Source organism: Gadus macrocephalus, chromosome 10 (assembly GCF_031168955.1).
Source record: "Gadus macrocephalus chromosome 10, ASM3116895v1".
Taxonomy (NCBI): Eukaryota; Metazoa; Chordata; class Actinopteri; order Gadiformes; family Gadidae; genus Gadus; species Gadus macrocephalus.
In genome coordinates this window covers 11,472,498-11,544,586 of record NC_082391.1, presented here as the reverse complement: position 1 = coordinate 11,544,586, position 72,089 = coordinate 11,472,498, and the positions used below count along the sequence as shown (strand labels likewise).

The 72,089-nt window shown below is 45.1% G+C and overlaps 1 protein-coding gene and 1 long non-coding RNA gene across 5 annotated transcripts; one reads left to right on the top strand and one right to left on the bottom strand.

Moving 5' to 3' along the window:
* Positions 1-16,780: 16,780 nt before the first annotated feature.
* Positions 16,781-17,438, bottom strand: LOC132466350 (uncharacterized). Its single transcript, XR_009527840.1, has 2 exons — positions 17,239-17,438; positions 16,781-17,176 (listed from the first exon to the last, which is right to left on the bottom strand). It is a non-coding gene; the product is annotated as an uncharacterized LOC132466350 (long non-coding RNA).
* An 18,248-nt stretch (positions 17,439-35,686) lies between these two features.
* npm1b (nucleophosmin 1b) lies at positions 35,687-69,560 on the top strand. 4 transcript variants are annotated; one of them, XM_060063498.1, is made up of 12 exons: positions 35,687-35,824; positions 36,227-36,309; positions 36,565-36,684; positions 37,306-37,399; positions 38,226-38,323; positions 42,538-42,602; positions 42,686-42,755; positions 61,436-61,531; positions 63,985-64,099; positions 67,855-67,944; positions 68,105-68,179; positions 68,910-69,560. In XM_060063498.1, the coding sequence occupies exons 1-11, from the start codon at positions 35,776-35,778 to the stop codon at positions 68,137-68,139; spliced, it is 915 nt and encodes a 304-aa protein (XP_059919481.1). In that variant the 5' UTR covers positions 35,687-35,775; the 3' UTR covers positions 68,140-68,179; positions 68,910-69,560. The 4 variants fall into 4 exon arrangements, with proteins under 4 accessions (XP_059919481.1, XP_059919482.1, XP_059919484.1 ...); XM_060063499.1 differs by lacking the exon at positions 63,985-64,099; XM_060063501.1 differs by lacking the exons at positions 61,436-61,531; positions 63,985-64,099.
* Positions 69,561-72,089: the final 2,529 nt, after the last annotated feature.

Sequence of the window (72,089 nt, the reverse complement as noted above, 5' to 3'; positions counted from 1 at the left end):
CGCACCTTAAGCGTAGACTACTAGTAATTTTAGCTGTCTTAAAACTTAAAAGTCAGCTAAAATGTAAGTACCCTTAGTTTAATATCTGCTAATATTGTAATGCAGCCCATCAAAATATTCCAAATCTGTTTACATAAATGTTAACCCCAAAGACTTTTGTTCATGGATTGCACATAGGCTCACCTTCTTGCCTTTCAACTGAGCGGGGTAATCCTGGGGCTGCATCTGTGCATGAGGGCAGTTTTCATTAGCTAATGTCGACAGCTATCATGCTGGCAAGCAGTATGGAATGTTAACCATTGCATTATCTCCATTTATACCATGGTCTGGGTGAATACTCGATTCTGATTGGCTAGAGGGTGTAGGTTAAAAAGTGTTACTTTACACCTAGGAAAGACGTTGACCCTATGAAGACGCTATGGCCACGTTGCTTGGCAACACGAGATATTAAATAGTCCGCTCGACTTGTAAAAATAATGTAGGCTTTTTGTAGATAGGTAGGCTATTGGATATCATGTGAATGGTAATGCAAACGATCTTTTCAGTTTTATCATCCAGTGCAGGCTGTAATTATTTTAGCTACAGTAGCGCTAGCTGCTAGGGTAGGCTTGTTATCAGGTTGTTGGGAAAGTGTAGAGGGAAGGAATATACCTTTCTTGGTAAAAAGCTGGGTGACGAACTGTCGACCGCTTTGAGCTCTTTCCTCTCTTTCCTCCCCTGACAACCTGACTTCTTCATTTCACCGACCGGGATACATACAAACTGACTTTAGACTGCTAGTTTAAGACACTAGCAGTAGTGTAAGACACTAGCAGTCTGCACTTGCTTCACCACGATCTGCCTGGCTGCTACTTTGCTCTACAGTAAGACTTGGGCTGTACCAAAATGGAGAAACAAACCACAACGAAAACAACGAAACAAACCACCTTAATTTTCGGATTTAATCCGAAAATTAAACTTTTTTCTTTTTTTTTGCATAGTTTTAACAATACCACCAGTGTCCTCTGGGGCGCCCCCGTCAGTGCTGCACCCATGGAAACATCCTAATTTACCCCCCCATAAGGACGTCCCTGCACACACACACACACACACACACACTAGGGATGGGCAAAATTATTCTTTTCCGGGAACTCGTTCTTTCAGTTCAGTTCACTATAACGATTTGTTCGTTACGTCCAAGGGCCTCAGTTTGTTGTTAGAAGTGGTGGGGACAATAACCATAAGCTTGAGTGTGGTTTGAAAAGTGCAGGGTACCCTTATGTAAGCTATTCATCCATTCAACGCTGCATTACAATATGCTCTACAGTGTATTGTCAGGTGTTGAAAATCCTATCCGAACAATACAAGTTGAAAACCACAGTTTGTGTTTTGGCTTGTTTTGCAAAACGGCGTTGGAAACACCAGGGTATTGGCTCGGGATATGTAATACTAATACACACAGGACAAAGAACAGTGTTGGCAATTTAACACTTATCTTGACGTCAACAAAGTTTACCAGACAAACAATGCGAGACTGTAAAGGGGGTACGAAATGAAACGAGGTACTGAGCATCAGCCTTTTGAAGACGAGCAAGGGCTGCTGGTAGCATATGTTACTTACTTACTTACTTAGGCCTGTTGCTCCAAGTTGGAGCATAGGCCACTGATTATATCTCTCCACCTCGTCCTGATCTGTGCCAGCCTCTCCAGGTCTTGCCATCTATAGCCTGCTCTCTCCATCTCTGCTGTAACACTCCTCCTCCAGGTGTTTCTTGGCCTCCCTCTACCACGTTTACCCTGCGGATTCCACTGCAGGGCTTGGCGTGTGATGGTGTTCCTCGGCTTACGTAATGTGTGCCCAATCCATCCCCATCTTCGTCTCATTATGTCCACTTCTATGGCAGGTTGGTGTGTTCCTTCCCACAGCTCTTTGTTCCTTATTTTGTCAGGCCATCTGATGTTGAGGATGCGTCTTAGGCAGTGATTTGTGAAAACCTGTAGCTTCTTTAGTAGTTTCTTTGTTGTTTTCCACGTTTCCGATCCGTACAGGAGAATGGTTTTAATGCTTGAATTGAATAGCCGTATTTTGGTCCTGAGGGTGATGTTGCGTGCTCTCCAAATGGCCCCCATCATTCCAAATGCCGCTCTTGCCTTGCCTATTCTCCTCTTAACGTCCCCTTCTGATCCACCATCACTCACTACCTCGCTTCCCAGGTAAATGATCAACTTCAGTCAACTTCCTCTAGTGGTTGTTGGTTTACTGTCAAGCTTGCTAGTGTCTTGGTATTGGCCTTGAGAACTTTGGTCTTCTGTGTACTAATGCGGAGGCCTGTTTCAGCTGCTCTCTGTTCTACCACTCTCAGTTTGTCCTTCATTTGTTGGTGGTTATGGGACAGGAGCGCAATATCATCTGCGAAGTCTAGGTCATCCAATTGTGTAAACGGGGTCCATTGGATACCATTTTGTCTATTATAAGTCGCTTGCCTCATGATCCAGTCTACCGCTAAAAGGAATAGTAATGTTGACAGTAAACAGCCTTGTCTTACTCCTGTTGTGATGTTACAACCCAGTCGCCAAGAAAAAACGTTGACGGTGTACGTTTCCATGAACACTGGATACGTAGCATTTCAACGTAAAAAATAGCGTGTTATACCTTCAGTATCCACGCGTGCCGCTGTGGAGGCGGGTTTCGGGGGGTTTGGGTTTCACGGCTTTCGCGGCAAATTGTGGACACGATTGTTTAGGGGGGGGGGGAGGTAGACTGTTGTTGACCGGGGGGGGGGGGGGGGAGACACGTTTGTTGAGGGGGACGACGACGACACGATTGTAGGGGGGGGGGGGAACACGTTAGTTGAAGGGGGGACGGACGGACGGACACGTTTGTTGAGGGGGGGGGGGGGGGGGAGACACGTTTGTAGGGGGGGGGACTTCAACACGGAACAGCTGCACGAAACGATGGTCACGTCACTCTCGGTGACGGTGTCGACAACAATGAACACACGAACAATGTTAATAGAACAACACACAACCACATAACATCCCGAACCCATTAACCCCACTTAATCCTAACAACAAAACAAGTTAACAAAAGCCCCATTTGTCAACTGACAACCCCAATTCCCAGAATCCCCCGCGGCTCCGGAACACGGCGTAGCTTATATTAATCTTTATTATCTGAATGGGAAATGCAATATTTTAGGACAGATACACCATTAAACGCGTTTCTAATGACATTTCTAGCGAGAAATTTACATTTTCCTTACATAATCTTCAGTCAGTGAATGTGTATGATCTTTATTAATCCTTATTATCTGAATGGGAAATGCAATATTTTAGGACCGATTCACCGTTAAACGTGTTTCTAATAACATTTCTAGCGAGAAATGGGCAAATGCTGCTCGAGTTGAAATATTTCAACTTTTGCCGCGCCGCAAAACCTTGCCGCGCCGCAAAACTTGATTTGCGGCGCCGCCAAACTTCGGCAGCAACGCGTTCGGGCAGCAAAAATGCATCTTTTGGTGTGAACGCAGGGTTAGGATTTGATCGGCTCGCTCGCATGTTTCAACGACGTCAGGTTGTTAGGCTGCTTTCGCTAAACTAGCAGCTCACGTGCTTCCTGCGTTTGTGTTATTAAACTGTTACTTTATGTAACTTTTAATGATATCATCTTGTTAGAAACACGTATATCTGAGAGCCAACCCAGTCGCCAAAAGCATACGTTGACAGTGTACGTTTCGTGAACACTGGATTACGTCGCATTTCAACATAAAATAGCGTGTTATACACACACACACACACGCACGCACACACACGCACACACACGCACACGCACGCACAGACACACACAGACACACACACACACACACACACACACACACACACACACACACGCACACGGTGCATTTCGCTGCTAAAACAACAACAAAAAAATATTCCCTCAAATATTATTACTAAAGAACCGTTTTCCAAAGAACGAAATGTAAACCAATGCATTCTGAATGGGAGTGTTTCTCAGATTTTCCATGCTACACAGAACGAAATGTAAACCCATGCAAATAAAGACTTCATGGTCATAATAATTTAAATATCATTAATCTCCTGAGTGTGTTGGGTGGTATTCTATTTTTTTCAACGGGGCTGCATCCAGTCACTTGACTGTCATGGTTGCTATGGTGGTTGCTATCGACCGCCCCCTCTAATCCTTACATGGCTCTAAAAACCACGCGGCAAAGGAGCTGCCGTAAATTGTGTTGTTTTTGTCGTAAACTGGGGTCCGACGGTTAAAAAATAGACAGATATTCCGAGGTATCCTTAAAAGGCAGCTTGGATGTTTTTATTTTCTGCAGTTTAGACTTCTTCTGTAACCTATTTTTTAAAGCAAAACACCAAGTTCATTGGTTTAACGAGGCAGGGTTATTTGAAACAATTTATTCAATAAATATTTGTGAGAGGTCATTCCTTCTCCTGAGTTTGCTTCCTATTTATGTCTAGTAACACCCCTACTGTCCAAAAGCATCCCCCCCCCCCTCCCCATATGGACTTGGAGAGTTGTTGCCACGTCCCAGAGGTGGAAGTATCACATAATATGAAAGAGGGCATTCAATTATACTACAATGATCAATTAGGAGGCCGAAGCCCTAAAGGAAGTGATGCAATAGGTGACTGAGGCGAGAACATTTAAGTAAACTGTACCTTGGGGTCTCTTATATATCAAAGGGGGTTTCAAAGGACGCATACGCTTCAACCTGTGGCTCCAGCCCTACAGGAAATGACTCAGCAAGTGCTCCATCTCGTTGCACCTGCACCCAGCGGCTCGCTTGCAAGATTTTGGCCTGAAGTTCTTCCCAGACCTATACCCTAACAGTCCAACATGCATATCTGAGAATCAGGCCTCTCTTCAATAATGACAAAATGTTATGAGAGAAATACAGATTCACTTTTTGTTATCTCATAAGCGGCGTGGTGCCGGCTCGTTATGACCTTTTGACCCCAGACTTCAAAGACGTGGCCACAGGCCAGCTGTGTCTACACACATTAAGCCACAAATGTACACCTCCATCCCGCAAAAAATGAGATAGCTAGTGATGCTAAAATGTTTACACACATTTCCCGGGGCCCCGAGAACGACATATCCAAGATTTGTAGTTCTAGCCCATAGAGAAAAAAAGTTTTCCCAAATGGACTGTCATTTGGACAAAGCCCCTTCAGAAGTGTTGCCTGCGAGACCTAATGGTTCAGAATGTGGTGGAAAAACAGTTTTTGAGATAGGAAGGTCCTACCGCCCTGAAATTTGAATACCATATTCTAGGGCCTAACTGGGACCCCCGCACCGAAACTTGGCCCGGTCGGACCCCGAGTGCAGGAAGGGGGGGCCTGGACTTTCATAATCTTCGCTCAGTGAATGTAAAGGATGTTTGGTCGGATGTTATGACGAAGAATCATAATGTGAATGGGAATATTCTATTAATGTCTTGATATCATCTTTCGTCTCAACACTTCTGCTGCAGCCGCTTAAAGTCTCACTCCGAGAACCTTAAAATATGAATCAATCCATTAGAAGTATGAAAATATCTTCCCGGTCGTGCAACAGGGCAAACAAGGTGTCCTTTGTCATCTACGTTTCGAGACGATTGCAACAGTGCCACACATCATATTTGAATATGTTTCGGGGTAGTAATTAGCTGTCGATTTTGGAGGCCTTTATCAATAATGACCAGCTATAGATTTGCTTCCCGATGGAGATTTTTGACAAATTACATGTTAATTAGCATCTACACGTTAAGCTGAGTCCAATGAGATCAAGCTCGCCCTCTTGCTACACCGAGATCATGTCCTAGACCTAGGTGTACCATGTAAAATACATGTTACCATTAGCTAGAGTGTCATGCTTGGTGTCATTGGACTCATCTCAACGTGTAGATGCTAAATAACATGTCATTTGTCGCAATTTTTTATCGGGAAGCAAATCAATAGCTGCTCATTATTGATTAAGGCCTCCAATTTCGACAGCTAATTACTACCATTAAACATGTTCGAATATGCTCATGTGTGGCACCGTTGTAATCGCCTGGAAGATAGATATTGAAGTAGATATTGAAGGATACCTTGTTCGACCTCCTACGCCACCGGGAAGATATTTACATGCTTCTGATTGACTAATGAATTGATTCAGCTATTCCCCCAGAAGTCTGGGGTCAAAAGGTCAAAAGGAGACGGCACCAGCCCCGTTGAAAAAAATAGAGTCTTTATTTGCATGGGTTTACATTTCGTTCTGTGTAGCATGGAAAAATCGGAGAAACACTCCCATTCAGAATGCATTGGTTTACATTTCGTTCTTTGGAAAACGGTTCTTTAGTAATAATATTTGAGGGAATATTTTTTTTTTGTTGTTTTAGCAGCGAAATGCACCGTGTGCGCGTGTGTGTGTGTGTGTGTGTGTGTCTGTGCGTGCGTGTGTGTGCTTGTGTGTGTGTGTGTGTGCGTGTGTGTGTGTGTGTATAACACGCTATTTTATGTGTAAATGCGACGTAATCCAGTGTTCACGAAACGTACACTGTCAACGTATGCTTTTGGCGACTGGGTTGGCTCTCAGATATACGTGTTTCTAACAAGATGATATCATTAAAAGTTACATAAAGTAACAGTTTAATAACACAAACGCAGGAAGCACGTGAGCTGCTATAGCGAAAGCAGCCCACAACCTGACGTCGTTGAAACATGCGAGCGAGCCGATCAAATCCTAATAACTATAAAACTAAAGATCAGACACTGACTGAAGATTATGCAAGTAAAGAGTATATTTCTCGCTAGAAATGTTATTAGAAACACGTTTAACGGTGAATCGGTCCTAAAATATTGCATTTCCCATTCAGATAATAAAGATTAATAAAGATCATACACATTCACTGATTGAAGATTATGTAAGGAAAATGTAAATTTCTCGCTAGAAATGTCATTAGAAACGCGTTTAATGGTGTATCTGTCCTAAAATATTGCATTTCCCATTCAGATAATAAAGATTAATATAAGCTACGCCGTGTTCCAGAGCCGCGGGGGATTCTGGGAATTGGGGTTGTCAGTTGACAAATGGGGCTTTTGTTAACTTGTTTTGTTTTTAGGATTAAGTGGGGTTAATGGGTTCGGGATATTATGTGGTTGTGTGTTGTTCTATTAACATTGTTCGTGTGTTCATTGTTGTCGACACCGTCACCGAGAGTGACGTGACCATCGTTTCGTGCAGCTGTTCCGTGTTGAAGTCTCGTTCAATAAAAACCAACTCTCGTTGTCGAGCGTTCAATAAAAAACAACTCTCGTTGTCGAGCGTGCCCCCCCCCCCCCCTACAAACGTGTCCCCCCCCCCCCCCCCTCAACAAACGTGTCTCCCACCCCCCTCCCCGGTCAACAACAGTCTACCTCCCCCCCCCCCTAAACAATCGTGTCCACAATTTGCCGCGAAAGCCGTGAAACCCAAACGCCGAAACCCGCCTCCACAGCGGCACGCGTGGATACTGAAGGTATAACACGCTATTTTTTACGTTGAAATGCTACGTCTCCAGTGTTCATGGAAACGTACACCGTCAACGTTTTTTCTTGGCGACTGGGTTGGATGTTAAATGCCTCCGTCAGCTGGCCTTCATGTATGATCCTACACTGCGTTCCAGAATAGATGTTCTTGATGATGTTGATGAACTTCTCGGGTATGGCGTAGTGTCTCATGAGTTGCCAGAGCACTTCCCTATCCAGACTGTCAAATGCTTTCTCAAAGTCCAGAAATCCTGTGTAAAGCGGGGACCTAAACTCTTGGGATCGTTCAAGGATGATTCGCAGGGTTGCTATTTGGTCGGCACATGATCTATTTGGCCTGAAACCAGCTTGGTTGTCTCGAAGCTCTGCATCCACTGCTACCTTGAGGCGTTGTAAAATTACTCCATTTAACACTTTGCCCGGGACGGATAGAAGCATTATTCCCCTGTAATTGCCACAGAGGCTTAGGTTGCCTTTCTTGGGAATTTTATTTATTGAGCATATGTTATGCTGCATTAAAAAAAAAGAAAGAAAAAAAAAAAGCGCCCAGAGGAGAATTGCATCTGCCAAATCCTGACCACTAGTATACACTTGCGAAGGACCAATGTAGACTTCACTCGTTACAACATCATAAGCAAATTGCCCGCAAATAAAATCCCCTACAGTTTAGGATAATCACACAGGTTTTGCGAGAACATATTTATGTCAGGATAGGCCTACCAGGCTCCAAGTCGTCACATATCTCAATCAGACAAAACAACTATAACCACATTGGCATAGCAATCGCACCGTGTGTAGCTGCTACTAGCTACAATCGATCTATACAATGCATACTAGCTGGAGCACCAACCAGAATCAGATCACAATCGCTGAGGACCGTGGGTAACCTTTGGCCAGGTCATCACGAGCAAACAGAACCAGCAGCAAAGTTTACGTAAACCAATTTCTTACCTTATGTGGCCCTCCACATGCAGGCTAGATGATGTATCCATATCGTTATCCAGTGTCACAAACATGTTTTTACAGGAAGCAAAAGGACCGGCTATTTTCTGAATAAAACTGTCAATTTTGGCTGTCTGTCTTGAAACTTCTCCAGTGCGTTCACTGTGCGTTCACACCAAACGCGATGGGGCGACAGGATCCCATACAAAGTGAACGTATAGACGCGTATCGGTCGAATTTTTCGCGAGAGAAAACCGGCGACAAGTTTTGATTTGTCCCGCCACACTTTAACCGTGCACAGGCGAGCGCGTTCACAAGGATTTGTGGCGTGACAAATTCGCTCGAGTTGAAACATTTCAACTTTGACACGAATTTTGCGTGATGACAGCCAATCAGCGTTCAACAGCGTGGCCACTGAGTGACATGTGTAACGTAACAGCCAATCAGCGTTCAACCGTCAAACTAAGTGCAGTGCAGTGCAGTCCGGGGTGAACTGCAGCATGGAGGAGAAAGTGATTGTTGCCGTTTGCGACTCTCGGAGCTCTATATATGATAGTCTATAACAGGGGTTATCAAAGTGTGAGAGAGTGAGCCCCCCCTCAGAGAAAAAAATTCAGCTGAGCCCCCCCCCCCATTTTTTTTTCTAAATACCTGTGTTTTGAAAGCTATTTTAATTATTTTACACATTTCAAACATCTCCGATCATAATTTTAAAACATTTGGAACATATTTTTGAAACATTTGAAACAAATTTTTTAACATATTTTTTAAACATATTTCTGAAACATTACAACATCTTTTTGCGTTTTTAAACAACACAATTTAACAACTTTATCTAAGCATGTTTTAGCTTAACCTTTTTTAAATACATTTGAACATCTTAATCTGTGTAAACTGCCAGTTTACAGATTCATTCAGGGTCCCCGACTCTGAATTTTCTGAGTCGAATCAGATCTGCCTTTTCAGTCCAGAGATTCGACTATTCGGCGGGGTTTGTTTACCGGCGTTGCTATGGTGACCTAAATTATTATAAGCAACTGAAAACGACGCCGGTTTGAAACTAAAACTGTGATTCTGAAAAAAGTAGAAATGCTATCAAAATTCCGTTTAGATAGTATTGAAGATACAAGTGTGTAGATTTGTTTAATGGTTTGAACGATGGTAAACGGTTGAAAAAGGAATGAGTTACGATGTCTAGAAGTAGGTGTATCAGAATGGGCTGACGTCTTCAATGAAAACAGCTGAAAACGAAGCGGTATGAAACTAAAACTGTGATTCTGAAGACATTTTAAATGATATCGAAATTCTGTTTAGATATTATTGAAGATACAAGTGTGTAGATTTGTTAAATGGTTTGCACGAAGATAAACGGTTGAAAATTGATTTAGTTATTATGTTACTTCTACAGTTGAAGTACGACTGATGATTTGAATCATCGTCTTTCAGGTTTTTTTTCGTTTTTTTTTTTTTTCTCACGTCGCCCCCCCTGAAGAACTCTGGCGCCCCCCAGGGGGGGCGCGCCCCACAGTTTGAAAACCACTGGTCTATAATATAATATAATTGTATAGATAATATCACGGCCAAAAGCTCAGTGCGCCTCCGGATGGCCGTAGCGCGGGGAGCTCTAATAGGGATTGGGCTTCTCAGGGTTTGTTTACCGGCGTTGCTATGGGTTCCGGTCTTGTGTGTTCGAACGGTTTATTAGGTTGGCCTATCTAATGAATGATGTCTTCGTGCGCGCCTATCGCATGATTTTAGACTCGACGATTTCGGTTGAGTATGTGGGGATTTTTCAGTCGCTGTACTGAAGAAAGTACCGGAGCCTATAAAGGACTGTATAATTTCCAAAGGGATGTAATCTGAATAAAGGAATCTATAAACATTTAATATAATAAACCTGTACGTATTTAGTTAAGATTGAGAGGAGACCAAAGCTACGTTTAACAATTTAATACAGACAATAAACTGACCTAGAGATACACATTAAACACATTGCCATCTAAACACTTCAATACACACTCACTATATACCTCCCCAATGCTGTACCCTCCCTTTAACCCAATCACACAGCCCGCACACACGCAGACAATCCGACCTGAGGCCCCTCGGTGGGCCTAACGAATGTCCTCGTGCTCGTAGTGCGGCGCCGCTGGGTCGTTGGTGCACTTGGAGTGGGGAGGGGGAAGGGGGTGAGTCGAAACTGCCGGATACAAAGGGGGGCGTTGGAGAGGGGGGACACCTCCCTTGGTGTTGGGGTGAAGATCGGCGGTGCTGCCTGGTAGGGGGCTTGAACCCGCCTCACGAACCTCGTCCGGAACGAGGGAAACCAGCCTCTTCCTGGTTCCCATCTGGCGACTAGGCCGCGAGCACGTGCTCCTGGATAGCGCTCCTCCACGGGAAACGCTAGCGCGCGAACGGACGGCAAACGCACCTCTGTCTGCCGATACACCGTGCTGCCGACAGCACGAAACTCACGAATATTCTAATTCGTTATATTTCTCGACTTACGTCCGCACCGTGCGGTTTCCAACGGCCGGTTGTAATACGAAACCCTTCGCTAGTGGCCGACTACGCGAGACTGAATTAATTAACTGCGCGAGTGACCGTATCCCCAGTGGACCAAATCACTCCGCGCAGATAGGTCTCATTACAAACTAATAACACCAAACTGACATAATAAAAGGGCAAACAAATGAATGAGTAATAAAATACCCCATTAACATGAACTATAAGTATGAACTATAATTGTCCTTATATGCAATTAAAGGGACAACAATATGATTTTCACCCCCCGTGAAAATCAACAAGATATACTATACAGTGTAACCAAACGTCCCACCAATATTTATACCACTTGCATACTCTCTATATGTCATTCATGGTTTTATAATTATAATTTTATTTTACTTTACATTTAATTCTTCATTATTCAGGCATTGCAGAACTTTCATGGTCATAAATAAAAAATACAAACTGCAGTTTAATTTCTGTAAAGACAGAGATCGCATTTAGATTAAAAGAAATAGCATTGCATCGTTGAGGACGACCTCTAGTGGCGTGGAGGGGAAATGCGCAAATCACACGTGTTCGATTTGTAAACACACACCGGGTGGCACTTGCCTGATTACGGCACGTGAGGTGAGTGAGCACGGGTGAGGCTATAAAGGTCCGCGATTTCCGGCCGGGCTTAGAAGGGTTTGTGCATTGGAGGAGTGTAGTTTGCACAATGCGTATGTTTCTGGCACTTTTTCCCGTTTGTCATGTCTTCCATGTGACAGCGCATGGGACGGCGCAGACGTCGTTAGTGACGTCTTGGGCACGTTTGGTGGATGCGCACATGGTGAAAATGTTTGTGTGGAAGACCATTGTTATTTTACAACACAGTGATATTAGCTATCATAGTGATATTGTAATTAGATAAATTTGTTTATGATATCTAACCGATTTACTTGGATTTGTTTATGATATCTAACAGATATTTGGATTTGATTTAAATGTTTGATTAGGCATTTTGATTTATTTGAGAACTAACTTGATTTAAAGGGACTCTTACCTTTGTTGCATTTTTACACTTTTTTTGGATACGGTTAAATTGGTATTAATAAGGTAATAACACTCTAATATGAAAGACAGACCCACCAGGAGTAAAAACAAACAATTATTTTACTCTCATATTTAATGAAAACTTCAACCAATAAAATTCTTCGGACCGAATGACCTTATTGGCCGACAGACCTGTCTGTTTGCTGCATGGATATATAAGGTTTTCCGTCTGCTTCTTGTGGCGCATTCGGGCCCGCGTCATCAAGGTGCGTCCTCAACTAGAGGGTTTGTTTTGATTCCACGGCAGACAGTAGCGAGTAGCGACCGTAGCGACTGACGATGGCAGACCAAAGTGGTCCACGGCGTACTGAAACTGCACCATTCAGTCCGATTAGGGGACTCATCTCGGACTCAGACTCACAGTTACCCTCCTCTGGAGCCTCAGGAAGACCTCCAGACTGTTGGCCACCAACTGCACCATTCAGTCCGACAAGGGGACCCGATTCGGCCTCAGAAGCCAAGTGGTCCCGCTCCCCTGGATGATTCTCAGGACCTCCAGACCGTTGGCAACCAACCGCACCACTCAGTCCGATTAGGGGACCCGTTTCGGACTCAGACGCGAAGTTGTCCCGCTACTCTGGAGCTCCAGGAAGACCTCCAGACCGCTGGCAACCAACCGCCACACTCAGTCCGATTACGGGACCCATTTCGGACTCAGACGCGACGTTGTCCCGCTACTCTGGAGCTCCAGGAAGACCTCCAGACCGTTGGCAACCAACCGCCACACTCAGTCCGATTACGGGACCCATTTCGGGCTCAGACGCGACGTTGTCCCGCTAATCTGGAGCTCCAGGATGGTAGATATTATGACCCCTGGGAGTCTAAACATAACCCATGGGAGTCTAAACATAACCCATGGGAGTCTAGAACTTTTGTACTGTAGCGACCCTGGGACAGTTAAATACTTTGTGTGTTAGTGAGTGCTAATAGCATTAGGTAAAGCTATTGTTTTTAGCTTTAGCCTTAGCCAGCTCCTGGTAACTTTCCACACCATGCCAATTGAGGATGATCCGCGGCTTACAATAGCAAATAATAAAATTGCTAACCTCAAGAAGGACATCAGACAGCTCTCGGACGAGCTGCGCCACAAAGAGTCCCTGTTGGCCAGCGTTATGGATTTAGCTGCCGACCAGAGCAAGCAGATTGCATCGCTAAGCGCAGCTTTCCAGGACACTGTTGTCTGGGACCCCCTCACCTCCACCTGTCATCGGCCTTCCTCCTGCTCCCCCCCCAACCGTCAGTCCTCCTGGACCGAAGTGGTAATCCGAGGGTGCAAGAGTGGCCCGGACGGGGCCCCAACTCCTCCCCTGGACCTATCCAACCGGTATGCAGCGCTGTCTGGTGACAGTCCTGCTCCATCAGCTGATGCCCCTGCCGTTCCAGCTCGCTCCAAAGCGGACCGTTCCCAAAGTTTAACGCCTGCTGCTCTACAGCCACTGGTGGCTAACAATGCCGCAGGATCCCGCCACAGGATCCTTAGGGAGGCCGTGTTGAGACGCTCCGGAGTTCTTCCTCGCCCTCAGCCGGTGAGTCCCGCTCCCCGTGCGGACATCGCTGCCCCGCGTCCTCTCTCTCCTGTTGGGCCCTGTAGCGTGGACACCGCGATTCCACTCTCTGGCTCCGAGGTTCCACGGCTGTCAGCCCCTCGGCCCCTTTTCCTTCCGACCACATTAATAGTCTGAGACTCCATTATAAGGAACACACGCTTTTTCAACGCTGCAACTCACTCGTTCCCCGGAGCCACGGTCCCTGTCATCATCAGCAAACTTCCGGGGCTTCTGCGCTCGCTTCCGTCCTCAATTAGACGTGTGATTGTCCATGTCGGAACATACGACACTGCTCGTGAGCAGTCTGAGCTCATCAAAAAAGATTTTTACAACCTTTTTCATTTTTTAAGTTCCTGTGACAAGAGTGTCTACTTTTCTGGTCCCATCCCCTCTCTGGGCCGTGGAGTGGGTCGTTTTAGCAGACTTCTCAGCCTCCACACCTGGCTCCAGTCCACCTGCACAGCCCTAAAATTTGGTTTTATTAATAATTTCGATCTGTTTTGGGACCGTTCACATTTATTCAGGCCAGACGGTATTCACCCTAACTGGTGGGGTAACAAAATGCTAACAGCTAACCTACAGCACACTGTTCAATCAACCTCACATGCATGACTGTTTATCCCCTTCTCCCCGAAACATCCGCCCACTCAGATCACTGTTACCCCCGTCTGTTCCCCCTGCCAGTCACATCTGTCGCTGACACTCGCACCGGAAAGCCTCCCTATACAATCCATCATTACACAGACGGATCCGGATCTTTCTCGCACCATTTCCATTAGTAATAGGGTTCCTGTAACGATTAGATGCCTACCGGCCAAACTCAACAGGAATCCTAAACACAGAAATATTAATAACATAACAATGATCCGGACCATAACCCCAGTAAAGATTTTAGCCCAGCATAGACCTTTTAAGATGGCTCTTTTAAATGTAAGATCTCTCTCTAATAAGACTTTTATTTTAAATGATTTTATTTTTTCTGCTGAGTTAGATTTCATGTTTATAACCGAATCCTGGTTACAACCCGGTGATCACTGCAAGCTTGTTGAACTGTGCCCCCCAGACTTTGACTGTATTAGCCAGCCTAGGGTTTGTGGCCGTGGTGGAGGCCTTGTAACAGTCTATAAAAAACAACATAAATGCACTCAAATTCCTTGGAATGATTTTTCCTCTTTTGAAGTGCTGTTGCTTAAACTAGGTGGCCCAAACCCCGTCATTCTTGCAACATTCTACCGACCCCCTAAACCAGCTGGCCCATTTTTATCAGAACTCTCTGAATTTTTATCTAGTCTTGTTTTAAACCATGATAGAATTGTGCTTTGTGGGGATTTTAATATCCATGTTGATGACCTGTCTAATACCCTTGCTACTGATTTTTTAAGCATCACTAAGTCTCTTAATTTCCAACAACATGTTTCTGGTAAGACCCATAAGCATGGCCATACTCTGGACCTCATTTTTAGCCTGGGCCTGAGGATACCATGTGTTAAGGTCATGGACATGTGTGTATCTGATCACCTTTGTATTGTTTTTTCCTGTGAACTTCTGGCTGCTTGCACTGCCTCACCTTGCACAAAGTACACCCGCGTTTTCAATGAGCACAGTGCCAGTAAATTCTGTAGTGTGTTTAATGAGCAGTGTTTTCCGATTCATGATGTCCCTGATACAATTGACTTTTTGAATTCCTTTAACCAGCTTTGCTCCTCAACCCTGGATGTCATTGCCCCTGTTAAGTCAAGATCTAACCTAAAAATAAGAAAACAGCCTTGGTTAAATGAGAGTTGTCGGGCCTGCAAAAGGAATTGCAGAAAAGCTGAACGCCAGTGGAAGAAATCAGGCCTCCAGGTTCACTTCCTGGCTATGAAAGAGCATTTGCTCTCATATAACTGTATGGTTAAGAATGCAAGGACATGCTATTCCTCTAATCTTATATCTGCCAATAAACATAATCCCAGATTTTTATTTAAGACGGTTGATCAACTCATAAATCCAGTCCCTCCTGGTGCCCCTGCTGAATCTGATGCAGATTGTGAGAAGTTCCTCTTGCACTTTGTGGGGAAAGTGGAAAATATTAGAATTAGTATCAAAACAAACCCCAGCTTCACGGACGTCAGCCCACCCTACCGGTACACTCTCAGTATTTTCACTCCTATTTCCCTGCCTGAACTCCTGAAAATAATTTCTAATATGAGAGTTTCTTCCAGCCCATTAGATATTATTCCCACCAAGTTTTTAATTGAAATCAAGGAGTGTATTGGGCCCCACTTATTGACCATCTTAAATAGTTCACTATCTGCTGGCTGTGTCCCCGACTATTTTAAAACTGCCTGTATTCAACCAGTCCTCAAGAAACCTGGACTTGATTGCTCTATCCTCGATAGCTTCCGCCCGATCTCAAAGTTACCTTTCATCTCTAAAATCCTGGAAAAAATTGTCTCTGAGCAGCTGCTGGCAGTTATGGTAAACAATAGTGTCTTTGAAAAATTCCAATCAGGCTTTCGTAAGTACCATAGCACGGAGACCGCCTTGTTGAGAGTCACAAATGACCTTTTAATAAATTCGGACGCAGGCATGGGGTCTGTTCTTGTTCTGCTGGACTTAGCCGCAGCTTTTGACACCGTAGACCATGAAACACTTTTAAACAGACTAAGGGACTGGGTCGGCTTATCCGGCACTGCCTTAGGTTGGTTTTTGTCTTATTTATTTAATCGGTTGTGCTGTGTCTCCATTAAGAACTACTCCTCATCTATTTCTAATATTAGGTATGGAGTACCGCAAGGGTCAATACTTGGACCTATTCTGTTCTCTATATATATGCTTCCACTAGGTGAGGTAATCAGGAGGCATGGCATTTCCTTTCATTTTTATGCTGATGATTCTCAATTGTACCTACCCATCAAGCCCAACGACCCACGTATGCTAAGTGCACTTCATGATTGCCTAAACGACATTAAAAGCTGGATGGCACTAAATTTTCTGCAGCTTAACTACAGAAAAACTGAAATCCTGGTCATTGGCCCCCGGCAACTATCCGAACAAATAATGCCTTCTATTGGAGACCTGTCAAATCTCATTAAACCTGTTGCAAGAAGCCTTGGAGTCCTCTTTGACAGTAATTTATGTTTTGAGCAACACATCACCAAGATTGTACAATCTTGTTTTTACCAACTCCGCAATATTTCTAAAATTCGATCAATTTTAAATCTCAGTGACGCTGAAACTTTGATACATTCTTTCATCTCCTCACGACTTGATTATTGTAACAGCCTTTTTACCTGCTTGAGCCAGAAAACACTCAAACGGCTACAGACTGTCCAAAACTCAGCTGCCAGGCTTTTAACAAGATCAACAAAATATGACCATATCACACCTGTTCTAGCGTCTCTACACTGGCTTCCCGTTTGTTTTAGGATTGATTTTAAGATTTTATTGATTACTTTTAAGGCTCTACATGACTTGGCCCCAGCATATATCTCAGAGCTTTTAGTCCCCTATGTGCCGTCTCGTAGTCTGAGGTCCTCAGGCAGTAGGCTGCTGTTGCTCCCAGTGTCCAGGCTCATAACTAAAGGGGACAGAGCTTTCTCCATACGGGCACCGAAGCTCTGGAATGACTTGCCTGAGGAAATTAGGTTGACTGAGTCACTAACCATTTTTAAATCTCTCCTCAAAACCCACTTTTACCGGAGAGCCTTTCCAGATTTCATTTGAGCCTGCTTTTGTTTTTATCCTGTCTTCTTTCTGTACATCACATGTTTTTTATGCTCTTTGTTTTAATTTGTGTTTCTATTGTTCAGCACTTTGTAACTGTGTTTTGAAAAGTGCTATATAAATAAAGTTTATTATTATTATATTATTATTATGTGTTACATTATATTTCGTTGTCCGTTATGCCAGTTCTATGTGCATGTATTGTAATGTTCTTCTTGTCAATCAGCGTGGGGGCGAATCATTAGGTCAGCTGGGGGAGGGCCTTGGAAGAACAGGAGGGTGGGGGCCTGCACGCGAGTGAGACCGTGTTGGGGGTTGCCGGGGTAACCGGGGTTTGTTTTATGTCGGTTTTCTGCCGTTGGTTACAATGTTACGGGTTTCAGTGACCTGGTTTTGGTTCATTAAAACTACCTTCAACTACTAATGACTCGACATCATTATGTCACCGGCGAGGTCGTTACAGTACTCGCTTAGTAACGCTTAGTTTTGTACTCTTAGTTTTAAAATAACGCTTAGGGGGTGGGGCATTGGAGGAAGGCGGGATGATTTGAATGTGCTGTAATTCTCAAATGCAACAAAGGTGAGAGTCCCTTTAATTTGTCTTTATCAATAGGTTTTCAACCTAATCCTAATCCGAATCCGAATCACACTACGGAATGTTTGTTGCTCATGTTCTAAACGATTCATGTTCAATAAAATCAAGGAGAAGGATTTGAGCTGTCCTGCGTCCTCTGTCTAACAGTGCCATTTCAAGTTGGGCAAGCACAAATGAAAACATCACCCAGATAACTTGACAATTTCTTTGTTTGTTCTTGAATTGACATAGAATGGAGCAAAATTGGGAAATGCGTTTATCCAATGAACAGATGGAGGTCAAGTCTATTTTCAGAAATGTAGGGGGATATATGAGTGGCCCCATGTCGAATGGTATGACCCAATCAGACAGAGAAAGCGCGCAAATTCGACGGTACCACCTTGTCATTTGTTTACCCAGGTGCCATGGCAACACCATTGCTACCTCTCATTGGCTGAATCTTTGAGAACGTTGTAGACTCAATCGATATAAGGTCACGGGGAGACGAAGCTCTGTTCGTTTGTATATTTTATTTACGTGACCATATTTTTGTTTTATGTTAAAAAAAAAAGAATCAAAGAACCAGTTCTTCTTGTTTTGGGGAACCAGTTCTTGTCGTTCACGTTCGGGATTCGCTGTGAACGAATCGGTCGCGACCGACTCATCCCTAACACACACACACACACATTAACACACTCATACACACCTGCCTACCCATCCACACACACGCATACACACCGGGCCCACAAACCAAAACACGCACACACACACACACACACCTACACACACCTACACACAAACACACACCCACACATACACATAAACGCACAAATAAATATTCATACACACACATACACACTAGCCGGTGTGTTCCGCGTTCAGGGTTAATTCTAGGGTTAGGTGTTAGGGTTAGGGTTAAGGGGTAGGGTTAGGGATTAGGGTAAGGGTTAGGGGTTAGGGTTAGGAGTTAGGGGTTAGGGGATAGGGTTAGGGTTCCGTGTTCAATTCCATCAGCCGGCTAACATTTGACACTAAGATGGCCGCCAGGTGAACAAGCTAGCTGGACCAGTGCCGTGTTCCAATACCCGTACTATCCGTACTTACTAGCCAAATTTTCAGTACGTAGTACGTTCCAATTCAGATCCGGCGAAAATAAGTATATTTCAAGGACCCGGATGTCGTACTCAAAACGGGCTAATCTTGAAGTGTGGATCGAAGGACACTTTCCGTACTCAACGGCAGCCATCTTAGCTACGTAGCGGAGGAGGCGGAGCCAGGCTGAGCGCTCAACTCGAAAAAAAAATGGATACCGAAGGGACAGCGCCTGCAGCTCCTACACCATACAAATGTAAGTTTTGTCGTGTTACATATTCATATTTATTACATTTTACAATCGCCTCTGAATAGTTTTTTTAGGCGGTGTCACGCCAAATTTGTACCGGGTGCCAAATTTGTACCGGGCACGTCATCAGTTGTCCGTTGCCAGGCAACGGACAATTGATTACGTAAGGGTTGTCCGTTGCCGGGCAGCTTTCAAAAAACATTCGCACTCATGGTGCCAAAGACGAAATAACATAATACAGATAACGGATCGCTAGATAACACTTGTTTTTACTTTATATTTGTATTGTATTTAATTGTTTAATCAAATTTAGCTAGTAAACTCAGTGTTTAAAGCGGGTTTCAAAAAACATTCGCACTCATGTTGCCAAAGACGAAATAACATAATACAGAAAACGGATCGCTAGATAACACTTGTTTTTACTTTATATTTGTATTGTACCCAATTTGTGCTTCATGAGGGTGCAGAATCAAAGCACTGTAAATTGCGCTTTGGCGTACCACAAGGGTCGGTTCTTAGTCCATTACTTTTTGCAATTTATATGCTTCCCCTGGGCGACGTTATCCGCAGCTTCGGAATTAGTTTCCATTGCTATGCGGATGACACCCAGCTCTACATTCCTGTAGATTCCGGGGACTCGGCCCAGATTCAAAGGGTTGAGTCCTGTCTGACTGCTGTGAAGGGCTGGATGTCACAAAACTTCCTACAGCTTAATACTGGGAAGACAGAGCTGATGATTATCGGCTCGAAGCGGGACCGGGAAGAGTTTGAGGATGTCTCTCTGTGGTTGGATGGCTTCGCCATCCCACAGAGTGCATCCGTCAGAAATCTTGGTGTCCTGTTTGACCCTCAATTATGCTTTGACCAACATATAAGAAGTATAACTAGAATTGCCTTTTTCCATCTGAGAAACATTGCAAGAATCAGACCAATGTTATCTGCAGTGGATGCAGAGACACTGATTCATGCATTTGTTTCGTCAAGACTGGACTATTGCAATGCACTGTTCTCGGGATTACCGAACTCTACCACAAAAAGTCTACAGCTGGTACACAATGCGGCAGCTAGACTGCTGACCAGAACGAGAAAGTTTGATCATATTACACCTATTCTCGCCTCTCTACACTGGCTACCAATAACTTTCAGATCAGACTTTAAGGTGCTATTGCTAACCTATAAAGCCTGATCATTCCTTATAGTCCTTCTCGGTCCCTCCGGTCTTCGGGAGCCGGCCTTCTTTCACTGCCGAAGGTTAAAAAGAAATCGGCTGGACAGAGAGCGTTTGCCTATCGAGCCCCCTTCCTATGGAATAGGCTGCCATCAGCGATCAGGGAAGCTGACTGTGGAGCTATTCAAAGGAAAGCTCAAAACGCACCTCTACAATCTTGCATTTGGAGTGTGAAAACAACAGATGCGAAGTGAAGACTACTCTGTTTGCTTGTGCTTTTCTTATTACAATATACATTCCCACTATGTACTTTTCTGTTCTAATTCACTATTCTGTCTGTTCTAGCGTGTTGCGGGTGCTGGACTGGATGCCTGGACTCTCCTCATGGATAACCGGCCAGAACCCCATCACCATTTTAATATGATGTGCATGTATTTACCTGTATGTCAATTGTGGCACTCATTGCACTCCTGACCATCCCTGGAAGAAGGGATCCCCTACACTGCGTTTCTTCTCAAGATTTCTTCCTTGCTGATTCAAGGGAGTTTTTTCTTGCCCGTGTGGGGGCATGGGTAAAGGGGGGTGTCACAAATATTTGGCCTGTTAAGCCCTTTGAGACTGTAATGGTGATTAAGGGCTATACAAATAAAATTTAATTGAATTATTGTATTTAATTGTTGAACATTAATTGTTCAACAATATCCGTACTATCTACTACGTACATTTTTCAGATTTGAGTGCTGTTCCAAATCGAGTACTCCGTGGTGCACTAACCGGAAATTACGATCCTTTTTATACTTCCTTTAAGTATACTCATGGAAGTACGGGTATTGGAACATGCCTATATCTGCTCCGTCACACAAACGGCATCCATGAGTGATGTGAACAGGGCTGAACTGTGGTGAAAGAACGGCAGGTCTCACGGTGTGTAATTAGGGTTGCCACCTTGGATTTGGGAAAAAAAGGGACACTCGATCAAATGTTTGGGGCAGAGGGCTCGGCCAATATTACCAGTTCAGACTGACCAATGAACATACAATTCGGACAAAGGAGACGGAAACAAAGTCATGTTAATAAATATTAATTCAGGGGTCACCAGGGTGGATGTACACCAGCAGATAATTTCAGTCCAGCAGCCATGTCAACACACTAGACTAGAACACAGAGACATTGCATGATGAGACTTGATCACAAACTTTCAACATTGATATTATTTCAACATTTATATTTTTGTATTTCTTGTTTGTTTTGGTGTTGTGAGTGTGTGTGTGTTTGATTATACGTATGTGATTAGATTAGTATGTGTTTGTTTGTACGAGACTCGGAATGTATGGTTAATATAACTATTTATGGACTCTAGGAAGAATAGCCATGCTACTGTGCTGCTGCAATTGGATATCCAATAAAAAATAAATTAATCATTAATCAATAAATCAATATGGGCAATTGGAATTTTATGAAGACCCCCATGAAACTAGCCGTGCTATCTATGAGCTAATTGTGGATATTATTATTATTACAACTGATTACGTAAGGGTTGTCCGTTGCCGGGCAGGTTTAAAAAAAACATTCGCACTCATGTTGCCAAAGACGAAATAACATAATACAGATAACGGATCGCTAGATAACACTTGTTTTTACTTTATATTTGTATTGTATTTAATTGTTTAATCAAATTTAGCTAGTAAACTCAGTGTTTAAAGCGGGTTTCAAAAAACATTCGCGCTCATGTTGCCAAAGACGAAATAACATAATACAGAAAACGGATCGCTAGATAATACTTGTTTTTACTTTATATTTGTATTGTATTTAATTGTTGAACATTAATTGTTCAACACCAAGGTGCCGTGTTCCAATACCTGTACTTCCATGAGTATACTTAAAGGAAGTATACTATCCGTACTATCTACTACGTTAATTTTTCAGATGTGAGTGCTGTTCCAAATCGAGTACTCCGTGGTGCACTAACCGGAAATTACGATCCTTTTTTTTTACTTCCTTTAAGTATACTCATGGAAGTACGGGTATTGGAACACGCCTATATCTGCTCCGTCACACAAACAGCATCCATGAGTGATGTGAACAGGGCTGAACTGTGGTGAACGAACGGCAGGTCTCACGGTGTGTAATTAGGGTTGCCACCTTGGATTTGGGAAAAAAAGGGACACTCGATCAAATGTTTGGGGCAGAGGGCTCGGCCATTATTACCAGTTCAGACTGACCAATGAACATACAATTCGGACAAAGGAGACGGAAACAAAGTCATGTTAATAAATATTAGTTCAGGGGTCACCAGGGTGGATGTACACCAGCAGATAATTTCAGTCCAGCAGCCATGTCAACACACTAGACTAGAACACAGAGACATCACATGATGAGACTTGATCACAAACTTTCAACATTGATATTATTTCAACATTTATATTTTTGTATTTCTTGTTTGTTTTGGTGTTGTGAGTGTGTGTGTGTTTGTGTGTGTGTGTTTGATTATACGTATGTGATTAGATTAGTATGTGTTTATGTTTGTACGAGACTCTGAATGTATGGTTAATATCATAGGCGTCGATTACGGGGGGGACGGGGGGGACATGTCCCCCCCACTATTTGAAATACGAATTTTGTCCCCACCAGTTTTAAAAATTTCCAAACCAATTGCGACTGAAAAAATCCCCACATACTCAACCGAAATCGTTGAGTCTAAAATCATGCGATAGGCGCGCTCGAAGACATCATTTATTAGATAGGCCTACCTAATAAACCGTTGGAACACACAAGACCGGGACCCATAGCAACGCCGGTAAACAAACCCCGACTCCGGAGAAGCCCAATCCCTATGAGCTCCCCGCGCTACGGCCATCCGGAGGCACACAGAGCTTTTGGCCGTGATATTATGCATACAATTATATTATATTATATACTATTGTATATAGAGCTCCGAGAGTCGCAAACGGCAACAATCACTTTCTCCTCCATGCTGCAGTACACCCCGGACTGCACTGCGCTGAGTTTGACGGTTGAACGCTGATTGGCTGTTACGTTACACATGTCACTCAGTGGCCACTGTAACGTACTGGCTCTAGGTACGCCACATAGAAGGGGAGACCACGCAAAATTTATTAAACAACTAGACAACAACGGCTGCCAACGGCTGCCAGATCATTAACCTTATATAAGTGTGGTGTAAGTCAGTGTAATGGAAGAACTCAAGATGTGGTGTGGATCAGTATAGGAGCATTCTACTAAGCACAACGGAAGCCAAAACCCGCAAGGAGGAGAGAGAGACCGCCATGTTGGATCCGTATAGCCTTTTATCCTCCAGCCAATCACACGCACCTGAGCAGAGACAAGGAGAACACCAATAATCCAATCTGCCCATGGGCGGGGTTAGCTGGGCTGTCACACCACGCTGTTGAACGCTGATTGGCTGTCATCACGCGAAGTTCGTGTCAAAGTTGAAATTTGTCGCGCCACAAATCCTCGTGAACGCGCTCGCCTGTGCACGGCGAAAGTGTGGCGCGACAAATCAAAAAAATTCGCCCGATACGCGTCTATACGTTCACTTTGTATGGGATCTTGTCGTCCCATTGCGTTTGGTGTGAATGCACTGGAGAAGTTTCAAGACAGACAGCCAAAATTGACATTTTTATTCAGAAAATAGCCGGTCCTTTTGTTTCCTATAAAAAGCATGTTTGTGACACTGGATATCGATATGGATACGTCATCTAGCCTGCATGTGGAGGGCCACATAAGGTAAGAAATTGGTTTCCGTAAACTTTGCTGCTGGTTTGCTCGTGAATCGTGATGACCTGGCCAAAGGTTACCCACGGTCCTAAGCGATTGTGATCTGATTCTGGTTGGTGCTCCAGTTAGTATGCATTGTATATATAGATTGCAGCTAGTAGCAGCTACACACGGTGTGATTGCTATGCCAATGTGGTTATAGTTGGTTTTGTCTGATTGAGATATGTGACGACTTGGAGCCTGGTTGGCCTATCCTGAGATAAATATTTTCTCGCATAACCTGTGTGATTATCCTAAACTGAAGGGGATTTTATTTGCGATGATGTTGCAACGAGTGAAGTCTACATTGGTCCTTCGCAAGTGTTTACTGGTGGTCAGGATTTGGCAGATGCAATTCTCCTCTGGGTGCTTGTATTTTTCTTCTTTTTTTAATGCAGCATAACATATGCTACCAGCAGCCCTTGCTCGTCTTCAAAAGGCTGATGCTCAGTACCTCGTTTCATTTCGTACCCCCTTTACAGTCTGGCATTGTTTGTCTGGTAAACTTTGTTGATGTCAAGATAAGTGTTAAATTGCCAACACTGTTCTTTGTCCTCTGTGTATTAGTATTAGGCCTACATATCCCGTTTCCAACGCCGTTTTGCAAAACAAGCCAAAACACAAACTGTGGTTTTCAACTTTTATTGTTCGAATAGGATCTTCATAGGGCTGGCCCGAATGCCATTTTTCAGGCTTCGAATACTCGTTGGTTTTTCCGAGCGAATATTCGAATACTCGTTCCAGTAAAAAACACCATCAAAAACAACATTAATAATCCTTATATACTCCCTGGAACCGATTTTGACAGTATCTGCATATTTTGTTGAAGATTTAATAGCTTTTGAACGTTAATTAGTAGGCCTAAGTAGGTTGAAGTTCCTTCGTTTTTCCCCGTGAAAGCGAACAGCTGTTGCTCCGTTCCAAATCAGCTGTTCTCTGCCATCTCAGCCCTTACGGGAGCTTTTCAATTCATCCTGGAACGTGCATCTTTTCAGGGAATTTGTAGAATAAATCCAAAACAAATACCGAATATTGATTGTCTTATGTGTCCATATTATATCCATTATATTGTCCCGGGTATTCCCAAGACGCTCACGCTCTGCAGCAAGCCAGTCACAGTTGATTGGCGCGGCGCTGTACAGCGAACGTAAACAAACAACAAAGCTAAGGTTTTAAGTATTACTTTTCCTCCAGAGATCCCGCTAATGTTGTGTTATAAAGTAAAGGGAAACAAGATATCTATTCTTCCTCCACCTCTCTCGCTTCTCTGCTTGGCGTCGCTGACGCTTATAGTTTGCCTCCCTCGCTCTGGTAAAGTCACGTATGTGAAAAAAATAAATAACGAAGCTCCGAATACTGATTTAAGCTTCAAATACTAATTTTCCGAACCAGTATTCGAATATTTGAATAATTTCAACACCTGACAATACACTGTAGAGCATATTGTAATGCAGCGTTGAATGGATGAATAGCTTACATAAGGGTACCCAGCACTTTTCAGACCACACTCATGCTTATGGTTATTGTCCCCACCACTTCTAAAAACAAACTTACGCCCTTGGTTAATATAACTGTATTTATGGACTCCAGGAAGAATAGCCATGCTACTGTGCTGATGCAATTGGATATCCAATCAAAAATACATTAATCAATAATCAATAAATCAATATGGGCAATTGGAATTTTATGAAGACCCCCATGAAACTAGCCGTGCTATCTATGAGCAAATTGTGGATATTATAGAAGAAAATGGTCTGTGTGTAAGTCAGATTACCGTTGACCGTATACCGTTTTTTTCGTACTGGTGGCTTGCTTGTTTTATTTGCTCCATCTCCTTCCTCGTCAGTCTCTCCTCCCATTGCAAATGAAGACGCAGCGCTCGACTCCACTCACACTGAGTGACTTTCCTCCACTTTAATATGTTTATGTTTGAAATTGTGTTCCCGCTCTGTCTGAGAAGCGCAAGAATGGGGCGTCATGGTCACGTACGCAAAGCAATAGACGGGAAGAAAACTGGGACAATTTTAAGAGCCATAGAAGCACAGGAACCGTATTAGACTACAGAACGAAAGTAATCAAATGAGATGTTTGCATTTTCCCCCAAAAAACGGGACAAATTGTGTCCCGGGAGAGATTTATTTTTTCCCGGGACAGCTGGTGAGAAAAGAGAACAATACTGGGAAAAACGGGACGGGTGGCAACACTATGTGTAATGTCGACGCGTCACTGGGTTTTAGATAGTCATCTCCTGAGCAGATGAACACAAACTACAATGGATCTATTTCATGCGTGAAACGTTGACATAATGGGCCGTTGGAGAAATGAAAATAAGCAACGCAAATAAAATGCTAAGGGTGATATCACACACGTCTTCTATTGCTCTGAAGACAGACGGATGTTAAAGGTGGACCAACAGGAAAATGACTGGCAGGCACCGTCTCGAAATGCCGCCATCTTTGCCTTATTTGGATCCAGCTTTAAGCGTCTACAACCGAACAGTAAATCGTCCAAACGAAACTATAACTATCAGTGTGTTCGATCCGAAGTAATACACCCCCATACTCATTATCTAAGGATCGATATTAGGCTAATAGTTCTGCACTGTATTTGGGTCATCTTTAACAACAGAGGTAATTGCCAATCAGTGTGAGTGCGACTGCGCAACTCTCCCGCTTGACGTCACTTTTAACTTCGGCGGCAGCGTGTGAAACATTTTAAAATAGCGTTCGATTAATTGATTAGTTGATTGTAAACTCGGCTACCTGGGAGGAAGTCGTTGGCTACTTTGCATGAACAAAAGGATTAAAATACAGGGTTAGGTTACATGACTTTGAAGGCAACCCTTTAAGATGCCTAATTCTGGGGGGATCCTTTTAATTCATCGAGAAAAATACGAAAAACGTGTCTGCTGAATAACTTCAATATATAAATATTTTTTTATTATTATATAATTGATTTGCTTAATTTAAAACGTAATTAAATCAGAGAACGTCCAAGCACTTGGGGTTTAAAAACTGACACAGCTGCAACATGTAGGTCATGTTCTGGGACGTGTAACTTGAACCTTTAAATTGTATTGCAGCATTCCGGTGTTGTGCCGAATTTCGACCCCCCCGCATATTACGACCCCCCTTCGCGTAAACGCGCATTCGCTTATTGTCAACGCCCCATACTTTCATTTAGTTCGAGGCGCTCTTCCTTCCGACAATATTAGTCTAAATTAGTGTTTATATTCTATCACAACATCACAAGTTGAGCAACTTATCGCAGAAAGCGATGGCATATTTTAGATTGTAAGTTTGAAGACGAACACATCGCAATGGAACCTCTGACGGCGACGACCCATGTACGCTACAACATTCACGATAATGAACTACGAGAGCACTTCCATACGTAATAGTTAAAAGTAATACATTAATGCATTATGTTATTTCCTCATATTAATTTTGACAACCTCTTGGTAGCCTACCCTGGAAAGCACATTTAACTGTGACTGATCCAAAACTAAGGAAATCCTTTACTAGGTACAGACTCAGTGAGCACAGCCTCGCCTTCGAGAGAGTGAAGGATATTGGATATATATTGAATATATCCAATATATATTTTCGATATATTGAATATATACTCGATATACTGGATATATTCAATATCCAGCCAATTTAGCCTGCCATATTCATCACCCATCTCCTATTTCTTGTTTGCAAAGTCTGAGAAACGTATTGACGGTCGAGTGTTGAGTGTTACTGAAAAGACAACATTTTCTTCATTATGAAGTCTTCGGCTTTGAACTTCAGGTGACCATTCTCCAATTATCACGAAAGTTTAGGTGAGTGACAGCTCACAGGCCTGTGGTGGCCTGTGAAGGATATTGGATATATTGAATATATATTGAATATATATTGAATATATCCAATATATATTTTGGATACATTGAATATATATTGAATATATATATATATATATATACTATATTCAATATCCAGCCAATTTAGCCTGCCATATTCAACCCCCCCTCCTATTTCCTGTTTGCAAAGTCTGAGGGCTTACATCATTAGGTCACGGGATGTGACTGTAGAAATTTCAGACGTGTAGTCACACAACCCAGTCGCCAAGAAAAAACGTTGACGGTGTACGTTTCCATGAACACTGGATACGTAGCATTTCAACGTAAAATAGCGTGTGATACCTACAGTATCCACGCGTGCCGCTGTGGAGGCGGGTTTCGGGGTTTGGGTTTCACGGGTTTCGCGGCAAATTGTGGACATGATTGTTGAGGGGGAGGGGGGGGGGAGGTAGACTGTTGTTGACAGGGGAGGGGGGGGGGAAGACACGTTTGTTGGGGGGGACGGACACGGACACGTTTGTAGGGGGGGGGAACACGTTTGTTGAGGGGGGGGGACACGTTTGTTGAGGGGGGGGGGACACGCTCGACAACGAGAGTTGGTTTTTATTGAACGCTCGACAACGAGAGTTGGTTTTTATTGAACGCGACTTCAACACGGAACAGCTGCCCGAAACTATGGTCACGTCACTCTAGGTGACGGTGTCGACAACAATGAACACACGAACAATGAACATGTTAATAGAACAAGACACAACCACATAACATCCCGAACCCATTAACCCCACTTAATCCTAACAACAAAACAAGTTAACAAAAGCCCCTTTTGTCAACTGACAACCCGAATTCCCAGAATCCCCCGCGGTTTTTCCATTGGATTTTGGATTATTGCAGACAAATTAGCATATTTGAAGCACCTCCTCAAAAACTGAAAATAAATAAATAAATAAAAAGAACCGTGCTCCAAAGAACGAAATGTAAACCAATGCATTCTGAATGGGAGTGTTTCTCCGATTTTTCCATGCTACACAGAACGAAATGTAAACCCATGCAAATAAAGACTTCATGGTCATAATAATTTAAATATCATTAATCTCCTGAGTGTGTTGGGTGGTATTCTATTTTTTTCAACGGGGCTGCATCCAGTCACTTGACCGTCGTGGTTGCTATGGTGGTTGCTATCGACCGCCCCCTCTAATCCTTACATGGCTCTAAAAACCACGCGACAAAGGAGCTGCCGTCAATTGTGTTGTTTTTGTCGTAAACTGGGGTCCGACGGTTAAAAAATAGACAGATATTCCGAGGTATCCTTAAAAGGCAGCTTGGATGTTTTTATTTTCTGCCGTTTAGACTTCTTCTATAACCTATTTTTTAAAGCAAAACACCAAGTTCATTGATTTAACGAGGCAGGGTTATTTGAAACAATTTATTAAATAAATATTTGTGAGAGGTCATTCCTTCTCCTGAGTTTGCTTCCTATTTATGTCGAGTGTACACCCCTACTGTCCAAAAGCATCCCCCCCCCCTCCCCATATGGATTTGGAGAGTTGTTGCCACGTCCCAGTGGTGGAATATCATATAATATGAAAGAGGGCATTCAATTATACTACAATGATCAATTAGGAGGCCGAAGCCCTAAAGGAAGTGATGCAATAGGTGACTGAATCGAGAACATTTAAGTAAACTGTACCTTGGGGTCTCTTATATATCAAAGGCGGTTTCAAAGGACGCATACGCTTCAACCTGTTGCTCCAGCCCTACAGGAAATGACTCAGCAAGTGCTCCATCTCGTTGCACCTCACCCAGCGGCTCGCTTCCAAGATTTTGGCCGGAAGTTCTTCCCAGACCTGCACCCTAACAGTCCAACATGCATATCTGAGAATCAGGCCTCTCTTCAATAATGACAAAAAGTTATGAGAGAAATACACATTAACTTTTTGTTATCTCATAAGCGGCGTGGTGCCGGCTCCTTTTGACCTTTTGACCACATGCTTCAAAGACGTGGCCACAGGCCAGCTGTGTCTTCACACATTAAGCCACAAATGTACACCTCCATCCCGCAAAAAATGGGGCCTCGAAACTAACCTCTGTCTTATGTACATTGACTGTACTGTTGGAGGTCACGCCCCTTTTCCGGCCTTTTCGAGATAGCTAGGGATGCTAAAATGTTTACACACATTTCCCGGGGCCCCGAGAACAACATATCCAAGATTTGTAGTTCTAGCCCATAGAGAAAAAAAGTTTTCCCAAATGGACTGTCATTTGGACAAAGCCCCTCAGAAGTGTTGCCTGCAAGACCTAATGGTTCAGAATGTGGTGGAAAAACAGTTTTTGAGATAGGAAGGTCCTACCGCCCTGAAATTCGAATACCATATTCTAGGGCCTAACTGGGACCCCCGCACCGAAACTTGGCCCGGTCGGACCCCGAGGGCAGGAAGGGGGCCCTTCCTGCCCGAAACTTGGCCCGAGTCCTGAAAGGGGGGACCTGGACTTTCATAATCTTCGCTCGGTGAATGTAAAGGATGTTTGGTTGGATGTTATGACGAAGAATCATAATGTGAATGGGAATATTCTATAAATGTCTTGATGTCATCTTTCGTCTCAACACTTCTGCTGCAGCCGCTTAAAGTCTCACTCCGAGGACCTTAAAATATGAATCAATCCATTTGAAGTATGAAAATATCTTCCCGGTGGCGTAACGGGGCAAACAAGGTGTCCTTTGACATCTACGTTTCGAGGCGATTGCAACAGTGCCACATATGATCATATTTGAATATGTTTCGGGGTAGTAATTAGCTGTCGATTTTGGAGGCCTTTATCAATAATAACCAGCTATAGATTGGCTTCCCGATGGAGATTTTTGACAAATTACATGTTATTTAGCATCTACACGTTAAGCTGAGTCCAATGAGATCAAGCTCGCCCTCTTGCTACACCGAGATCATGTCCTAGACCTAGGTGTACCATGTAAAATACATGTTACCATTTGCTAGAGTGTCATGCTTGGTTTCATTGGACTCAGCTCAACGTGTAGATGCTAAATAACATGTCATTTGTCACAAATTTCTATCGGGAAGCAAATCAATAGCTGCTCATTATTGATTAAGGCCTCCAATTTCGACAGCTAATTACTACCATTAGTCATGTACGAATATGCTCATGTGTGGCACCGTTGAGGCCTGATTCTCAGATATGCAGGTTGGATGGCTACGGTGTAGGTCTGGGAAGAACTTCAGGCCAAAATCTTGCAAGCGAGCCGCTGGGTGCAGGTGCAACGAGATGGAGCACTTGCTGAGTCATTTCCTGTAGGGCTGGAGCCACAGGTTGAAGCGTATGCGTCCTTTGAGTCCCCCTTTGATATATAAGAGACCTCAAGTAACAGCTTACTTAAATGTTGTCGACCCAGTCACCTATTTCATCACTTCCTTTAGGGCTTCGGCCTCCTAATTGATCATTGTAGTATAATTGAATGCCCTCTTTCATATATATGATACCTCCACCACTGGGACGTGGCAACAATTCTCCAAATCCATATGGGGAGGGGGGGGTGATGCTTGTGGACAGTAGGGTTGTACACATAAATAGGAAGACATAAATAGGAAGCAAACTCAGGAGAAGGAATGACCCCTCACAAATATTTATTTAATCAATAGTTTCAAATAACCCTGCCTCGTTAAATCAATGAGCTTGGTGTTTTGCTTTCAAAAATAGGTTATAGAAGAAGTCTGAACTGCAGGGGTCCGTCGGACCCCAGTTTACGACAAAAACAACACAATTGACGGCAGCTCCTTTGCCGCGTGGTTTTTAGAGCCATGTTAGGATTAGAGGGGGCGGTCGATAGCAACCACCATAGCAACCATGACGGTCAAGTGACTGGATGCAGCCCCGTTGAAAAAAATTGAATACCACCCTACACACTGAGGAGAATAATGATATTCAAATTATTATGACCATGGAGTCTGTATTTGCATGGGTTTACATTTCGTTCTGTGTAGCATGGAAAATTCGGAGAAACACTCCCTGCCATAATCCGAAATCCAATGGAAAAATCTGTTCACTTCCGGGTTGGCCAACATACGTCATCCCTCCAACACTCGATACTGTAATAACACATGTTGAAGTTGAATGATAATGAATGAATTTATTCTTTATTCTGCCTTAGTATTTATTTAGCAGCGATATGCATTGTGTGTGTGTGTGTGTGTGTGTGTGTGTGTGTGTGTGTGTGTGTGTGTGTGTGTGTGTGTGTGTGTGTGTGTGTGTGTGTGTGTGTGACACGCTATTTTATGTTGAAATGCGACGTAATCCAGTGTTCACGAAAACGTACACTGTCAACGTATGCTTTTGGCGACTGCTGGCTCTCAGATATACGTGTTTCTAACAAGATGATATCATTAAAAGTTACATAAAGTAACGGTTTAATAACACAAACGCAGGAAACACGTGAGCTGCTAGTTTAGCGAAAGCAGCGTCCCTAACAACCTAGTCTGGCTGAACGGAAGTGGACAGCGTCTATTGCTTAGCGGCCGATTTGGCCGCGACTCCTCCCCTTCCGGTTGCTGGCGTTAACGTATTGTGCTCCCCCTCAAACTCGAAAACTAGGCAGTATGGCGAGTTTTGAAGAGGACTTTGACGGCGCTGTAAAGTTGGCATGTTTGGCTCTTTCCGTGGACACATCTCTGGACAGTATAACATTGATTTCCAAAGAGACACATGAATAGCAGTTGGTGGTAAATGGCTATAGGCCTACAGACAAGTTTTCGAAATTGTTTGTGGAACTAGACATCCAATCTTGTTTAATTTTAATATAATGTAATTACTGATTACTGACTATCTGATTTCATTACAATGGTAGGACCACAACATAGCCTATTTTGACATTACCTTGGAGACTCCGTCTGGCAGGATTCTCCCCGGGGACGATGCGTTTGCGGTCACGACTATCGCCGGTTGGTGTGGATTTGGCGCATCGTTTCACTCTGACAGCGGCATGAGCGTTTGACATGGATTTAACCAATGAACCGATCCGTTCCACTTCACAATAGCTCCTACGGTATTTCTTTAGTACTGTTCTACAAGAATATAAATGTTAAAATGTCGTTCGTTTTTATAGGTCCCGTGAGCTCCTCAAGAACCAAAGTGTATGGTGGCTTGAAATCATCGTGACAAAGAATCAAACTATGTTTGTTCTTTTTATCTATAAAATTATCTCCACATAGTCGACATACATCGTCAATGGTTTTTTGTGGCGTTTGGGATTGAGCCATTTCTGACAGCCTCTGAACGTCAAGAAGTTCCGTCAAAATAATTTCCCCCCGGCACTATTTTGCATGGACACAACTGCTGCTTCCCGGGCTTAGCCCCGCCCTAGACGATTGTGATTGGTTTAAAGAAATAAGAACCGGCCCGCCCAGTTTCCCCACGGATAGACGGCTCGAGGTAGCGTGGCTCCAGACCATTCTACTTGCTGTAGTTTGGTCTGGCTTTGCAAGACTACTAACAACCTGACGTCGTTGAAACATGCGAGCGAGCCGATAAAATCTTCCTAATAACTATAAAACTAAAGATCAGACACAATCACTGACTGAAGATTATGCAAGTAAAAAGTATATTTCTCGCTAGAAATTTTATTAGAAACACGTTTAATGGTGAATCGGTCCTAAAATATTGCATTTCCCATTCAGATAATAAAGATTAATAAAGATCACACATTCACTGACTGAAGATTATGTAAGGAAAATGTACATTTCTCGCTAGAAATGTCATTAGAAACGCGTTTAATGGTGTATCTGTCCTAAAATATTGCATTTCCCATTCAGATAATAAAGATTAATATAGGCTACGTAACAATTTCACCAAATGCTAGGAGAACGTATGGCCACCTGTTGGTGCTATTCCCCCATTCATTTCGAATGGAGCAGAAAACGTTCGACCACGGGTGTGGACGCCGTGTTCCGGAGCCGCGGGGATTCTGGGAATTGGGGTTGTCAGTTGACAAAAGGGGCTTTTGTTAACTTGTTTTGTTGTTAGGATTAAGTGGGGTTGATGGGTTCGGGATGTTATGTGGTTGTGTGTTGTTCTATTAACATGTTCATTGTTCGTGTGTTCATTGTTGTCGACACCGTCACCGAGAGTGACCTGACCATCGTTTCGGGCAGCGACACTTCGAGACACTTCGAATTATTTGGGGTTGCATCGTTAGGCCACTGGATGTGACTGTAGGAATTTCAGACGTGTAGTCACAACAGGGGACATTTGGCAGGTGTGTGTGTGTGTGTGTGGGGGGGGGGGGGGGAGCGTTGTATTCTCACAGCCAATTCATGCCGGCAGAATTACTCACTCATTCAAAATGCTCCCAGTGTTGATGCCTACCATGTCAATATAATGAACAGTACACATTATGAATATGTGTATGGATGTACATATGTATATGTATGCATGAAGTAATTGCAATTAACAACTTCTGACTTTGAGGAATATTCTAGAATAGACTTCCTTTCAGAAATCCTATGTAACATCAACAGATATCAAAGTTGAACACACATTACATTAATGAGCCCTACAAAAGTTTGGTGCAAGTACAAAAGTAGTGTATACATTTATATATTTTTTTGTGTTAATAACCTGACTGTAATGAATACGAAGGATGCCAAGAATAGGTTTCAAGCGCAGAGCATGATAGAATGTTTATTAACACAATTCCCAAGAAGGAGGCTGGAGGTCATACACAGGAAATTTGATGGGTAGGCGAAGTCCAGGCAGGGAGCAGGCTAGGAGTCGGAGACTACATTAGTCAGGCAAACTGGTCGATGCACGGTAATCCATTATATATAGGTAATATTAAAAAAAAGGTACAGTACGGTTGTGGTGAAAACAAACAAGAAATAGGGGATGGGTGATGAATATGGCAGGCTAAATTGGCTGGATATTGAATATATCCAGTATATCCAGTATATATTCAATATATCGAAAATATATATTGGATATATATTCAATATATATCCAATATATCCAATATCCTTCACTCTCTCGAAGGCGAGGCTGTGCTCACTGAGTCTGTACCTAGTAAAGGATTTCCTTAGTTTTGGATCAGTCACAGTTAAATGTGCTTTCCAGGGTAGGCTACCAAGAGGTTGTCAAAATTAATATGAGTAAATAACATAATGCATTAATGTATTACTTTGAACTATTACGTATGTAAGTGCTCTCGTAGTTCATTATCGTGAATGTTGTCGCGTACATGGGTCGTCGCCGTCGGAGGTTCCATTGCGATGTGTTCGTCTTCAAACTTACAATCTAAAATATGCCATCGCTTTCTGTGATAAGTTGCTGAACTTGTGATGTTGTGATAGAATATAAACACTAATTTAGACTAATATTGTCGGAAGGAAGAGCGCCTCGAACTAAATGAAAGTATGGGGCGTTGACAATAAGCGAATGCGCGTTCACGCGAAGGGGGGTCGTAATATGCGGGGGGGTCGAAATTCGGCACAACACCTGTTCTCCTTTATAACCAACACAGCGGTGTCCCCTAGCGGTCATCCAATAGAACTGCACCACGAATATTGTTTATATTTATAACCTGAACAACGACGCCCCCAGCGGCCATCTGACTGAACCACACCAGTAATGTGGTTCATATTAGCCACTCCCACAGGCTTTCCTCAATCGCGTCCCGTGACCTCCGTCCTCTCGTCTCATTGGTCGGTTTAGCTGTCCGTCCCCGGCCCCGGGTTGACGGAACCGTAAAACCCCCACAATACAAAGATGGAGGACAACATGTCTCATCTGAGCCGACCGCAGATGTTCTTGTTCGGTGAGCATTCACGTTATATCGTACCGGTGTGAATGAGGCAGCATGGCCCGTGATGTTAACATGTTATTCATTCAGGCTGATGATAACAGGTGATACTAGAATACATTTATAAGAAGACAGCAGGCCGTGCGGGCCAAAGCCGTTCGCGCCACTTCAGCCCTTTTGTTGTGTTGCTCTTCGCGTTGTCCCGCCTCCTCTTCTGACATGTCCTGTCCTTACATTTCCTCTCTTAACATGTCCTCTATTTAAAATGTCCTGTACTAACATGTCCCGTCATATCATGTCCCTTCTTAACATGTCCCGTCCTAAGATCTTATTCAAAAGTGCTGTACTCGCATGTCCTATCTTAACATGTCCTCCTCCGGGTGCTGTGGCGGACCCTGACTGTGTGGTCGCCGGCAGGTTGCACCCTCCGGTCGGACAAGAAGGAGTTCCGCGTGGAGGCGGAGGACGAGGACACGGAGCACCAGCTGTCACTTAAAGCGGTGAGACGTCTGTCACTCAGGGGTCATCCTCAGCTCTAGTCATATTTGAACGGACAGCCTGTTTGACACAAAAAGTACCAGTACATGCCAGTAAAAAGTAAAGTATGTACTGGTATCAATGGAAAAATAGAAAACCAACATCCCACTGGGCACACCAGTACAGCGTTTGAAAGGGTTTCCATGGGGATGGTTTCATCTGGGATGGTTTCCTTTCGGTTGGTTTCTGTGGTGACGGTCTCGGCGGTGACGTTGCAGGTGTGTCTGGGGGCGGAGGCTGACGACGTGCCCCACACAGTGGAGTTGGAGGGGCTGACCTTCGACGGCAAGAAGACCAAAGTCCCTCTGGTGGTCCTGAAGCCCTCTGTCCTGCCCTCGGTAAGACCCCCCCCCCCGACTGCCCACACATAGGGCTGCTTGATTATGGAAAAAATCGTAATCACGATTACTTTGGTCAATATTGAAATCACGATTATTCAAACGATTATTTTGGAGTTTGAAAACATTATGCATTGTTTCAGCATTTATCTCCAAAAAAACTCATTGTAACTGAGAACTGTGAAATTGTTCGATTAGAAAATGTAAATGTATCCATAAGACAGTACTTAACTGTGTAGCAACTGCAGTAGCTGCTATCATTGCTGTAACACGGTTAGCCTAGCGATTGTTGTACTTGCACTTGGTTCTATGAACATCCTTTCTGTACCGACAGCGATATATTGATGCACTTCTTATGTCAAATGTACTTATTGTAAATCGCTTTGGATAAAAGCGTCTGCTAAATGCCCTAGATGTAAATGTATCCAGCTGTTGCATACGTTTCTATAAGACATTTAATGAATAAAATAAATAAATAAATAAAACACACTTTACTACTAGTTAAGGAGCAGCATTGAGTTCTGCCCCTCCCCAGGTGAGTCATAAATAAGACAGTACTAAGCTCCGCCCCTCCCCAGGTGAGTCATAAATAATACAGTGCTAAGCTCCGTCCCTCCCCAGGTGAGCCTTGGTGGGTTCGAGGTCACGCCCCCAGTCGTGTTCCGGCTGCAGTCGGGCTCAGGCCCCGTCCACATCAGTGGACAGCACTTTGTGAGTAAGTACTCACTACCACTTAAATACTACATCAGTACTGCACACTGCCACTAAAATACTACTACGCTGCTCTTACTAAAGTATTACAACACTACCTCCAATAAAGTACTACAACAGTACCACACTGCAACCACCAAAGTACTACAGTACTACACTTACTACAACCCAACAACTATACTTTTACAAATATACTTTACAGCTTTACTTTACTTTAATTATTCTATACTGTTTTTATTAAGACCGTTTGTCCGATGTGGACGATAAACTACTCTATTCATCAAACTGTGGTCATTAATAATAATAATAATAATAATTAATACATTTCATTTATAGTGCCCTTTTCATCCGAAGATCTCAAAGGGCTACAGGTTAAAAGCAAAAATAAAAATAAAAAGGGGGTTTAAAAACATCTAAGAGTGGGAGCCAAAGGTTTTTTTAAGAAGAAATGTTTTAAGACCTTTTTTAAAGCAATCATTGGTAGCACATATGTTATATATGTTTAAGATTATTGTTACTTATGCTTTGTGGACATAGTAATATTATGTGGCGTTGTGGTGCATGCCGGGTAATGTCCGCCAGTTGTGTAGTTGTAAAGGACTCAGATGGTGACCTATTGCTATGATGTGGCGTTGTGGTGCATGCCGGGTAATGTCCGCCGGTTGTGTAGTTGTAAAGGACTCAGATGGTGACCTATTGCTATGATGTGGCGTTGTGGTGCATACTGGGTAATGTCCGCCGGTTGTGTAGTTGTAAAGGACTCAGATGGTGACCTATTGCTATGATGTGGCGTTGTGGTGCATACTGGGTAATGTCCGCCGGTTGTGTAGTTGTAAAGGAGTCTGATGACGAGGACGAGGAGGAGAACAACTCGTCGCCTGTGAAGAGGCCTTCCTCGCTGTCATCTAGGAAACAGCCAACCTCCTCGGTGAGTTTAAACCCAGCCACAGAGATGACCTCTGAATGACCTCAGAATAACCTCTGAGTGACCTTTGAGTCACCCTGCAGTTAGCAGAAGAAATTCCAACATTTCAATAGACCTCTCAGTGTTTCCCCTAGGATGGAGTTGCAGCAGCGGAGGTGTAATGTTTTTTTTTTCCACTCGCAAATTGTTTTGTGTGCTCGCAAAGCACACCCTGCTGGGAGCTTTCTATGTGTCTGCCGGCACCAGAAGGGCTCTTGAGGCCTAAGTACATACAGTACATTTGTGCGCAGTAACGAGCAGGGGAAATATGGAGAGTATAGTATAATCTTTAAAACAAAGTATAATCTTTAAAACAATTATTTACATTTATTTAACAAAAAATACTATATTATATCAACAACCACCCATACAGTAAAATCACATAACACAAATACTACAACAATCGAAATGGTCTGTTCCTCAGACCCATGCATCTTCTCACTCCCTCCCCTCTCCCCATCACAAAGGCTGTAGTAGGTCCATAAAGAGGCCATGCGGGTTTACTATTGAACAAGTTTTGGGGCTCTAGAGGCAATAATGGCGACGCTATTGAAATTGAACCGCCAACTCCGAATCTGCCAATTTATTTCCAACTTTACTTAAAGGGACTCTCACCTTTGTTGCATTTTTACACTTTTTTTGGATAAGGTTAAATTGGTATTAATAAGGTAATAACACTCTAATATGCAAGACAGACCCACCAGGAGTAAAAACAAACAATTATTTTACTCTCATAATATTTAGTGAAAACTTCAACCAATAAAATTCTTCGGACCGAATGACCTTATTGGCCGACAGACCTGTCTGTTTGCTGCATGGTTATATAAGGTTTTCCGTCTGCTTCTTGTGGCGCATTCGGGCCCGCGTCATCAAGGCGCGTCCTCAACTAGAGGGTTTGTTTTGATTCCACGGCAGACAGTAGCGAGTAGCGACTGACGATGGCAGACCAAAGTGGTCCACGGCGTACTGAAACTGCACCATTCAGTCCGATTAGGGGACTCATCTCGGACTCAGACTCACAGAGTTACCCTCCTCTGGAGCCTCAGGAAGACCTCCAGACTGTTGGCCACCAACTGCACCATTCAGTCCGACAAGGGGACCCGATTCGGCCTCAGAAGCCAAGTGGTCCCGCTCCCCATGATGATTCTCAGGACCTCCAGACCGTTGGCAACCAACCGCACCACTCAGTCCGATTAGGGGACCCGTTTCGGACTCAGACGCGAAGTTGTCCCGCTACTCTGGAGCTCCAGGAAGACCTCCAGACCGTTGGCAACCAACCGCCACACTCAGTCCGATTACGGGACCCATTTCGGACTCAGACGCGACGTTGTCCCGCTACTCTGGAGCTCCAGGAAGACCTCCAGACCGTTGGCAACCAACCGCCACACTCAGTCCGATTACGGGACCCATTTCGGGCTCAGACGCGACGTTGTCCCGCTAATCTGGAGCTCCAGGATGGTAGATATTATGACCCCTGGGAGTCTAAACATAACCCATGGGAGTCTAAACATAACCCATGGGAGTCTAGAACTTTTGTACTGTAGCGACCCTGGGACAGTTAAATACTTTGTGTGTTATGTGTTACATTATATTTCGTTGTCCGTTATGCCAGTTGTTCTATGTGCATGTATTGTAATGTTCTTGTCAATCAGCGTGGGGGCGAATCATTAGGTCAGCTGGGGGAGGGCCTTGGAAGAACACGAGGGTGGGGGCCTGCACGCGAGTGAGACCGTGTTGGGGGTTGCCGGGGTAACCGGGGTTTGTTTTGTGTCGGTTTTCTGCCGTTGGTTACAATGTTACGGGTTTCAGTGACCTGGTTTTGGTTCATTAAAACTACCTTCAACTACTAATGACTCGACATCATTATGTCACCGGCGAGGTCGTTACAGTACAAAAAATAACACTTAGGGGGTGGGGCATTGGAGGAAGGCGGGATGATTTGAATGTGCTGTAATTCTCAAATGCAACAAAGGTGAGAGTCCCTTTAAGTACCTCTACGTTTATATGCTTTATAAGCGATGGTCCACTTCACACCCCCACCATGTCCATCACCTCCCCCAATTCCACCACCTCAGACTGCAGACCACCCCCACCCTCCACACCCATGGACAGTTCAACCCCCCTCCCCACCACCATCACCAAGGATCAGGTGAGCAGAGAGCTGAGGAGGCTTCATCCAAGGAAAGCAGCAGGCCCGGACAGAGTGTGTCCAAGGATGCTTAAAGCCTGTTCTGCTGAACTGGGGGAGCCACTCCAGCATGTCTTCAACCTGAGCCTGCAGCTGGGGAGGGTCCCAGTGCTCTGGAAGACTTCATGTCTCATCCCGGTTCCTAAGAAAAAACACCCCAGGGAGCCGGGTGACTTCAGACCAGTAGCACTGACATCACACATTATGAAGACATTTGAACGGCTGTTGCTCCATGTCCTCAGACCCCAGGTCCACCACGCACTAGATCCACTGCAGTTTGGATACCAGGAGAAGGTGGGTGTGGAGGATGCCATCCTCTATCTGCTCCATAGGGCCCACTATCATCTGGACAGGGAGAGCGGCGCTGTGAGGATCGTGTTTTTTGATTTCTCCAGCGCCTTCAACACCATCTGGCCGCTCCTGCTGAGAGACAAGCTGACAGAGATGAGAGTGGACCCACTCCTGGTTACATGGATTAACGACTACCTCACCGAGAGACAGCAATGCGTTAGACTGAAGGGCTGCACGTCAGACACTGTGGTCAGTAGCACCGGAGCACCACAAGGCACCGTGCTCTCTCCCGTCCTCTTCACCTTGTATACATCCGACTTCCAGCATAACTCTGGGCTCTGCCATGTGCAGAAATACTCAGACGACACTGCGATAGTTGGCTGTATCAAGGATGGAAGGGAGGGGGAGTACAGGAGCCTGGTTGAGGACTTTGTGAGGTGGTGCAGGTCCAACCATCTGCAGCTGAACTCCTCCAAGACCAAGGAGATGGTGGTGGACTTCAGAAGGAAGAAACCACATCTCCAACCCGTGTCCATCGAGGGGGTCGATGTGGAGGTGGTCAGGACCTATAAATATCTGGGACTGCAGCTGGACGACAAGCTGGACTGGAGGGCAAATATGGAAGCTTTATACAGGAAAGGGCAGAGCCGTCTGTACTTCCTGAGAAGGCTGGGGTCCTTCAACATCTGCAAAAAACTACTGCAGATGTTTTACCAGTCTGTTGTGGCCAGCGTGCTCTTTTATGCTGTGGTTTGCTGGGGAGGAAGCAGCAGGAGGAGAGACGCTGGTCGAATGGACAGACTGGTGAGGAGTGCTGGCTCAGTAGTGGGCACAGAGCTGGACTCTCTGGTGACAGTGGCAGAAAGAAGGACCCTGGACAAACTGCTGTCCATCCTGGACAACACCCACCACCCTCTGCATGACACCTTCACCAGGCAGAGGAGTGTTTTCAGTGGCCGACTGCTGTCCCAGTCCAGCTCCACTAATAGACTAAAAAACTCTTTCGTCCCCCTGGCCATCAGACTGTACAACAGCTCCCAGTAAAGGCAGGGAGGACAATAGACAACAACAATGGACTTTTTATTTATTTATTTATTTATATTTATATCTGTATTTTTTGCACATCCATCTGCACTGTTTTTATGTATGTTTTCGGTTGCTACTGGATACTCGAATTTCCCCCGGGATTAATAAAGTATCTATCTATCTATTACTCACAGGTGTGTGAATTGACCTTGATATGAAGCGTCCATAGCGCAAAATAATATAACATTCGTGTTTTAAAGAGATAAGACGGAGCTCTCTTCTCCTGTCCCCTATAGGCACCTGCCTATAGGGGAAACACTGCCTCTGAAGAATAAGTCCCGCTCCCGGTTCCCTCGTCAAATGTCTATGGGAAATAACATGGGGTTTTTGAATGATCGTACATAACAAACTCTGTAGGTGGCAAAGAAGAGAAAGCTGTCTCACGTTTTGAACGCCACAATTTTTCCATCTAGTTTCGACTGGGTTTTTGGATTGTCGGTGCTCTTGAAGTAGTAAACGATTATTAATGCTACTTTAATGGCAACCGGAGCCTCAGAGGCGGGACTTATTCTTCATATATATATATATATATGAATATATATATGTGAATATCTATTGATGGTGACATTTATCTTTACCTACCCTACAATGTGTTTTAATTATTTGTTTACAGAAAAAACTGAAGATGGAGTCTGATGAGGATGATGATGAAGAAGACAGTGATGAAGATGAAGACGAGTACGTTTGGAGATTCAGCGATTGTTATCTCGTGGTCAGCTTACCGTTGAGTCCTTATGTTTATCATTGCTATTTTATTGTAGTGATGATGAGGACGATGATGACAGTGATGAAGAAGAGGTGAAGGTGCAGACAGTGAAGCCTCCAAAAAAGGTACGTTCCTACAAACTGTAATATTACAAACTGTCTGTAATATTACAAACTGTCTGTAATAATACAAACTATCTGTAAATGTACAAACGATAATTTTATGTTATGAATCAAACTACTTTCATTGTTTTACGTAACTCTGCACTGACCGCTATGCTCTTGTCCGCCATTCTCACCAAATACGTAGCGTGCGTACAGTGTTGGGTAAGGTTACGACTAGTCGAGGCAAGAGCGATGTTTACGTGTAGTGATTGACCGATATGGATTTTCTAGGGCCAATACGATACTGTTCTTTTCATCAGTCTTAGCCGATGATCGATACGGCGATACAGATTTTCTTGACCCGATATTTGGAGCTGATGCTGCTTTTGCTACCTCAATTTACATGATAAAAATCACACAATGGTGATAACAAATATTACAAGTCTCAATTTAAAGGAACATTTATTGAACTGTCTGTAAATCATGGCAACAACAAAAAAAGCAGCCAATGCCGATACACGTAAAAAACGCAAATATTGGCCGATGATATCGGCCGGCCGAGATCAGTCAATCACTATTTATGTGTGCACTAGGGATGGGCACGAGCAGTAAATTCCAAACTCGAGTGATCGAAGGAATTCCTCGAGGATCAATCGAGTACTCGTTTAATCAAATCTATTTTTAGAATGCAACCCATCTGCAGCAGGAATAGGCCTAATGAACGGCAATATTAACAACCAATCATGTAATGCTTATTCTCCATCAAAACAGTCAGAGTTATCAGAGTATTCATTATTTATTTATGCAAACGTTCAAAACACATTTTCCTTACAAAAATAAATATGCGTCTCACAAATTAAATCACGTCGAACCAAGGCCCGTAACGGTTTAAAAAAAACAAAAACGAAACAAGTAGCCTAACCATTGCAAATAATTTAAAGCTGCAAATAAAACGGCAGCAAATGGACTATGGAAATACTCAGCGTTGTGATCTTCTCTACACGGCCGGGATTACAGCTGCGTCTTGCGGCGGTGAAAATAGCCGACACACTTGGTTGCTGCGGGTCTGCTTTCCCGTACTCACCGTTGTGTTTCAGGAGCATATGTTGCCGCATAGTACTTGTAGTACTCTAGTAGCTTGATTTCGCTTGGCATATTTTACACTTCACCTTATGATCTCCTATTTCTTTAAAGTATTTCAATTGTTCGCTGCGCTTTGCTTTAACCGCCATCTCTTAACTTTTTGAATTCTGGCGTGCCTGCACACGGCATGGCACGCGCCACACAGAAATTTGATACATTTAATTTGCTTTGTGCCCACGGCATGCGTTAGTGGCGCCGCACAGAAAATTGATACATTTGCTTCAGAAAACTTTGTTTGTGTGTGTACCGTAATTTTCGGACTATAAGCCGCGCCTTTTTTCCCATTTTTCGATTCTGCGGCTTATATAACGCCGGTGCGGCTAATCTATGGATTTTTACATCTAACGGCTACTCGGAAAATTAGTATTCGAAGCTTAAATCAGTATTCGGAGCTTCGTTGTTTTTTTTCCACGTACGTGACGTTACCAGAGCGAGGGAGTAATATTTCTTACAATAACAAAGTCCAAAGTTTTGATGACTCCAGTAGGAAACTTAAGATACCTAGAGAAACGTGTGAGTGCTCACAAAACATCAACAAGTCAGCAGTGTGGTACAGGGTGATCATTTCTGATATACAGTACAAAAGCTGAAACTATTAGCCAGGAGTGGGAAAGATGCAGACGCAGACGCAGACGTGGGAAGCAATAAGACACACCAACACACAGTTGCCTGTTGCAAAATGGTTCAGAGTTTAATAGAAATAGTTAGGGTTAGCTGGTATGGCGTTATCTGGTATGGCTGTAGTCTAATGTTAGCTTAGTTTGTGTTGTTTCGTCATGTTAATCGCTGGTAATAGTAAGTCATTTGTAGAAATATAGCCTATCATCACAGACTGTAGGAATGTCACCCAACCTCCATCGCGTACGACACTGACGCTCGTAATCTGTAGTGCAAGGGAGTTCGTGCACAGATCCCTGAGACAAACGGCTACGCGCACACATGCAAACCCATAGCGAGTGACGTAGGACGTAAAGTCCCGCCCAGGTCGAAGTGGCGTCGATTTAGAGCAGGGGTTCTCAAAGTTTTGACAACTGAGGGCCAATTTAGGAACCCAAAATTTGACTGAGGGCCGCCAAAGGAAAAAAAATGTTGGCGGGAAACGCCGTCAGCATCCCAGTGGTGAAAAAAAACATTGCACCTGCACCGTGGACCTCTGGGAGTGAGATCAAGTGAGGTCTAAATCATCAAACTGAGGTTCACCCTTTCAAAGTAATGTACAGCCGGATTAAAACTAAAAAATGTAAAAGGATTTAATTGAAAGCTAGAGAGAGTCGAATTTTCTCTTTATGGAGGGAATCCATCGCCCCACTGTCTAAGAAGAATGCATGTTTAAATTAATATTAAAAAAAAAAAAAAATGTTTTTTATTTTTTTTTTATAACTTACATAATTATGTATGTCATTGCGGGCCGCCAGGAATGATTCCGCGGGCCGCCATTGGCCCGCGGGCCGCACTTTGAGAACCAATGATTTAGAGAGTCCCGAACATGGACACGCTCCCACGAAATGCTAACCTATGCTTAGTTGTTTGTTTACGTTCGCTGTACAGCGCCGCGCCAATCAACTGTGACTGGCTTGCTGCAGAGCGTGAGGGCCTTGGGAATACCCGGGACAATATAATGGATATAATATGGACACATAAGACAATCAATATTCGGTATTTGTTATGGATTTATTGTACAAATTCCCTGAAAAGATGCACGTTCCAGGATGAATTGAAAAGCTCCCGTAAGGGCTGAGATGGCAGAGGACAGCTGATTTGGAACGGAACAACAGCTGTTCGCTTTCACAGGGAAAAACTAAGGAACTTCAACCTACTTAGGCCTACTAATTAACATTCAAAAGCTATTAAATATTCAACAAAATATGCAGATCAGGCCTCGACATTAACGGTTGCCCGCTTGCCCGGGGCAACTAAAAGTAATATTTGGGCAAGTTGAGATTGATTTCTGCCTGGGCAAGTGGATTTTGGGTGGATGTTAATATAAAGGCTATTTATTCAAGTGTTTTTATAAACTGCAGAACTACCTTTTGTTCCGCAAAATCACACAAAATAGAAGTATTTGCAATTGATCAGCGCGCTGTCTTCTCTTCTCTCGGAAAGCGAGTTGACAGACACGCATCGCTTCAGCGCGAATATAGCCCCGCCTTCTGTCACTCACTCGCAGTGCGGTCTCTGGCAGTGATTCGAAGGTGTTAGCTAAAGGTTAGCCACAGCCAACACAGCTAGCATTTCAAGTGCAGCGCCTCCGTGAACGGTTTAGGTAGAAGGAAAATGGAGTAGTGATGGAGGAGTGCGGTTTGGAAGTACTTTGGATTGAGGCAAATTACCAAGGAAAGTCATATGCAAGAACACGGTTTTGGGTTTCATAACTTTGCACATGCACAGCAATAGCGATCTTTTTCACGAAATTGGACCCTCACAAACTATATATTACATGAAAGCTGAGCCTCCACTTATTCCAACAGTCCAAACCATATCATTCTGTGACTAAAACTCGCAAATAACAATTTAAGATTGAATGAATAAGATGAAGGTTTCTTAGGAGATAGGTAAATTGCCTTCAATCAGAAAACATATTCTTCAACGCAATCTAGTGGCCATATGTTAAATTTGCGAGTGTTTGGCTTGGTGCATTCGATTATATTTGCCCTGATCTTTAAATAGAGGTGTCAAGTATCAAAATTGTAAGATATCTAACTTTATTTGTGTCTCATAGTAAGATGGCGCTCCCAACTGATAACGACCAACTAATAATTATTTCAGGTGGAAATGTTATCTTCCACTTATGCTGTGTTCCATGGCTTTATTCACTTTAACCAAGTATTATCCCCATTGAATATTTCACTTGCACAACAATCTTTCTTTTGGCACAAAGATGACATTATCGCCCTTGGAGTTGTGGAGATATACTCTATTTACTTTGGGTATGTTCTTTCCTGAAAAAAAACTGATATCGAAAATGGTATGGAATATCGATATTTTTCCAGGTATAGTGTTGAAGTTAGAAAATCCAGTATCGTGACTGACAACACTACTAGAAACACGATTTGGGATTATTCAGTTAGAGCTACAAGAAAAGTGAAAGTTAAAAAATACTTTGCTCTTTGCTACTACCTCTGACATTTAGTTATGTACATTTGAATAAAATCATGCAGGTCTACTTATAAATTGGCGATAGCTTTAATAGGTTGCAATGGTGGACTGAAATCACTTCATGAAACGATGTGACCGCTCGATAAATAAGTAAAGAAAGAGAAGTTTGTTATTTTTTAAACACATGTGTGGAAGCTAACATTCAGCTTCAGTCTGAGCTAGGATGAGTTTTCTGAGCCCCCCAAAACCAGGCCGGGTGCCTGGCAAAAAGAGGCCCGCAAGTTCAACCTGACCTGTACTTGCCCGATGGGCAAGTGCTTTTGAAACCTTAGTGTCAACCCCTGTCAGATACTGTCAAAATCGGTTCCGAGGAGTATATAGGGATTATTAATGTTGTTTTTGATGGTGTTTTTTTCTGGAACGAGTATTCGAATATTCACTTGGAAAAACCAACGAGTATTCGAAGCCAGAAAAATGGCATTCGGGCCAGCCCTAATGGTAATTAAACATTAAAACCACTGTGGCTTATAGTCCAGTGCGGCTTATATATGTACACATCATTCAATTTAGATGCTGCGGCTTATACTCCGGTGCGCCTTATAGTGCGGAAAATACGGTATATGCAAACTCGAGTTTGCCTGTCCACCAACCGAGTTCATTTGTAACGAGGAGTACTCGAGTAATCGATTCCTCACGCCCATCCCTAGTGTGCACACATTTTCAAACCATGCCTGAGGTGAATTCAGGATGTCTTCCTCACATGCTCTTCTGTTTTGTTGCCGGTAAGTTCCACTTCTCAGGAGGAAGGTCATCAACCATGTTTTATTTTCACTCTTTTACACACAAGGTGCTCTGTCTGAGTCTCACTCCATACTGGGGGTGTCTCTGTCTGAATCTCAGCCCTTACTGGGGTTGTCTCTGTCTGAATCCCAGCCCTTACTGGTGGTGTCTCTGTCTGAGTCTCCCCCCTCACTGGGGTTGTCTCTCTCTGACTCCCAGGTCATCACTGTTGTTTTAAAAGACAGAGAAGCCATTTCTAGACTAAACACAGCATTCTGGAGCAGAGATAGACCGATATGGTTTTTTCAGGGCCGATACCGATACTGATTATTAGTAGTCAAGGGAGCCGATAACCGATATTTGGAGCCGATATTAATTTACAGAAAAAGAGAAAATATTGGCGTCAAAATTTTGAACAATACAATCTCCAACACTAAACTTAATTTAAATGCCTTTAACCACTTAATCGTCAAATCCCGCCGGCGGGCAAGTTTTAGTTACACCACCCCTACCCCCCAACATGCCAAGTCAATTTTCGGCATCATTCAGTTGAGTGATATAGTCATGTCATACACCGTTTGAAAGCTTAGAATCTCAGGAATGTCATCAAATGTCAACCTATCGGTGGAATAAATATGTTTAGCGAATATAGATCAAAAATATCCTAGTGTCTTAGGTCAAAATAGCCCCCCCCCCACCCTCCTCCTCCCTTGGTCCATTCTAACTTTATCGTCGTTGTGGATATCCTTAGCAATGAGTTGATACTTCATGTTGGGTCTTGAAATGTTCATAAGAGTCCACAGAAATCGAATATACATATTATTTTAGTCTAATTACATTGTGTATATGCACAAGCGATCTTATACAAAGCAGCCGAAAAATAGAAAACCGAAACGCTGCAATGTTTTTTTGTAGAAAACTGCGATTTAGGGTTTGAATTCCACTATTGTCGTCTGATTCATGGAATCCACTGTGTTCGCCAGGGTCACACGGTGACATAGAGCCCTCACACATGTCTGTAATGGTACGGCCACACCAAACGCGTTACTTGCGTTGGATAACGCATGTAACGCGCCTAACTTGACGCTTGATCATTGTGTGTCACAAAAATGGTTCAACTCGCCTAACGCGCCTGTGCTGGATTTAGGAGTCCGAGGTAGGAAACCCAAACGCCGCCGTGTTTGGGTGCATGATAGAGTTTAGATCGGGTTAGATTAAATAATCTCGGATATAAATAACAATAATCGGGTTAAATAACTTCACATGGTGTGTCTGGTGTGTTTCCAGCATTCGTAGTGTTGTTCAGCAGGTGCCATGCCGTAATTCCGACGCCTCATTGTTTTCCGACGTCTCAATGGTCCGAAATATTTCCCATTAGATCGACATGCCACTATGCCGACGGTTCAATGTTCCGAAAACGGAACCCATTTGTCCGACTTTTCAAAAAGGAGGCGCATTAGGCCGACGGTTCAATATGCCGAATAGGCCAAGGCGCAATTCCACATGTGTGATTATGAAACCAAAAATAAAAGACGATGTAGGCTAAGTTCCAGCAGTGCACTTCACCAAGCCAGACTGTTGCTGTGGGCTTGAGTGGTCACAAGAGGTGAATTTATGAAGCGCACGTTATACAAGGACTAATACTTTTCCCGCAAAGAAGTCAAACGGTGAGGGAAAAACAAATACAATTTTTATCTTTAGTAGCTGAGTGTGGACCTATATGTGTTGTTTACTGTGCTTACAGTGGGCTTTTAGCCTAAATAATTTCGCTGGTATTGATTTAGTCAAACTTATACCTCATACCGTGTACTTAGTCAAGTGTGTGTGTGTGTGTGTGTGTGTGTGTGTGTGTGTGTGTGTGTGTGTGTGTGTGTGTGTGTGTGTGTGTGTGTGTGTGTGTGTGTGTGTGTGTGTGTGTGTGTCCGTTTTGGGTCTTAATTTATGTATGTGTTGGTCTTAAAAAGTCTTAAATTTGACTTTAAAAATGGTGCAAGAACCATGCATATGACGTACCCTACATGATACTCCCGTATACCACAATACAATGCGGTCGTGTTTTTCCGTAGGAGAAGAAGAAGCTGATTAACCGCGAAAACGAATACATTTAATGATGGAGTCTCTGTCTTCGTTTAGAAATGTCAACAATTTATTTGGAATCTAACATAGAAAATGTAACATTCAAAATTAATTAAAAAAAACTTGAACAAGGAAATGTAACATTCAACATCAATCTAACCTCCAGCTTTCCTCGTGAGTGCCCGGATTGTTTACATGATGTGGACGCATCTGTCTGCGTCACACAAATACCCGGCGCATTTACTGACGCACATGACGTTTAAAAATGTTCAGCGTAGTGTCCGAATCCTCGTTTGTTCGTTCCCTATATAGTGCACTATATCATGAACACTATATAGGGAATAGTGAGTGAGTGTATAGCAAACGACTTCGAACACAGCTAGTATCTCCAACTATAACATATTGTTAAAAGCTAAGCCATACCATTGCAATGTTTTGCAAGCTAAAAAGTGGTACTAAAAAACATAAAGAAAGACCTGGCGCGCAATTCGAAATGTTTGCACAGCGTTTTTCCTGTACCTCACCATACCAGTGACAGTAGCCACGGCAGAGCGGTCATTTTCCAAGCTCAAATTGATAAAGACTTCCCTAAGGAGCGCCATGGCACAGTAGCGATTGAGTGTATTGGCCATACTCTCAATCGAGAATGAAAGAGCAAGGAAATTGGATTTCACCTCTATTATTATTATTAACAAGTTCGCTGAACGGGAGACACGCAGAGTTAACTTCTGAACGGGTAAGAGCAGTTGTTATTTTATTATTGGTTATGGCCACTGTGCCATGTAGGAGTATTTTACCATTGGCCATTTTGATTAGGCCATAGCTGTGCTGTTTGGGAAATGTAGTTGTGTGGTCAGCTGAATGGAGTATTTATGTTTTGTTTTTGATAGTAGGCAGTGTGTTGCAAATACATTGTACGTGGTCCTAATAATGTTTCCGTGATTTTGACGTGTGATCTAGGGATGCTAAGTCTCTGTCCATGGTTCTGATGATGATTTTGCGTTCTCTCGTTGTGGCGGCTGTTGGCCCTATGGGGGAGTGGATGCATTCGCGTGTGTGTGTGTGTGTGTGTTTGTGTTTGTGTGTGTGTGTGGGGGGGGGGGGGTCGGGGGTCGGGGGGTGGGGCCCAGCGCGATCTTGCCCCGAGGCCTAGCACAACTAAGCTACGCCACTGGGCTTAAACACCGTGTCGAAATGAAGTGAAGCGTTGTCACTTTGCTCTCCAATATTCATCGTTAACGTGATATGTAGGCCTATGTTTTATTTTGGAGAGAGAGCGAGCGAGAGCGCGAAAGAGGTATAAAACTCTTTATATGTAGGATTATTCGGCATATTGAACCGTCGGCCTAATGCGCCTCCTTTTTGAAAAGTCGGACAAACGGACCTTCGGACCAATGGGTTCCGTTTTCGGAACATTGAACCGTCGGCATAGTGGCATGTCGATCTACTGGGAAATATTTCGGACCATTGAGACGTCGGATCAATGTGTTGTCGGAATTACGGGCAGGCCCCGATCAGCAGAGATATAGTCCGCCAAGACGTTGAGGTTGCTTAGCAACCAGAGACGCTGTCCATGCAAGTGAATGGAGCTTTCCCTCTTCGTCATAACTATCTAACCAAACATCTTTCACATTCACCGAGCGAACATTATGAAAGTAAAATGCACATTTCTTGCTAAAAATGTTTACATAAACGCATTTAATGGCGTAACTATGTTACTATTTCCACCCAGAATAAAGAAAGATGTCCGCCATATGCTTCTGTGCAAGCGCATGGTTCCCGCGGGTCCTTAAAAAGTCTTAAAAAGTCTTAATTTTTTTTGTGTAAAATTAAGGCCATAAATTGTCTTAAATTTACTGTAAATTTGCTCTAGGTATTACATTTTGCAGAGGGTTTTTTAAGACTGGGAAATTGTCGCGCACAACAAATCACCTAGTGCGTCTTTTAATTACGGCATTTTCAGGAGTGTTACGTTAACGTTGACATCAGTCATCGGGGGGCCGGTTGCATCTGCAGCCTGCAGCTGCGTCTGTAGGCTAACTTGCTGGCGCTACTTTTAGCTAGTGACGGTTGACATTATTAGGCCAACTTGCGCTACTTTCAGGATGGGACAGTGCAAATTCAATGAGAAATGGTTTGAGGAAGATACGTTTCGGGGGTGGTTGGAGAAGGCAGGTGACTACGAGGCAAGGTGTTGTTTATCCCGAAAGGCATTCATACTAGGGACCATGGGAGCAAAAGCTCTTGAGTCCCACATGAGGTCGCAGAAATATATCCGATACTCCGTGGCAGCTAGCGGGACTACAGCGATGCCCGTATTATTTGAAAGAAGTGGACTGAAAAGTTCAGCATCCGTGGCTAGTACTTCACATCAGACGGCGTTAACCAGCTTTGTGTCGCCACCAGAAACCCAGAAGGCGGAGGTATTGTGGGTTCTCCACACGGTGAGCAGACATAATTCCTTCAAATCGAACGAGGACATTAGTAACGTCTTGGCTGCTATGTTCCCAGATTCTGAGTTTGCTAAGTCGTTCACCTGCGGTGAAAACAAAACGGCCTATCTAGCCAAATACGGGATCGCATCTTTCATAAAAAGAGAGCTGTCACGCAGCGTAAACGATAAACAGTACGTCCTCATGTTCGATGAGTGAACAAAACCACTAAAAGCAAACAGATGGATATCCATGTGAGGTACTGGCCCACGGACGACACCGACAGCCATGTCTTATCGTGGTACTATGGATCACAGTTCATGCTGGATCATTTTAATGTAAGTATTCCAAACAGTAAATTAATTGAATTGTGTGACAGACTTTTTCCCAAAAATCATATTCGAAGTTTGTTTGTTTATTAATATTAATATTCGAATATTTATTAATAATATTATGACCATTAAATTCCTTCAGTAAGACCTGGATTGGGCTTCGCAGGGTTTGTTTACCGGCGTTGCTATGGTTACCGGTCCTGCGTGTTCCGACGGTTTATTAGGTATCTAATAAATCGCCTAATCAATACTTCATTCAATGCCTCTTCCGTGGTCATTACAATATTATGAGTAGACTGCGTCGGGTTCTCGCTCTCCCTCTTGGCCTGCCATAACAGGTTCGAATATTAAGGGCTGCCTAATATTTGTTTGAATTTTGATTTATTTTTTGATATTCGTGTGTGTGTGTGTGTGTGTGTGATCACTGTCAGCCGTGTTTACATGGACACATCTGATCCGCATAGTTGTGGAAAAACAGCTCAATCGGAATAGAAAAGGATCATATAATACGCCTCAATCGGAATACAATTATCTGTTCGTAATATAATTCTATTCGGCTACAGAAGAGGTGGTGTAGTCTGCTATAATCGACATGCATACACTTATTCCGATTAGTTTGGGGTTTAACTTAGGAAAGCTGCAGTAGTTCGCATTTGGTCCACTCCGCACTCCAAACTTGACCGCTGTCAAGGACGGTGGATTTATTGCCCGATTCATGTCTTTGTTATCACTCCGTAGTAGTTACAGTAGTCCGGTAACATATCAACCCCAGCGTGTCCGGTTGCTAAGCGACGGTTAGGGCTGGGCGATTTTTTCGGTTTAATCGATTAATTTGCATTTTTTCTTTCCTACGGTTTGTGAAATGGCTGAACCGAAAAATCGCGATTTAAAAACAGTTCTAGACTCTTCCGATTTGTTTTGCTGAATAGACTCCGTAGTAGCCTCCTCTCTCACTTTCCAGAACGCGCGCAAAACTCAGCCTACTGCAATCACATTCACCTCGCCCCCGACAGACTTGGTGGAGAGCCGGGTCGATTGAAACACTTTTCAGTTAAACGTCTTTTGCAAAGATGACGTTATGTATACAAATAATTTGTGATCAACAACTCACATGTGTGTTCTCTTAGTTACAAGCAGTGGTGTAGTCTACGTGATACGCAGGTATACGCCGTATACCCACTAGGAACGCACCAGGATTTGCGTATACCCACTTAAAAATGTGCACGGATACGTATCAATCGTCTTGTGACAGATCTTTCACTTCTGTGTTTATTTTTCGGAAATATCGGTTGGGTATAACTGCAATAAAATACTTTAAGCAGGGGAAGTTATCTCCTACATTCACCATTCATAAAATTCCCGCTGTGCGCTCGCGCTCTGCCCTGTCTCTGTTACGAAGCGCGAAGCTGCCCCTGCATCTCTGCACGTTAGTTGGCGGGCCGAGCCCCTCCTTCTCGCGTGTGTGTGCGTGCGTGCGTGTGTGTGTGTGTGTCCAGTCCTCCCATATTAATGTGTAAACCACATAATAAGTAGTCAACAGAAGACAATGTTTTAATCCCACTTTATATCTCCTCGTTACTTTTAGATGAGAACCCCTGGCCAGCCTTTCAGACTGGGTGTCAGGCTAGGGAATTTAAAAACAGGCATCCTTGGTTAGAGTGGAGGGAAAAAAAGTTATAGGTAAATGTCAGCCAACATACAGTTGGTATACACAATGGAAATTCATAATGTTAATCACTATGCAAATGAGAGTATAGCTAATTCATGGTCATTTTTAAGGTGCAGTAATTTCACACTTTTACACAATTAAATTACTGTATGGTATGTTAGATAACAGTAATAGCTCAAATTAGAGCAATTGAAAGAGTGAAACCTTAGTCTCCTGTCATCTCCTTCTCATGCACTGGTTAGCCATGGATGTAAACAGTTCATTCAATTATTCTGAGTAGATTTTGTCCTTGTTTAGCATGTGCTATTGCTACTATAGATATACAAAGGACAACTTGTAATTTTTGAGTTCTATTTGTTCATACTGTTATTAAAACTGATAAACCTACTCAGCTTTCCATGATTGTTGATAATCGTTATACTCTTAAATCAGCGGGTTGTAGACCCCTGCGTTGGTGAGTGTGGTGCGACACCCCATAAGCGCCACACACGTACATGGGTTTCAATGGAATTTGTTTAGAGAAATACAGAAAAAAAAAATCGAGGTTTAAATCGAAAATCGTCCTTTAGTTAGAAAAAATCGAGATTTTATTTTTAGGCCAAATCGCCCAGCCCTAGCGACGGTCATGGGTGACTATGGGTGACACGGGTGGGTTAATGTGTTCGCGTATCGTCGTGTCCGCGCGCTTCCGAGATAACTTTGCAAGAGTACTACTACTGCTAGTACTACGGCTACGGTTGATGTGTATAAGTGACTCAATTATACACACCTTTTCTATCAAATAATTTTTCAGACATTTTTTGGGTCTTAATTTATGTATGTGTTGGTCTTAAAAAGTCTTAAATTTGACTTTAAAAATGGTGCAAGAACCATGAAGCGTCACTACTCTCTGCCAGTGACGTCGGGTCAAGCTCCACGCTGATTGGCTATCGCGGCTAAGCATCACACGTTGGAGCGTTGACATTTTTTGAACTCCGTGCGTTGGGCGCGTTACTGCGTTTACGTGCGTAACTGCGTTTACGTGCGTAATTACGTGCGTCTGCCACGTGTAACGCCCCTAATGGTACGGCCACACCAAACGCGTTACACGCGTTGGATAACGTGTGTAACGCGCCTAACTTGACGCTTGATCATTGTGTGTCACAAAAATGGTTCAACGCGCCTAACGCGCCTGTGGCTGCGCTGGATTTAGGAGTCCGAGGTAGGAAACCCAAACGCTGCCGTGTTTGGGTGCATGATGGGGCTTAGATCGGGTTAAATTAAACAATCTCGGATATAAATAACAATCGGGTTAAATAACTTCACATGGTGTGTCTGGTGTGTTTCCAGCATTCGTAGTGTTGATCAGCAGGTGCCATGCCGTAATTCCGACGCCTCATTGTTCCGACGTCTCAATGGTCCGAAATATTTCCCATTATGACATGCCACCATGCCGACGGTTCAATGTTCCGAAAACGGAATCCATTGGTCCGAAGGTCAGTTTGTCCGACTTTTCAAAAAGGAGGCGCATTAGGCCGACGGTTCAATATGCCGAATAGGCCAAGGCTCAATTCCACATGTGTGATTATGAAACCAAAAATAAAAGACGATGTAGGCTGAGTTCCAGCAGTGCACTTCACCAAGCCAGACTGTTGCTGTGGGCTTGAGCGGTCACAAGAGGTGAATTTATGAAGCGCACGTTATACAAGGACTAATACTTTTCCCGCAAAGAAGTCAAACGGTGAGGGAAAAACAAATACAATTTTTATCTTTAGGAGCTGTGTGTGGACCTATATGTGTTGTTTACTGTGCTTACAGTGGGCTTTTAGCCTAAATAATTTCACTGGTATTGATTTAGTCAAACTTATACCTCATACCGTGTACTTAGTCAAGTGTGGGTGTGTGTGTGTGTGTGTGTGTGTGTGTTCTGTTACGCACCTGGCCTAGGGGCGCCAGGCTACACAACAAAAACAGTTTCCCAATCAAAATAAGTATTTAATCAAACCAAACCAATCCAAGTGCTCAAATTATAATAAAAGTATGGGATGTGGAAGTCAGTAAGTCCGTAGTGTGGAGTGTGTATGCATGAGTGGATTATAGGTGTGTGTGTTGTTTCAACATAAGTGTTGAAAGGTGTGCATGGCTATGGAGCTGAAAAGAACAGAGAGGGAAGGACTGGGGAAGCAGACTCTTATAGGGCGTTGGCACCCGGGCCCAGGTGCACGCCAATCACTCCTAATGACCAATTAAGTAGGTCTCTGCTCCCCAGTCCTAGAAACAAATGGAAGACACAACATACAGGGAACCGTCACAGTTCGTGCCTGTGTTGAGAATTAGACCTACGCTCTCTGTCCATGGGGCTGAAACACCGTGTCGAAATGAAGTGAAGCGTTGTCACTTTGCTCTCCAATATTCATCGTGAACGTGATATGTAGGCCTATGTTGTATTTTGGAGAGAGAGTGAGAGAGAGCGAGAGAGAGCGCGAGCGATGTATAAAACTCTTTATATGAAGGCCTATTCGGCATATTGAACCATCGGCCTAATGCGCCTCCTTTATGAAAAGTCGGACAAACGGACCTTCGGACCAATGGGTTCCGTTTCGGAACATTGAACCATCGGCATAGTGGCATGTCGATCTAATGGGAAATATTTCGGTGATTGATGATTGGCTAAGTGCTAAGCATCACGCGTTGGAGCGTTGAGAGTTACATTTTTTGAACTCCGGGCGTTGGTGCGTTTGGCGCGTTACTGCGTTTACGTGCGTAATTACGTGCGTCTGCCGCGTCTAACGCCCCTAACGCGGCGCTTCAACGCGTGTAACGCGTCTACGCGCCTATACCAATGGTTCCCTATTAGGGATGGGCGTGAGGAATCGATTACTGAAGTACTCCTCGTTACAAATGAACTCGGTTGGTGGACAGGCAAACTCGAGTTTGCATATACACACACAAACAAAGTTTTCTGAAGCAAATGTATCAATTTTCTGTGCGGCGCCCCTAACGCATGCCGTGGGCACAAAGCAAATGAAATGTATCAATGGCAGGCACGCCAGAATTCAAAAAGTTAAGAGATGGCGGTTAAAGCAAAGCGCAGCGAAGAATTTAAATACTTTAAAGAAATAGGAGATCATAAGGTGAAATGTAAAATATGCCAAGCGAAATCGAGCTACCAGAGTACTACAAGTACTATGCGGCAACATATGCTCCTGAAACACAACGGTTCGTCCGGGAAAGCAGACCCGCAGCAACCAAGTGTGTCGGCTATTTTCACTGCCGCAAGACGCAGCTGTCATCCCGGCCGTGTAGACAAGATCACAACGCTGAGTATTTCCATAGTCCATTTGCTGCCGTTTTATTTGCAGCTTTAAATTATTTGCAATGGTTAGGCTACTTGTTTCGTTTTTGTTTTTTTTAAACCGTTACAGGTCTTGGTTCGACGTGATTTAAATTGTGAGACGCATATTTATTTTTGTAAGGAAAATGTGTTGATAACTCTGACTCTTTTGATGGAGAATAAGCATTACATGTTTGGTTGTAAATATTGCCGTTCATCATTAGGCCTATTCCTGCTGCAGATGCGTTGCATTCTAAAAATAGATTTGATTAAACGAGTACTCGATTGATCCTCGAGGAATTGCTTCGATCACTTGAGTTTGGAATTTACTACTAATGCCCATCCCTATTCCCTATGCAAAAATGCAGATTTTCGACTCCCCAAACGCGAGTAACGCATTTGGTGTGGCCGTACCTTAAGACCAATACTTCCTTGTTTACAAGCCAATGAGGCGATCACTATCAAAACGGGGCATGTACTGTATACTTGTAAATAGATTTTTGTTTATTTTCACATCGTTATTGTAATTTTACTTATTTTTGTTTATTTGTACATAGTTATTTATAGTATTTTTACTATTTCAGTTTTGGTGTTTATACCATTGCAGTTTTCACTTTTCAAGTAAAAATAATAGCCAAAACACTTTGTTTGAGCTTTTTTTTGTCCGTCGTGGCTCTCCGTGTAACCAGAGTGTGTAACCAATCAGATGGTGCTGTGGGTTGGACAATGCTGGAGACAGTGTAGTGACAGCAGACAGAGAGGCGCGGCTGCATCAGATCCAAAATAACCCAGTTATAAATTTATATTTTATCGTCCGTCAGATCAAAAAATAAGGCTGATGCCGATATGCGTCAAAATGCAGAATATCGGCGCCGATAATCGGCCCGGCCGATATCGGTCGATCCCTATTCTGGAGTTAACATCCCATTTACTTAGAGTCAGTACTTATTCTGGGTACTGGAGTCTAAGTACTTATTCTGGGTATTATGGTACGTGGAGTACTAGAATATGGAGTCAAGGCCTGGCTGTGTACTGGACTAGTAAGTTTACTGTTAATGTGCATTATATTATAATTTGTATAGAGGTAATGTGTGTGTCTGTCCACCAGGGGGCAGCCAAGCCCAGAGCTGACGGCTGTAATACTCCCTGATAGTTCTAACGATAATTACACAACCTTTTCTTCCTATCTGCTCAAGTCTCACTAAGTATCCGGTGAGCGAGCATCCCATAATAACCAACCTGCCCCTCCCCTCCCTGAACCCGCTGACCGGCGGCCATTTTGTTTGGGCGGGAACGCGCCGTCCGGCGTGGCCCTCGCTCCAGCTGTTCCCCGCCGTAAAACACATAATATCACACCTGTCCTCTGTAATCACACACACACACACACACACACACACACACACACACACACACACACACACACACACACACACACACACACAGACACACAGACACAGACACACACACACTATTGCACTTCTTGTGCGCACACACACACACACACACACACACTATTGCACTTCTTACACACACACACTGTTGCACTTCTTACACAGTATTACACACATACTAATAGTAACACAAATCCGAACTCTAGCACACATAACACACACATCCCTTGTCACGAACACATAGGGCTGGTGGAAGGTACGAACCCTCCGTCAGAACGACACGTACGCACGTGTGCCCCCACGCACGCACGCCAGATAACAGTGGTCCCTGTATTTAGCGTTATCCCGGCCTACCGCAACAGGACTTCCTGTGTGCTTCCTACGAGCTGTGTTCGCCAGTCCACACTGAAAACACGACCATAACAAAAAAGACTGAGAACAAAGTAGTCAAAGTTTTACGCTAATCATTTCACGTAGCAATATCCAAAACATGTAGCGGAACAGATATCCCCTTACCGGCAGTCCCTCCCTCTTTGTAACTGAAAGTCCCGCCTGCTCTCCTATAAAGCCCATTCCGAGCACCTTGTGTGTGTGTGTGTGTGTGTGTGTGTGTGTGTGTGTGTGTGTGTGTGTGTGTGTGTGTGTCATTTCCCCGCAGTGCACTTCTGTTCTTCTTCTTCTTAGATATTACAGCGCTTCTTCACGTGCACTCCAGCTGTGGGCGTGCACGTGGCTCCCTGGGTGTGTGAGGCATTGCTGTGTCCCTCTGTCATAGTCTGTTTATACCACGACTGCTTTTGATCTACCGCTCCGTACTGCACCTGGAGTTTGTCTCAGAGTGTGTGTGTGTGTGTGTTGGATTCCCTTGATTGTGTGTGTGCTTGATTTCCAGGCACACATATTTTCTATGTGTGTGTGTGTGTGTGTGTGTGTGTGTGTGTGTGTGTGTGTGTGTGTGTGTGTGTGTGTGTGTGTGTGTGTGTGTGTGTGTGTGTGTGTGTGTGTGTCAGGCAGCAGATCAAAGAGGATGTTGTGAGGCCTCAGGGAGCTGACTGACTCATCAGCTGATTTATATACTGTAGTCTGCTGCTACACCTCCTCCTCCTCCTCCTCCCTCTCTCCCTCCTCCTCTCCCACCTCCTCCCATCCCCTCTCCCCCTTATGATCACCCTCCCACCTCCTCCTTCTCTCCCACCTTCTTCTCCTCCTCTCCCAACTCCTCTTCATTGTTCACCTTTTCCTCCACCTCCTCACCTTCTCCCCCCTCCCCCTCCTCCTCCTCACCCTCCCCTCTCCTCCTTACATCTCTCTCTCAGCCCTCCTCCTCCTCCTCCTCCTCCTCCTCGCCAGTGTCTCCCATGTGTTGAAAGGAGCTCTGGTCTGAGGTCAGCCAGCGATGTTATAGGTCAGCTGTTGACCAATCAGGGCCCATCTAAGGACCAAGCATCAACTCTCTCCGGCCCTTAACAGAAGGTGAACCTCCAGGTCCACACAGGAACAGACTCCACTCCGGGATTTACATCCACCGTCTTCTGTCTGGACCAAGCGCAGATAGAAGTGTTGGAGCAGCGATTGGGTGGAAAACCCGGCATGGATTCTGCTCCTCCGCCAGCGAGAGATGTAGCGCGCTAGGGCTGGTAAACTGTTAGCCAGCCACGCTCCTGCAGGAAGTGTGTAATCACCTCGTACCGGTTCTGTCAACACGCCCAATTACAGCCCTCGTCATTCCAGCGCAAATACCGCAGATCGGGGGGGCTGGGGTGGGGGGGCGAGGTTGCTGTCGTGTGAAAACACAGGTACTCTCCGGGCTGTTACAGGGTGATTACACCGGCACTTAGCTAACACGCTACACGGGTAATTACACAGGCCGGGAGGAATGTCTGCCTAGCCTCGACCGCGGCCCCCCCCCCGACTCACGGTGCGCAACGTCAACGAGGTGCAGCGGGGGGGGGGGGGGGGGGGTCTGTCGCAGCTTGTTGGGGCGAGAGTCACTCACCCCACGGTGTAGGAAGTGATGATGAGGGTGATGGTTTCCGGGCAGGTTTCAGGACCTGTCGGGGCAGGCGGAGAAGGGCTGCATTCTGATTGGTTCGTCCTCGTTTTCGGTTTGGATTTCGTCCAATGTGATTAACTGAAGGGATAGAAAAGTATCTGCGTCCAATTTTTGTCACCATATCCACATAACAGACTGCGTTTATACCACACTTTTCTAACAGGGGGCCACTCAAAGCGCTTTACAATATGGCCCATCATGCACACATGCACACACCAATGCGGTGTGTGCATGTGTGCATGGTGAGGCGTGAGGCGTCTCGCTCTGAGACACCTCGGGGATCGAACCAGCAACCTTTTGGTTACGTCAACCCGCTGTCCATCCTGAGCCACATGCCGCCCCTATGTGTCGATGTCATCATGGTAATGAGACAGTCCCCTCCGGCGGTCCTGACCGGGTCTTCTGTTGCTCCACAGAACCAGGGGACACCCGTCAACAAGACCAAGAGCCCGGCCAATCAGAACGTCTCCCAGGGGAAACCAGGAAGTGTGCTGGTCAAAGCCCAGAGCAAGGTAGACACCGCCCCCTTACGCACACTGAAATGGATGCCTGTCAAAAGCGGTTGTCAGAGGATTTGGTAATTAAAGTTGTCTGGCATGACTTTGAACCAATCAGAGAGCAGAACAGTCTCAACCTGTGTTCAGTGCTTACCCCAAGTTTAGAGTTCAGTGTCTGTACAGCATATACATGTATATTATGATAAGAGCTCTATCTATACAGATAAAATATTAAGATAAAGAGCTTATTCTATACGTCTTACATCTTAAAATAGAGCTCTATACAGAGTATATGTTAAGAGATATATTCCATATCTATTCTTTTATAGTATGATACAAGAGCTTTATACTGCATTTATCTTAAGCTATGTAATGTATACGATCTCTATCCATACAGGTTATATATTAAAGGTCCCATGACATGAAAATCTCACTTTATGAGGTTTTCTAACATAAATATGAGTTCCCCTAGCCTGCCTATGGTCCCCCAATGGCTAAAACTTGCGTTTGGTGTAAAACGAGCACGAGCTGTTCTGCTCGCCTTTGAAAAAACGGAGGCTCAAGTGCGCTGATTTGGAATGTCTGTATTCATGACGTCATCAGGAATCTCAGCTCCTCCCCTTACTCTGCCTGGCCCGCCCAGAGACGTTGGCCCGCCAATGAGACTCGACCGTGCGAGCGCCACGTGTGTGTGTGTGTGTGTGTGTGTGTGTGTGTGTGTGTGTGTGTGTGTGTGTGTGTGTGTGTGTGTGTGTGTGTGTGTGTGTGTGTGTGTGTGTGTGTGTGTGTGTGTGTGTGTGTGTGTGAATACACACACTGTAACGCAAGTGTTTCTTGTCGGTTCTTTGACGTGTCTTGTATTTCCACAACGAGACTGTTGTGGGGGTTATCTGAGCCATGGTTGAGAAGGAATTGGGGGAAAGGAACTTTGGCTTTGACTGGCTGAAGTACATGAACTGCGACATGCCGCCGGTTGCCGCGAGGCACCATCGCCCGGCAGCGGGCAGCCGGCAGCAGGCAGCGCCCGGTTCAGTCGACTTCAGGTTGATGTGAAAGTGGAAGAACCAGAGACGTCGCAGAACCCGACAAAGTCGTTTGTGATTCATAATATCGTCTGGAGGCGCACACAGCTTTTGGCCATGATAATATGTATTAAATGATATAGATTTCTATGTATTATATGATATTATTTAGATATAGAGCTCCAGGACTGTAATGCAAGTGTTGTACACTTCCTTATTATTTGGATAACCGTTCTGCTTTTGGCGTTATGGCGCATAACACGTCAGACTCTCGTCTCTGGTATTTCTACAACGAGACTCGTATTGGGGGTTATCTCAGCCATGGTTGAGAAGGAATTGGGGGAAAGGAACTTTGGCTTTGACCGGCTGAAGTACATGAACTGCGTCATGCCGCCGGTTGCCGCGAGGCACCATCGCCCGGCAGCGGGCAGCCGGCAGCAGGCAGCGCGCGTTTCAGTCGACTTCAGGTTGATGTGAAAGTGGAAGAACCAGAGACGTCGCAGAACCCGACAAAGTCTTTTGTGATTCATTATATCGTCTGGAGGCGCACACAGCTTTTGGCCGTGATAATATGTATTAAATGATATAGATTTCTATGTATTATATGATATTATTTAGATATAGAGCTCCAGGACTGTAACGCAAGTGTTGTACACTTCCTTGTTATTTGGATAACCGTTCTGTCGGACTCTCGTCTCTGGTATTTCTACAACGAGACTCGTATTGGGGGTTATCTCAGCCAAGGTTGAGAATGAATTGGGGGGAAGGAACTTTGGCTTTGACTCCCTCAAGAACATGAACCACGACATGGAGGAGAAAGGGATTGTTGGCGGCGAATGTCTCCAGCTTGAGACCCGCTGAGGGACCACCGCCGGAGGCGGAGGTGCCTAAGCGTTGCCCGGCAACGATCCCTTTCTCCTCCTTGTCGCGGTTCAGTCTACTTCACATTGATGAGGACGTTGAAGAACCAGGAACGTCTGAGAACCCAACGCGGTCGTTTGAGATTCATAATATCGGCTCACACAGCTTTTGGCCGTTATAATATATATTATATGATAATATTTAGATATAGAGCTCCAGGACTCCCGTGTGTTCTAGAATATTTAGAACACGGCTAAAGGCTGTGTGCGCCTCGCCATTGCGATACATCCACTGTAAACAGAGCGCATGGTACCGTGGCTGCAAGCTGCTCAGGGCCACACCCCCACCCTCCTCCTTGACCCGCCTCGCTCCTCCTCATTTGCATTATAGCTACAGACACCAAAACAGCGCATTTGGGGGAAGCTCAATGTGCGGCTGGCTCGGAGTGGCTGTACCTCTGCACCACGGCTGAATTTCGGGAACGTCTTTGAATACTGTGTTAGTTGCCCACTAATACCTATTAAAGAATACATAAAATAGCATGTCATGGGACCTTTAAGAGGTTTAAGAGCTCTATCCATACAGATCATACATGGAGGAGTGAGAGCTCAATGCATACAGATGACGTGGTGGTATGAACCCCCGAGGTGGACGAACATGAGCTGCGTGTTGCTTCACGGCCCATGTGCCGAGGAACGAGGTGTGTGGAGCCGTGTGCTTCAGCCTGACACTGGGCTGCTAGTGATTACGTGCGACCGCATCGCCGTGTGCAGCTGGATCCACCCCCCCCCTCCATCTGATCTCAGGCCTGCAGCAGAAGAGCCAACCCCCCCCAGCTGATCTCAGGCCTGCAGACGAGGAGCCAAACCCCCCCCCCCCCCCTCCCAGCTGATCTCAGGCCTGCAGACGAGGAGCCAAACCCCCTCCATCGTGGCCAACACAGTGCTGAGTGTCCGAACCGCGCTCGTAAATCCAAGGGTGTCCTTTGTTAACACCGCCCCACTCAGCTCACTGAGAGTCTCCAGGGGGTGTTGGGGTTACCTCTGACCAGGACGCCTGCACGCATGTGTGATCATGGATGTGGCGCCATGCCTGCCCTGTTCAAGCCCCCCCCCCTCCAAAGGGTCTCCATGCTGGAACGCCAGCTGGGGTCAGGATCGTACGTTTCTGAGTCCAATGACGGGCTGACGTTGGATCAATCCCGCTGGTTTGGTTAACTCTCTGGTCGAAGCCCAGCCTCCTCCTCCTCCTCCTCCTCCTCCCTCAACCCAGCACCTCCTCCTCCTCCTTCCCCCTATAACTCATCACCTCCTCCTCCCCCCTCCCTCTACCTCCTCCCAGCTCCCCTTACAGATCTATCCCCTCCTCCCTGTCCCATGCCCCATGCCCCCCCCGGATCGCTCTCATTAGCCGGTGTGTGTTTGATGTCCGGGCCCCCCGCCCCGTGGCGGCCGTGCCCCCCGGGCGGCGATCCCAACCCCCCGTGTGTTTGTGGGGAGCAGGTGACTGAGGGTCATTAGATGTCTCCTCTGATGTGCTGCCAGGGTTAGCGTACGCCGGCGTTGGCGGAGGCTACGCATTCCTCCGCAACCGGCACGGCAGGGGGGGGGGGGGGGCGGCGGCGGCGGCGAGTCCACCTGCTGAAGGCAGGGCTGCCCTTTTCCCAGAGCCGGGGTGATAGACCCCGCTCCTCCCGGATGGCTGGGAGGAGACGTCAGCGTCGTAAAGACCGCTAACCACTCCCAGGGCAGGTGAAGTGGTTAGCGGTCGTTAGCCAGCGGTTTGACGTGTGTTTTTCAGCAGGTGTCTCGTCCCTCGCTGTTACCCGTCTGTGTTTGCCTTGAGATGCACCCTGTGGTTGACCTCCGACCTCTGACACGCAGGGAGGAAAAGGTCAAGTGGTGGGACCTGTTGGCTCTAAGCAGTAGACTAACCACTAGTAGCCGTGAGCTTAACATAAACGTCACCAACTGCTAGGGACCACAATGCTAACTGTTGGGTGCCGTTAGCTCTGCAGGGCTGAACCACACAGGATTCTGGGAAGTGAATCAACCACTGGTACCAGTTTGCTCACCTAGCCTTAATGTCACCGCCTTCTAGGGACGACAAGGCTAACTGAATCGGCTAACTGATAGCCGAGATAGGCTATCTAGCAAAGCATGCTAGGGAATATATATAATGCTAGCATCTATTAGCTGTGCTAGACCAAACGAAACATACAAAACACTTCCGATTTTACAAAACCCTTTGAAAATGTCATCCACTCGAACCCGTAAGCTACCTCAGGCTAGGCTAGGCTAACCCTCGCACAACGCTAGGTAAACAAACCCGGTGGATCTGAGCTTGAGTCCCTGCCCAGCGGGCTAAGTGGCAGGTAGCTCCCAGCCGCGCCGCAGGCCTGTGTTCAGCGCTGCTGCAGACTAGCGCTAGCATCAAATGATAGCAGCGCGGCGGCGGTGGCTATTAAGCAGCATCTGTAATCAGCGTCTGGGCCAGATGAGAGGCTGCGTCTGCCTGTCAGCTGTTGTGGGGCGACAGCTGTCCAGCCCCCCCCCCCCCTCATAAACACGGGCGTGCGGCCCCGGGGCCCCGGCTCAGGGCCCCTGGCGCGGGGCCAGAGACACATGCTGCTCGCTGCTCACTCGTTTCTCTGGTCCCTGTTTCTGTTTTTGTGTTCTTTTGATCTGCGCTGGGAGGGAACGGGAAACACTGATGAGTTCATCCATAAACCGCTGGGAAGAAAGGAGTCTGTTTCAACTTAGGGCTCCCCCTCCTCTGTACACACACACACACACACACACACACACACACACACACACACACACACACACACACACACACACACAACCTTATAGCTCGTATGGGATTCAAACACCTCTCCTCTACCTGACGTTCTCACGTCAGGGTGAGGGTCTTCTGTCAGGGGGGGAGGGTCTCCTGTCAGGGTGAGGGTCTTCTGTCAGGGGGGGGTCTTTTGTCAGGGGGAGGGTTCTCTGTCAGGGGGGGGGTCTTCTGCAATGACCACAACCAGAGGAGAGATGGAGGATGAACCGGGCTGCTCTGAGGCTCTGGGGCCGCTGATGAGCTGGAGATGACGTTGGGTCATGGGTTCATGGGTTCTGCTGCTGCTGTGTCTGGGTCTCAACGCGACACTGCTATTACCGCCAGGCCAGCCAGTCTGAACACGCCGTCACACCCACAGACTGAGCCAGTGTGTGGTGCATGTGTGTGTGAGAGTGCCAGTGTGTGTGTGTGACTGTCTGTCTGTGTGACAGCGTGCGTGACAGCGAGAATGAGTGTGTGAGTCAATGTGTGTGAAACTTTATGACTGTCAACGTGTGTATGTTAAAGTGGGATTGTTAAAGTGTGTGTGTGTGTGTGTGTGTGTCAGTGTCTGTTGTCATTTCATCTTCACTTCTGGTCCAGACCTCCAGATCTATAGTTGAGGTTCTGGTCTCTGGTCTCTGACCCGGACCTGGGTCTCGGGGGGGTAAGGTGTCTCTTGTCAGACCCGGTCTGCGGGGGTAGGGGTAACCCGTGTTAACCAGTGGCTCCTACACAGCCGAGGCGTCTCATAAACACTGAGACGCTGAACACTTTTGTGTTTTATGGACTCTCCTCCACAAACAACCAACAAGGGAGACCTGTACTCTGACGGTTCCTCTTCTGACAAACAATACTCCCACAATGCACTGCGTCGTTCTGGGCTGGCCTCCTCGGCTTGGTGCTTATTAAGGGATCATTTGAACCCGGTGGATTCTCTGTGAATGCGCCGTAATTAGGCAAGAATCTGTTGTCCTTTTATGCGCTTTAATCCCGCGCCAGCTGCTGGGATGAATGGTTCGGTCACATGTCCTCCTCGCAGCCAATCACGTCGCAGGAGTGACTTCTGACGAAATGAACCCACTAATGAAGTGAAGGGGTGAAATTCCGAGGGTTTATTACCTGAATGTTTTGTGGGTCGAGTTAAACACAACATGGCATTAGTTTAGTAACTGAAGTCCTGAGTCTGGCTGGCTGATTTACTGACTCTTATTCAGAACTTAAGCTCTTTAATAGCCTTTTGGATAACCTATCGAAGATTAAACGATTCAATAAAGTTAACCATGACAAGAAGTCATTTCAATAATTAAAACATTTTATTTTACATCAGAATGTAATTTAAAAACAGAAACTTTTAAATTCCCAAAGTAATCACGTCAACCTGCCATCTTGGTTCTAAACGCTAAACGCCTGATGGAAATAAATGGGGAATTCCACATTCATCTATCCAGTGCTTTTCTAACCCTTGGCCACTCAAAGCGCTTTACAATATTTCCCAACATTCACCCATTCATTCACACACCGACGGCGGTGTCAGAGATGCAAGGCGACATACAGCGGAGCCACATGCCGCCCTATGTCTTCTCCCTCTCTGTCTCTCTCCATCACCTTCCAATGGTCTCTCTCCCTCAGCCTCCCACCCCAGTGATGGCCGGCGCCGCGGGGCCGTCCAAACCGGGGATCGCCGAGATCAAGAACAAGCTGGCCGCCGCCATCAGAGAGGTTCTTCTCCTCCTCCTCCTCCTCCTCCTCCTCCTCCTCCTCCTCCTCCTCCTCCTCCTCCTCCTCCTCCTCCTCCTCCTCCTCCTCCTCCGCCGCCGCCGTCTGGGCATGCCGTCATGTGACCTGCAAGACTGATGACATCATAACCCTCTCTCCTCAGGGGAAGGCCATGCCCAAGACGGAGCAGAAGTTTGAGAACTTTGCCAAGAGTTCCTTCAGACTGTCGGACGCTACGGTGAGTGTGTTCTCGTGTGACGTGTGACCGATCGCTCACCACTGATGCTCCCCTGAAGGTCAAAGACCTCTCCCTCCCCTCCTCCCTGAAGGTCACAGCTTTGAGGAGACGTTTCTGGAATTTAGATTTGGTTCATTAAGGAGATAAGTTATTTAACTCTTATTGTAAAGTATGTGTGATCGTGTTCATTTTTTATTTTCGCAGTAAATCTTGTGAGGGTTTTTTTGACATCGTAGCACCTTTCCCAGAATCCACCGCTGGTGCTCAGAACGTTTCCATGTTTCCGTGTTCACAGGGTGCTGTGGGATTTGGGGGAATCTGGTCCACTTTATGAACACACTAACGTTTATAGGAGGTCAGTTTGAAAGCGTAGAAATGTTCTCTCCAGAGAAGCCTGTTGCTCTGATGACGCCATGATTTCATCATGTTTTAGTCCTCAGTGGCATGTTAAAGTGTACTGAAGTAGGACAATGCTTGGGGATCATTGTGTGGCCATTGTGTTGTGTTCTCGTGTTGCTCCTCAACACAACCTCACCACCTGAGCCACTGCCTGAACCATTTTGTTGTTTAGAAGAAAATCATGCAGATCCGTGTCGTGTTTTGCTGCTGTGTGGTCCGGCTCTTCTCTCGGACCACACGGCAGCCCCTCGTCTTGTTGACGGCAGTGCAATTCTGATGAGCTAATCAGTTTCTCTCTCCCTCCCCATCCTCCCTCCCCCTCCTCCCTCAGGTGGTCAAGGACCTGTGGAGTTTCGTCCAGACACTGAAGGGGAAGAAGTAACCGGAATCCATCTTTGTGTTTTTCTTTTTAAATAACGTTTGTTTTGGGTGCCCTTTAAAGGCGCAGTCTGTATGCTCTCCTCTGCTTTAAAGGGCCCCTGTCTAATTAACCTGGTGGGGGGACACGCCCACCTGTGACGCCCAGTCTGCTCAGAGTTCAGCCGTGCAATAGGAGATATTGCAGAATGTGCCTTTAAACGACTACTGCAGACTACTTCAGTATCAGGGAACCCCATGTTTTTAATGTTATGTTAATGTTTGAATACGCGGATATTCTAACTTTCCGAAGTTTGTTATATATATATATTTGTTAAAGTTCTGTTTTTCAGTACTAGTGTACTAAGGAATTAATGTATAATTTTACATTGACTTCATTTTCATAAAAAAAAAAAAACATGCTTTTGCATTCTGTCCGAACATTTCAACTTAGCGTTGCTCGCGGTCTCTTCTCCCTGATTGGTCCGGACCGCTCGGCCCGTTGCTACGGCAACCTGTGTGTGTGTGTGTGTGTGTGTGTGTGTGTGTGTGTGTGTGTGTGTGTGTGTGTGTGTGTGTGTGTGTGTGTGTGTGTGTGTGTGTGTGTGTGTGTGTGTGTGTGTGTGTGTGTGTGTTCCCTCTAGTTTACATCAGCGCATTTCCACCTGTACGTGTGAAGGACTTGGTCCATGTAGGGGTCCTGCTACCTGGAGACGCTACAGAGGGGGGCGGGGGGGCGAAAGAGGAGAGAGAGAGAGAGAGAAGGAAGGGAGGAGGGATGGGGGGGATGTAGTTGGGGAGGGAGGGAGGGAGTGTGGGTGGGGAGGGAGAGAGAGAGAGAGAGTGTGGGAGGGAGGAGGGGTGTAGGCGGGCAGAGAGGGAGTAGGGATGGGGGGATGTAGATGGGGAGGGGGGGGATGTAGATGGGGAGGGGGGGATGTAGATGGGGAGGGGGGGATGTAGATGGGGAGGGGGGGATGTAGATGGGGAGGGGGGGTATAGGAGGGGACGGAGGTATAGGAGGCGGGGGAGAGTGAGTGGGAAGGGGGAGGGAGGGGTTGTGGGAGGGGAGGGGGGGGTGTTGGAGGGGGAGGGCGGGCGTGTTTGCGATGTGCTTAGCGGGTAGGGTGTAATTTGTCGGTGCTTATCTCCCGGCCTGGCTGTGGGTTGTGGTTTAGCGGTGAGCAGCACCGAGCTCCAACACTGCAGAGCGACAGCCCTCCGCCGCTCTGACACCGAGCCAGCCCAGAGGAGCGCTAGGTTTTGGGGATCGGAGCCAAACAGCTCAGAACCCACCACACCTGAACCCCACGTGGACCAAGGGCAGGAACCTAGAGCCCTCTGTCCCCCTGTGGGCGTCCCCTCCGTCCTGCCCCTTAACGACATGCATGTGAGGGTCCGCTGTGGATTAAAGAGTCCGCTGAAACTCCAGTATTATAGGAGGATAATGAGCCCGGGTAAACACAGCTGTACGACCATCTGCGCTCTGACGGATGGCCGTGTCGCGGTATCACGGAGTCATTTAGCGATCGCTTTCATCCCCAGCGACGGGGATTCCTGGGGGATCAGGTCATTAATGAGCAGGTGCCCCGGTCCTCACGGACTCGCTCACGGCGTGGGCATGCTCTCCTCGTGCGGGCGCGGCCGAGGTTGTCGTTACCTGGTTAGTGTCGGGTTCCTCGTGTCCGTGAACCGTCCTCGGTGGGGATCGGTCTGCTCTGGGCGCTCTCCTCTGATCACTGGCGCTCTGATTGGTTTAGTGCTCCATTTCTGCCCTCATCGTTGTAGCTTTTGTCCTCATGGCTCTCTTGGCTCCTGGTTGATTTGGAGCTGTTTGTTTGTGTAGCTGTTCGTCGTCAGTGTGCGCTGCGTGTTCTGTTAACGATCTTCCTTTTTTAACCGCTCGCGCTCCGCTTCTACTGACAGATGTTTCTAGAATGTAACTTAGGATCCCCTGGACTTCAAATGAGTTATTTTTACATCTTCACCTAAAACGTTGGGTGACCTCTTCAACGTTAGGTATTGTTAATATTAACCTGTGTTATTACAGTTTGACTGAGCTACTGAGGGTGGCTGGAGCAGGGGAAGCTGAGCCATTCGCCAGTGAGCTTCAGCTCCTCACAGCGTGGGGATCTGACCCCTTCTGCAGTGAGCTTCAGCCATTCTTCAGTGTTGGGATCTGAACCCAATCATAGAAAGCTTCAAACACTCTCTGGGCTCTGAGGACAGCCACGCCCGCACACTGATTGGATATCGTGGGGTTTTGACCTCCGTGGGTTTGAAGTCCTGCTCTCATTTGATTCAGTCCTCTCGTTTGATTCAGAAACTAATCAAAACGAATTAAACAAAATATGCTTTCTCATTGTCGTCCTCTGAAGAATGATCTGTGATCGTCTGTCTGTCAGTTTGTTTTTATACTGCCCTAAATAAAGTGAATCCCCCCCATCACTGCGTCAGTCTCCTGCTCTATGACTCACTTTCATTCTCAGGTCCCTGATAAAAACATGTTATTTAGGAGAGTTACACAACTCAGCTGACGGTAATGCCACTGGTATTTAAGGGATAGGTCTAACACAATGCCTCTTAACCAGAGTTTAGGAGGGGTTGACATTTGACTACAAAGAATCAGTCATATTCACCCTCTACACTGAAGTGCTTTGCGTTTATTTGTGTAATTCTCTATTTATTCACACCATAATAAACATTTGCTTTTCACGGTCGCCACTTGGGGGCGCTAATGCCCAGACGGTCAAGTGACTGATGCGCTTGTGGATGTTTGCTGTGTATCGATACGATCTGAATCGGGATTTGAGGAGAGCGTTGGCGACGGGTCACTGCCGCTGCCAGCTGTTGTCAGCACCAGGATGACGCATCTGGAGGGGGACTGAGCGGCACGTGGACGCCCCCCCCCAACGCACACACACACACACACACACACACACCCTTGTTGTGGTTCATATAAATTCCAGGCTGCGTATTTAACTAACTGCACAGCCCCAAGACACGCACATGTGCAGCCACAGGTGCACAGATACGTACACACACACATGCACACGCACACACGTCAAATGGATAAACGAGGGGAAAACAAGTCACACGGTCTTTGTAAAGGTACGTCTAGTGGGGATGTAGGTTTGCTTCCTATTAGGTCGAA

Excerpts from the sequence above, each read along its gene's own strand:
- npm1b (XM_060063498.1), top strand. The coding sequence starts at position 35,776 with ATGGAGGACAACATGTCTCATCTGAGCCGACCGCAGATGTTCTTGTTC. Across the intron at positions 35,825-36,226 it reads ACCGCAGATGTTCTTGTTCG|GTTGCACCCTCCGGTCGGAC; the intron begins GTGAGCATTCAC and ends GGTCGCCGGCAG. Across the intron at positions 67,945-68,104 it reads TGGCCGCCGCCATCAGAGAG|GGGAAGGCCATGCCCAAGAC; the intron begins GTTCTTCTCCTC and ends CTCTCTCCTCAG.